The 51,368-nt window shown below is 46.2% G+C and overlaps 1 protein-coding gene across 3 annotated transcripts; it reads right to left on the bottom strand.

The window, feature by feature from the left end:
* Nucleotides 1–9,507: 9,507 nt before the first annotated feature.
* Elf5 (E74 like ETS transcription factor 5) lies at nt 9,508–49,499 on the bottom strand. Of its 3 annotated transcripts, none has more exons than XM_037205052.1 (7): nt 49,163–49,499; nt 30,448–30,572; nt 21,264–21,497; nt 18,706–18,756; nt 12,169–12,231; nt 10,228–10,423; nt 9,508–9,761 (listed from the first exon to the last, which is right to left on the bottom strand). In XM_037205052.1, exons 1-7 carry the CDS (start codon nt 49,249–49,251, stop codon nt 9,665–9,667), a joined length of 855 nt encoding a protein of 284 aa, XP_037060947.1. In that variant the 5' UTR covers nt 49,252–49,499; the 3' UTR covers nt 9,508–9,664. The 3 variants fall into 3 exon arrangements, with proteins under 3 accessions (XP_037060947.1, XP_028733747.1, XP_037060949.1); XM_028877914.2 differs by lacking the exon at nt 49,163–49,499 and adding an exon at nt 36,714–36,852; XM_037205054.1 differs by lacking the exon at nt 49,163–49,499 and adding an exon at nt 34,347–34,706.
* Between the last annotated feature and the right edge of the window lie 1,869 nt (nt 49,500–51,368).

Here is a 51,368-nt window from a genome sequence, read left to right as displayed (position 1 = left end):
TTCCATTCCACTTCCTGGTGCTCTTCTTCTCATCAAAATTTACATTTTGTAATTTATCCTGCTCAGCTTGTACCTTTTCAAGCATGAACATGAGTAACCAGACAACAGATTTTATTTATTAGGTTGTTTTGAGATTTCTTCTGCCAGTGGAAATAATCCAAGAAACTCTTCACTTTAGCCCCAGGCAGACTTTTCAGGGCAAAAAGCAGCCAGCTTCTTTGCCAAAATATCACAATAACGATCTCTAGACAACATACTAAAATTCTTCTCTGAAACCTCTTGAGTGAGCCCCTCATAGTTCAAACAACTCTTAGCACCACTGTATTCCATGCTCCTGCTAGTATGGCCCATTAAGCAGTGCTTAAAGCATTCCACTGCTTCCCAAACTCAAAGTACCAAAGTCTAAATTCCTCCAAACAAACATATGGTCAGGCCTATCACAGCAATACCCCAGTCCCTGGTACCAACTTCTGTCTTAGGGTTTTTATTTCTGTGAAGAGACATCATGACCATAACAACTCTTATAAAGAAAACATTTAATTGGGCTTGTTTACAGTTTTAGAAGTTCAGTCCATTATCATCATGATGGGGAGCATGGCAACAAGCAGACAGACATGGTACTGAAGCCGAGAGTGCTACATCTTGAAGGCAAAAGGAAGTCAACTGAGAGACTGGGCATTGTCCTGAGCATAGTAAACCTGAAAGCCCACGCCACAGTGACACACTTCCTCCAACAAGGCCATACCCACTCCAACAAAGCCACACCTCCAAAAAAGCCACACCTCCAATAGTGAATGCAAATGGGAGCCAATTACATTCAAATTACTACAATGGTGTTTAATTTCTTTCAACTCTGTATAATGTGGAAGGCGCCACTAGATAACATAGCATTGTCTGCCTTAACAATGAAAGTGCTGGGGGCCAGAGGACACTGTGCTGTTTGTCTTGGAATGAATTTCTGGCATACTGAGAAAAGAGTCAATGTCCTGACTTTGGAAAATTCTTATATCTCTTACTCATTAGCTTACTTTTCAGGAGTTTTAAAAATAAGCCCTTGGTGGCTGGAGCGATTGCTCAGAGGTTGAGAACATCATGTACAGCTCTCACAGAGGATGTGAGTTTGGGTCCCAGTGACCATCTTGGTTGGCTCACAACTGCCTGTGGTTTCAGAGAACTCTGAGGCCCCTTGCTGAGCGATATGAACGCTGTCTCTTTCACCACTAGTTCCTGTGCCCTGAATTTCCCCTCTGTCTGGATTGAAACTGGTCGAACTGTTGACACTGAGTCCTGTCAGAGCAGGGACTTCGTGTAATTGTCTGTTTATCAAGTCTGTAAGATGAACAAAAAACTGAATACTGTATACCAACAGGGAAGGAAGTTGTATATGGATTATACATATAGAGTCAGAGGGTTTAGGACATACTCTTCTGGTTTATTATATTTTATTTCCTAAAATAAGGTGGTAGTTAACAGCCATGTGCTCTAGCTTATTTTCTTCACCTAACACTTAGGGGAGTATCCTCAGTTTTCCTCTGGAGACCTCTGGTGACTTAGACAGAGACACTGATGAAGTTCACTTTCCTCATTAGGTCTTATTTCCTGTCTAATTATGTTCCACTTAAGGGGCACTAAGGTTGTGTCTTCGAGTTACAGAGATCAATACCTAAGGAGGATGTGAGGGAGGCAGTGTGGGTATCAGTGCCGAGACACATGGTCTTGTCATGGCCACTCTGCAGTCCAGTGGTTTCAAACAATAATCATGTGCCAGCCCTGGGTCCAGCTGGCAAAATCCAGGCTGCGATCAGCTGGGGACAGTTTGGCTAGTGCAGCTGGGTCACATGTCTCTATTCTCCTGGCACCCATTGTGATGGTGAGATCAAGAATGCAATTTCAGTTGTAGGGGTGCTTTTTCAAGCCTTTGCATCATGTTCACTGGTATCCCTTTGGCTAAAGCAAAAAAAAAAAAAAAAAAAAAAATGGGGTGAGGAGCATTTGCTACATGGATGGGGCATGCCTGTGTGGACATGAGTAAGTGCATGGAGCAGTACTCCATTGTAGACCTCCCTCCCATTCTGCACCATTGGAACCTTCCATCCATCGACCTAGCCACCTTTTCACTGTCACACCTGTCTTCCCTTTCATTCTGCTACAGTTTTTTTTTATTTGATTTTTTGCTCACTTTTTACTTTTTTTTTCTGAGTGTGAATGTATCCATGTACAGGTGTGCATGTGTGTGTGTGTGTGTGTGCGTGCGCGCGCGCGTGCGCGCGCGAGCACACATGCTCATGCTGTGGTGAACACGTGGAGGTCAGAGGACAGCTTGCGGGAGTTGGTCCTCTTTCCATCACGTGGGACCTAGCGATTGGACTCAGGTTTTCAGGCACTTGTCTTTACCCATCGAGCCATGGCACTGGTCTGGAAATGAGTTTTAACTACTTTTTGCCACTTTGGCTGTTTCTTGGCTTCTTAGTTCATGAAATGATCAAAGGGCAAAAGACCAAGTTCTGCTTTAAACTGAGAGATAAAAGGAAGGGTGAGAAACCCTTTCAGAGCTTTGAAAGATGTGGCAGATTAGTATAACAAATTTAAAAAGTTATGACTTGAATTTTAAATGAATTTAAGGCACCATATATTAGCATACTGACAGTTTGCTGTGGAAAACTGTATTGCAGATCTTTATAGTGAAGGTACTTCTTCCATTTGATTGAACAAATTCAACAGTTTGTTATTTTGACTTTTTCTCATTTCTCTTTAGTATTGTTTGCTTAGAGTAGTGCTTTAAATGATCCCTTGTGTATCTGGAATTCTCTTTGGGCCACCAACCAGCTCCAAAATAATGACATAGAGACTTATTATTAATTATGAATGCTCAGCCTTAGCTTAAGCTTGTCCCACTAGCTCTTTTAACTTAACTTAACCTGTTTCTATTCATCTATGTTTTGTGTTTTACCTTTCTTTCATTCTGTGTGTCCTACTTTCCTGCATCCTGTGTCTTGTCTGGCTGGCTCCTGGCATCTCCATCTCATCTCCTTTTCTTTCTTCCTCAATCCTAAAGTCCTCCTCCTACTTACTCTTCTTGTCTAGAAGTTCCACCTATACCTCTTCCCTCTATTAAGTTTCTTATTAGACCAATCAGGTGCCTTAGGCAAGCAAGGTAAAACAACAACACATCTTTACATGATTAAACAAATGCAACACATCTTTACATAGTTAAACAAATATTCCACAACATAAATGTAACACATCTTTGCATAAATAAATATTCTACAACATTTCCTCCTTTTTGTCTAAATAAAAAGAACAGTTTTAGCTTCAACATAGGAAGACTATATACAATAACAACAATTATCAAGTAAGCATTACATTTACAATATCCAGTGCATTTGCATTTGGCAAATTCAGAGAAAATATTCCATTATCTATCCAATCTTGGTGAGTCCAAAGTTGTGTACCTAATTTACTTTCTATTCTAACTTGAATTACCAACTCAAAATTATATTTTTAGACCTCAAAACATTTTAAGGATAAACAATTTAAGCGTTTCTGTTTTTCAACCTTATTAACTTTTTATCTCTTATGTAAGCTTTTCTGAATTTAGTAACAAGGAAAACTATGACTATAACTATCTCATCTTCAACTCCATCAGAGACCTGAGAAGGATATATTATCTGAGTAAACAGGAAATGCAGAGCAAGTAACTTCCAAAACTATAGAAATGACAGAAGCACCTAGCTGTCTGAACAGTTACCCAAGGTTCCTTTGCACAGTTGGGGCATCGATCTTTGGCATACAGGCCAAGAATATCTGACAGATTTTTCTGCAAAGCAGGAATTTTGAAGGACTATCCCGTTTTGTCTTGGTAAAGTTTGACAGTCTTTTTCTTTGTGTCCTGCTGTCCAGTTTGTACAGTCTACTGTCAGCAATTGAAGTGAGGACAGTTTCTTGTCCTGTGGCTAACTTTGCCACAATGAAAGTGAATTCCATATGGAGGTTCTTTGATGCCCATCATCCTTTTATGAAGTAGATTGGTGCTGCCAGAAGCAGACGTATTTCACTGTCATGAAAAGCCTTAGGTTATTAAACATGTTAAATACTATTCTGTAGGTCTCTGAAGTATTTGAAGACCATCTGTCTGTCTAAAATATATCTGTTCAACCTTGAAAACACACCTAACATGACTACAAATTTGATTGTTATAGATGACTAACTATTAACCTGCATTTTTAATTATTTTAAACAGTTTGTAATAATATTTTTCAAGGGCTAGAACTTTATATTACATTTTAAATGAGCTGCATAGATATAATACCTTAAATAAGAGTAGAAACATATATACAGTATAACAAAAATAACCTTAATTTAGTATTAGTTTACAAAAATCCATACCAATGTAAAATATTTGAGATGAATAGTTATCTTTTTATCCTATATTCATATAGACTCACTAAATGATGGCAAACATTCATAACCCACTGAATGACTAAAACCTACCCACCCTACCCCTTGGGAATGTGGGCATTGTGGTCTTTAGGCTACTTCCTGTTGTCTGAGGGTGATGGCATTCCCAGGGGCCCCTGAGAAAATTGAGATAATGGTCAAGGCCTAAGAAAATTAGCCATAACATTTGTTGTTCAGTCTCTGTGTAATGGGAAAGTTCAAGACTTATCTGAAGTAGTGGCTAGAATAGCCAGTGAGGCTGGACCATCTCAGCTAGCAGCCTTGAAGTTGTTCTGAACACAGAACTCTGAGGAAACTGCAACAGAGGCATATGAGAGGCTGGATCACCTGGGCCACCCATTTTCATTGGTGTCTGGTCCCCTTGCTCTGAAAACACACAAACTTTCAAAGGTAACACACATATCTGCAGTAACAAGGATGGACTGTGCATTATACACAGGCCAGCCAAAGATGACTTGTATTTTAATGTTTGAGCAGGTAAAAGACATCTGTCAACTTTATATGTTTGTTTGGACTATATAACCAAACCTCTAAGAAAGGATGGCATGTAATAATAAGTCATCAGGACTCTGTAACTAATAAGATTTATCTTGTATCATCCAGTCTCAGAGCTGTTCCCATGTCAAGGGATCAGCTTATATGTCACCTGCCTTGTAGTTTTTCTAGGTTTATTTCTTTATGTCTGTAGTCAATATTTTCAGGGTGTCTCCCCTAATCAGATCTGGTCTCTGTTAATTTTGAAGGAATCTATGGCCTTTCATTTCCTGTGGGAAACAAAAGCATAACCTCTCCCCCAATGCAATACATTTTCTGAATTCCATATTTAAAGTTAAGACATCTCTAAAGTATCTAGGCTGGTTTAATTCAGCAGTTCCTTTTACAATCCAATGTCTCCCAGCAGCTGTCATTCACTTATCAGCATTCAAAAAATTCAGAGTTAACAAAGCACAATACATGATCCAGACTCCTCTTGTATTTCCCATCTTTATATGGCTTATTTTTTCATATTACTTTACTCTTCCTTTAAAGACTTTACTTAATTATTTTTAAACTATTTATTTTTTCCTATGACTGTTTATATCCATTTTCTTTTCTTTCTTAAGCACCTATGCACACTGTAGCCTATTTAAAGGTGTTTTTTTTTGTTGTTGTTGTTTGTTTTTGTATGGACCTGTATTACTGTGCATCTGAATCACTTTTTGACTGTGTGAGCCAAACCTTAAACTGATAAGCAGCAGCTAGGGTCCTCCACTGTGCAGCTCTGGTGTTTGGCTCTGCTGCCTCCTCGGGTCCATGAGAGCCAAGCCTCAAGCCTGCAGGCCTGGCCAAGAGCTTCGACTAACTGGAAGCTTCGTCTAACCACTTTAGCTCTAGGAAGTTGGTGCCTACATGGTGGCAGGTGTTTGTACTTAGCTTGTTGTTTGTTCTTAGCCTGCTGGCTGTTCTAGTGCTCTGCTGCACAGCAGTACCTCTTCAAGGAGCCATATCCATGGTTTTTTTTTCCAGCTTTCTCAGGCCCTATGTGGAAATTCAGGACCCAGGTTCGGTGCCATTGTAGTTGGAATTTGCTTTGGGCTACCGACCAGCCCCCAAATAAAGACATAGAGACTTATTATTAATTATGAATGCTCAGCCTTAGCTTAGCCTTGTCCTACTAGCTCTTTTAACTTAACTGTTTCTATTAATCTATGCTTTGCCTCAGGGCTTTTAACTTTTCTTCTATTTTGTATACTCCCCTGCTTCCTCCATGTCTGTCTGTCTGGCCCCTGGTGTCTCCCTGTCATCTCCTTTTCTTTCTTCCTCAAGCCTAAATTCCTCCTCTTATTTACTCTTCCTGCCCAGAAGTTCTGCCTATACCTCCTCCCTCACTATTGGCCACTCAGCTTTTTATTAGACTAATCAGGTGCCTTAGGCAGGCAAGGTAAAACAGCAACAGATCTTCACATAGTTACACAAATGCAACACATCTTTGCATAGTTAAACAAATATTCTGCAACACCCTTGTATTGTCTGTCTTTGGATGTACTTTACTCTGGGGATATAGGTTTACAGAGGACTCATGCTTTGAAGAGTGTGGTGGGTTGAATGCTGGAACCCCCAAACATATCCTGGAAACTGCAATTGTGACCTTATTTGGCAAAGAAGAATCTTTGCAGACGTCTTTAGGTTAAGGTTCACAAGATGGGTACCTCCTGATAATCCAGGTGGGCACCCCAGGTGATACTGAAGCAAAGGGCAGAGGAGGAGCAGACTCTGCAGAAGGGGCGGGGCCTAGATCTCTGCAGGGTCTGGCCAAGGTCATAGTAGTGGCCAGGAGCTCCAAGGATGAAGGCGGCTCTGCTCTTGGAGACTATGGATTCAGTGTGGCTGTGGAGGTGCCCTGACTTCCTGCTTCTAGTTCCTGGCATTGTCAGGACACACTGCTTTTGTTTTAAGCCTTCAACTTTGACAGTGTGCCCTGGGCAGCCTGAGAATGGACAGAGCATGTCTGCTTTGGTGGTTTTGTAAAATGAGAATCTCACAGTCAGCAGAGGGGTTATTTTGGTCTCTGGGTTGTCTGGTGGGCTGGCTTGTGTTGACGGAGCAGCATCCCTTAGCCCTGTGATGCTCACTTGGCCTGTTCGGTCCACCCCAGGCCCCACCCTCTTTCCCGTCTTGGTTCTGCTGTATTCTAATTGTATGCAGTCTGAAAGCACTCAGTTAGCACAACACCTTCTTGGATAATCGCTTCTCTCAGTTGGCTTTGGGATTTGTTTCAGGCCTTTCACTCGCTACTTACCTCCAGGGCACAGGCCCCAAATTTAAAATGTTGGAAAAACCAAAAGCCGAAACCAGGAACAAACACCAATAGCAGCTGACCACCTGGTGCTCAAGAAGCAAGAGGAGGTGACCAAGTGTTTGTCCCAAGGGGCTTCCCAGCTTCAGCTCAGTTTCAGGAAATTAGTGCCAAAAAGGACTGATAAACTAGAGTTCAGATTTTTTTAAAGTCTTTTTTGGTTATTGTTTTTAAGCCTATTGTTTTTAAGATAGTTCCCACCAAGAAATAAAATACAACCTCAAAAGTAGCAAAGTACAAAACAAACACCATGAACTTCAAACACAAATGTATTTATTGGGGCTGGAGAGATGGCTCAGCAATTAAGAACCGTCCATAACTGTGGAGATATTGTGTTCCCCCAAAAATTGTGCACCCTAATAAACTTATCTGGGGTCAGAGAACAGAATAGCCACTAGATATAAAGGCCAGAAAATGGTGGCACACCTTTAATTTTGTCACTTGGGAGGCAGAGATCCATTTAGATCTCTGAGTTTAAAGCCACATTGGAAACAGCCAGGCATGGTGACTCACGCCTTTAATTCCAGGAAGTGATGGCAGGAAGCAGAAAGGTATATAAGGTGTGAAAACCAGGAACTAGGGCTTGGTTAAGCCTTCAGGCTTTTGAGCAACAGTTCAGCTGAGATCCATTTGGATGAGGACCCAGAGGAAACAGGATCAGCTGAGGAATTGGCAAGGTGAGGTGGCTGTGGCTTGTTCTGCTTCTCTGATATTTCAGCATTCACCCTAATACCTGGCTCCAGGTTTGATTTTATTAATAAGACTTTCTAACAATTCATGCTACACATAACCATCCATAACTCTGGTTTCAGAGATCCAGTGCATTCTGACCTCTATGGGCAGTGGGTACACATACATACACGCAGGCAAGACACTCATACACATTAAATAACATAAAGCTGAGAAAAAAATGTCTTTGTGGTCATACTGTTCTGTGATCTCCATTCAGTAGTAGAAATTTTTATGGTATCTGAAGATAGTAAGCAGGAATTCTCCAAATATTTCTTAGATTTTAGAAGGCCCTTTAAAAAACATCTCCATTCCCAGCTTCTAGAAAATGGGCCTTCAAAGGTTCTCAGGTTGCCTTATTGAATAATACACAGACATTTGAACATGTTAAATATTTTATTCACATTGTTTATAAACTATATCCACCTGGAAAACACATGAATCCAAAAATAGATTATTTTACAGTAATTCACATTTTTTTTTTAAACAAGTTGCTTTTGAGGTTAAACTCTAAACATAGAGGTCTTCAGCCTGCATTGCTATTCAGTGCCTCATCACTTGCCAGCCCAGCTCTGGAGGAGCTCAGGTTCAGGGGCAGTCAACCTTGTTGCAGGTCATTAGCACCTTGCATGCCAATGGCAGGTGCGGGGATGTCAGTTAACCATGAACGTTTGTTGATGTCAATTCACTGTTCTTATTTTTGTCAAGAGAATCTATTGTAGAGTTTGCATACTCATCAGGCAAGAAAAGAAAAGAGATTGGCGATGTGTTTGGCTGTTGTGGGCTGTTAGGACATTTTCTGCTCTATAAGGGTTAAACATCTTAGCCCCAGGGGGAATCAATGAATTCTGAATCGATCATGTGGACAGTTTGAATCACAGAAACAGCAGTGATTTAGAAATTAATGCACATGTCTGTTGACTAGGTCTCTGTAGAAAGGACGCTAGGCACCAGTGGGGAAAAAGGGGGCAGTGATCTCAGTCACAACTCCCAATGTGACTAATTACAAGTATGTAAGTTCAGACGGATTGGCTGCGGGTCACATGACTGTGGCTAAGTGGCAAAATGATGATCTGGTTAAGAAACTTATTATTAACTTAGGCTACATCCAATTAGGTCCCAGCTTAGTGGCTTAGCTTTTTTTTATTAAGAAATTCTTCTATGGAATATGACTAATAATTTCAAATCTAAAATAAGCATATCTTACATTTCACGCTCTCCTAAAAATTAATCCCAGGTGAGCTGCCTCAGTTGACCACTCAGAACCTCTGGAATGGGAGGATCATGTGTCCTTAACGGTGCAATGCGGCCCTTTTTTAAAGCAGCACCCCCAACACTGACTACCTTGGCTCCAAACACTTCATTAGGGAAATAATGTCTCACCAAGTTGCCACACCAGACCATCCCTGCCTCCCCCTTGGGATGAAGGCGACTGCTTGAGGGTCTCTGCCGTCACCCCAATAGACAACAACCGAATCCAAATGTAAGCTGAGATGTGAAGAAATTTTATCATCGTGTTTGCAGGGTTTGAAGAGGAGGAGGGGGAGGAGGAGGAGGGAGGAGAAGACTTTCATCTGTCTATTTTGATCTGATTGTTTCAAACAACAGAAATCCATCAAAGGAGCTTGGTGTCAGCATAGATCATAGTTTGTCTTCTTGCCACCCGTGCGCATTCTTTCCAAATTTGTACACTAACCTCCGGTCAACCCGCTCCAAAATCCCCGTCTTATAGTAGTATCTGTGGAAGCAAGCAAAAGAGAGATCCAGGGAAGGTTTGCACCCCGAGAAAACAACAGCACGTAAACATTCCTTGCTCCTCTTGGGTGACAGGGCTTTGCCTACCCTGGTATTTCCACACCCTGTTATTACCTTACACTTAAACCCTTCCCAGACACCTTGAAGACTGAACCTCACCAGCGTCGGTTCAGCATGTGTGAGTATGTGTGTGTGTGTGTGTGCATGATGGCTTGGGTTCAGGGTGATCCCCCTCCCTCCCACCACCCCCCAGGAATGCTGCCAAAACTGAAAAGGATGGTGGGTCACTTTACAAGCCATAATCCCACCTGAAACTAAGAAGAGGTTTAGCTCCTGACCCTTTCATATAAAGCGGGGGGAACGCTGTGAAAACAGTGAGATTTTCTGTGGCTGGCTATTTTATATAACTCCTCTTTGCAGGTTCATGGTGTCCGATGCTGCTCGCGTACCTCAGGGCTCTGCTCAGCTTCTCATATGTCATCCTGTCATTCTTCTTCCTTTGTCCCCACATCTTGGCCAGGGCTTCTGACTTAACCACTCGGAAAATGCCCTGCTCCCTGTCTTCCCATTCCAGGATGCCACAGTTTTCTTCAGGAGACAGAAGCAAATCTCTGACAAATTCCCACAGGTGAGAGCTTTGGAGGCCTTTGGGAAAGAGACGGAATAAAGTCAGCTTCTTTCTTTTTAAACTGGCTTTTTTTTTTTTAAAGAGAGATTGTGTTTCCTAGTAACATCATAAACGACACCCATGAAGTCTCACCAACATGACCGCCTAATCATGAGCTGAACAAGGAAGACACCAATGGACATGCCAAACTGGACAGGGAAAAGCCCACGAGGCCTCAATCCTACACAAGAACGACAGGCAACTGAGGGAAGCTGGGATGGGGAGAGGTGGCCCCCCTTAGGGAAGAGCACACCAATTGGCTGTTCAGCGCCAAACGGTCAGTCCTGGAAACATAATACAAGTAACATTATACGGACTGGATAGGTTCTATTTAGGAATGCATATGTCTATACATATATGCATGTAATGACAATTAGTGGGAAAGAGGTCATAAATTTGGAGGAGAGTGAGGGAGTATATGGGAGGTTTTGGAAGGAAGACAGGGAAGGGAGAAATGATGTAATTATAATCTCAAATAATTAAAAAATATGCCAGGCAGTGGTGGCGCACACCTTTAATCCCAGCACTCAGGAGGCAGAGGCAGGCGGATCTCTGTAGTTCGAGGCCAGCCTGGTCTACAAAGCAAGTTCCAGGAAAGGCGCAAAGCTACGCAGAGAAACCCTGTCTTGAAAAAACAAAATATAAAAATATATAAAATATAATAAAATAATATATGATGTTAAAAGAAAAGAGAGTGTGAGGGGGAAGGAGAGAGAGAGAGAGAGAGAGAGAGAGAGAGAGAGAGAGAGAGAGAGAGAGAGAGGGAGGGAGGGAGGGAGAGAGAGAGAGGGAGGGGGAGGGAGGGAGGTGTAACTTCTGGACTGGACACTGTTCACTTTGCATGCTCTGCTTAGAGCCTTACTAAGTTGGAAAATGTCTGTTATCTGATAAACTATAAGCAAAATTCCCACACAGAGACATGAGATTTAAAGCAATATGGCTCCTCATGAGCTCACTCCTTTCTAATGGGCAAGAGGGTTGCATTAAGATGGGAGACCTACCCTTTCCTACACATAAACAGAAGAGGGAACAGAGGGAGGTGGAGGGAGAGACTGGGAGGAGAGGAGGGGGGGAAACTGTGGCCAGGATGTAAAATAAACAAATAAATTTATTTTTATAAATAAGATCTGGTACCCACGGCCATTCTGCAGTTTCGTTAATCACAAGGAGCTGGCATTACTTTTGTGCCTTGAGGGATGGGTAAGACTGACTGGGTTTTGAGTGCCTGGGTTTGAGTCTGGAATTTGCCTCTTCCTGGCCTTGGAAATGCAGTCTCTTTAGTTGCTATCAGCGTCAAAGGAGTAATAAGGTGCCTGTGTCATACTGTGGGCTCGAGGGTTTGGTGGTTTAATGCATGGCAAGTGGCTAGACACAGGCCTAGCACAGGGGGACTGCTTGCAGGGCAGACCTCAGCACTGGGAAAGGCTCATGGGCTGGCCAATTCCCCACGCTGCCTTTGTTCTCTTCCCCTGAGTACATCAGTGAGAAGACCACACAGTGGACTAGGAGACAGAAAACTCTCCCTCCGTAACAGAACCCAGCCAGAACATTTCTCTAATTCTTAAAATACGATGCCCAAGTGAAAAGAATGATTTTGATCCCATGTACGAAAGCAGTTGTTGATGTCTCCACCACCTTCCCGGGGAAGTGACTGGTCCCACTCCAACACTTAATTCCAAAGAAAAACTGCCTCAAGGAAGACAAATGGTGTCCCTGCTCTTACTTGTTCGACTGTGACAGTCTTGACTCTTCATACCACTTGTCTTCAAGCAACTGGAATCAGCATCTGAAACAGAAGGACCCATGGCTGTGGGGGAGCCTCAAACGCACCCCGGAGAGCGGAAGTCAACTGCCAGCCTTTGCAGTTGGAGACTTTAGGGTGGTTAGGAGATGGAGGGATGGGATGTGCTCCATCGATCGATCAGTCCTGGGACCTGCTGTAAGTGCATGCTGGGCTCCTGCTGGAATACAAGAGAGAACACTCCGACGGAGTCCCTACTCCTGGGGCTAGGTGAAGCCCAGAGGAAGCAGACAAATCACCTGTTGTTTGAAACGTCATCAGTACGTGACACTGTATAGAGAATGAGGGAGAGAAGTGGTTACTTTATGAGGGAGGCTCTCACAAGGGGAGATGGCTACATTATGAACTGGGGGAGGAGAAGGAAGAGGGGAAGGAGGGAGAGGGGGAGAGAGAGGAGAGGAAGAGAAGGGAGGGGGCAGGCGAAGAGGAGGCAGAGGAGGAAGAGCAGGAGGGTTTAGGTAGAGGGAGCTCTACTTTGGTTTTAGGTAGTGTGCACTCTGCTCTTGCCATCCCCGAGTACTCAGGAAGCTTGCACACCCTATAGCTGGAGAGGGTGGGAGGTGCTGCTGTCATCCATGTAGGTTGCAGGCTGTGGCAGGTCATGATTTTGGAGGCTGGATGATGGTTTGGGATTTTATATTAAAGTGAAGCAGAGATTGCCCTCACCCCCACCTCCACCTCCATGTTTTTTTGAGGCAGAGCCTTACATAGCTCATGCTGGCATTGAGCTTCACTGTACTTTGGGTGATCCTGAACTCCTGGCCCTGCTCCCTCCCCCTCTTGAACGAGTGCTGGGAATACAGGCATATACTGCCGTTTCCAATTTGTGCCATGCTGGGAATTGAAGCCAAGGCTTCATGAGCTGCTACACAAACTGCTTAACTGGGCCACATCCCTAGCTCAAAGACCCACATTGTAAGAAGACCCCTCTTGTGACTGTGTGGAGAATAGATTGGAAGGGACATAATAAAAACAAAGAGATTAGAATTAATGAAGGAAGCAAGATGTTAACTCAATATTGAATTGAATTATGTATTGTTGTGTTGTAATTGATAATCTGAGATACCCACACATGCATTGTCCCAAAGTATATGAAGTTTTAATAGACTACCAGAACCAGACATACCCCCTACCGCCTTGAATCTGTCTGTCCTCCCAGCCTGTGCTCACTTTGCTTCAGCCACACAAGCTCCTCCTCACTTGCAGGCATAGTCCTACCTCGGGGCAGCCTTATGTTGCTCTTTGCTCAGAATGCTGGTTCCTTTACTATCTGGGTATTCACATCCTCATCTCAACCTAGACTCAAATCCACCTTCCAGGGCTGGCCTCCTCCAACATGAAAATTGTAATCACACATATGTGCCCCTAGGCTTCCACATAGAATCAATCTCATATCTACTTTCCTTTCTTAATTGCCTTTGAACTCCTTCATGACACCTTTGTCTGTGTGGTTTATAGTCTGTGTCCACTAGAGGGCAGGACTTGTCTTTGCCTATGTATCCCCCTCAGCACCTAGCATGGTGCTGAGTATACAGCAGGTATTAAATAAGTGATCTCCTCAGCCACTACACTACACTAATCACACTGACGGTATAGTCTGGGATGTGTACTAATGGGACAAAGGAATAGACATGTCATCTTGGGAGGAAAGGATGTCCTGTGTACACTGTTGCCCAGGTTCTGCATTCTGTGCCACTGAGTCATATCACTCCCGAAATGGTTCCCTTTTGTCACCAGGACGAAGGCTATCACATTAGGCAGGCCTTTCATAAACTGGGCCATACCCAGCCCTCCAACCTTATCTCTTTCTGTGCCCCAACTTTCTCTCATCTCTGAGGTTAGTTGGTTTCAATGGGTGTGACTTTCCTGGGCCTCAGTATTTTTGCACACTTTCCTCACCCACCACTCCACCCAGCAGACTCTCACTCTCACAGAGCCTCTTCAGAACCCTTCCCTGAAGCCACTTCCTGGGCTAGAGCCCCCACCCTCCCACCTGAGATCTAAGAGCACCCACGTGTTTCTGGGATCACAGTGTGTTTCTTCTTCCTTCGAAATCCATTTCGCCTTGTCTCTTCTCTGCTAAAGCTGATGCTTCTTCCTTTTTTTTTTTTTTTTTTTTTTTTTTTCGAGACAGGGTTTCTCTGTGTAGCTTTGCACCTTTCCTGGAACTCACTTGGTAGCCCAGGCTGGCCTCGAACTCACAGAGATCCGCCTGCCTCTGCCTCCCGAGTGCTGGGATTAAAGGCGTGCGCCACCACCGCCCAGCAAGCTGATGCTTCTTATGGAGCCCTTACTAAATGCCGAGTGCTTCTTAGATGGAGTCCTCATATGCAACATCACAGTCCTGCAACAACCCTGGATGACATGATAGTCCTTTTATTGAGGAGGAGTTTGAAGCCCAGAGAGGTAAAGCGTTTTGTCCAGGTGTGGAGCGGGGGCTTGAATCCAGAGTTCCCATCCTAGGGCTAACACTCACGACCAGGATGCCATCATGTCCTCTCAGGAGGCGTTTGGCAGGCACCGAGTGAGCGTTTAGCTCATATGGGCCGAACAGCAGTCACTGCCTCTTTTGTGCTGTGTGTCTGTCCCCATCTCTAGACTTCTCCATTGTGGCACTGAGTCTTTTAGGGGAAAAGCAAGTGGAGCCATAACAATCAACAAAGGCAAGTCAGTGACTGGGAACAGATAAAAAGCCTTCATTGCATAACAAGAAGAGCCAGGGAAAGGACATGCTTTTCGTTTCTACGGGCCCTTGTGCTTGGGATGGAGGCTATTTGGTGTGATGGGAGGACAGAGCAGGAGGCATCACAGGGGACATGAAAATGGTTCAGGTCACATCACTCTGTTCTAACTGTCCCAGGTCCAGGTGACTTTGAAGGCCCTCATGGGCTGAGGAGGTTCCAAATCTCTTTTTTAAAATCTAGTTATTGAGGTAGGGGCTGAGGCAGAGGAGGTGGAGTCCTTACTGCCAAGCTGATCTTGAGGCAAGTGCTTGATTAAACCTTTTGCCAAGATGAGCTGTTGGTCTGCTGCAGTACCCTGAAGGAACTCTGTTTCTCTGCAAATAGTAGCCTCGGTGTGTGTGTGTGTGTGTGTGTGTGTGTGTGTGTGTGTGTGTGTGTATCATCTGTATTCATGCAGCTGGGGTGGCTGGTATAGCCTGAGGGGAGGCATAGCCCCCTTACTGTCTATGAGGCTTGGGCAGGCCTGGTTGAGATTGGAAACTTAAAACAGAGCCAAGGGGTTTATTACCATTTGTTGGTTGAAATCATAGTCGGGTGTCCTCCAGAAGCTAGGATGGAGGCCTGGGCATAGGGTTTCAAAACCAAGCCCATTGCAGCCCATGATACTGTCAGTCCATCCGAAAAGCCCACCCTACACTAGCATGGCACAGAGATACTCCAAGGCCCAAGAGCAGGAGTTGCTAGCCATGAACCCAAGAGCATAAGTTCTATTCTTGGGTATGGTGTGGCCTCTACTGACATCCTATAGTGGAGGAGGGTGGGGACATGTAGAGAGGAAAGGAAACGTGATCGAGGGTTGGACTGCTTCTCCTTAGCCAGTTTTGATGACTTTGTGGTTTGTTGGACTTTTGGTGGGAACTGAGTTGAAGATCCTCACTACGGATCATTGTCAAGCTAGACTCAGAGGTAGACACGTCCCAGGAGTGTTGGGTCTCCACTAAGTGGGCAGGAGAACAAGCAGAAGGGCCTGGAAGCAACTATGCATGTGTGTATGTACATGTGTACACATGTATGTATGTACATGTGTACGTATGTGTGTATGTACCTGTAGCTTGATGTCTAAGCACAGAGCCACTGAAAGGACAAGTGGGAATCTGCCCCAGGGTTGTGTTTACTCTCAAGTTGCTGCACTCCAGGTTTCTTCAGATGCAAATGGAGATGGGGGAGTACATGTGAGTTCATATGTCTAGATTTCTGACTCTACATCTGGCACAGTGTTAAGTGCTTAAAAAACAATGATAGCTAGCAATTTTTACTGAAGTCTCCAGTATACCACCCCGCCCTCCTTGGCCATGCTGTGGTCTCTGGCATCAGCACTGAAAGGCAGCCTTTGGTTTCCTGTTTCAGGATATCTGGGACCATGAAACATTGCTGGGTCATAGACTCTGAGACCATGTGGTCTTAGGACAGGCTTACTGTATAAGCTATCCAATTGTTGACGTCATGCTTACCTCTGTGCTTATCAAGTTCTACATTAGAGTTTCTCCTTGGGGAAGCATGGTCCTAAAGGCTGCAGAAAAGCCAGAGCTAGGCCTCAGGAGGGTCTGGAGAAGGCAGTGGTATCCTGGCCATGGAACTGGGGCTGGGATAGGAAGAACTATGGGGCTGCTGTTTGGGTAGTCTCAACAGAGGCCTTAAGTCTAGGCTCAGTCTAGAAGTTGTACCTCTTTGGGTTGGAGCAGATGGGTCAGAGCTTCAAGCAGCAGCCATTGGTGGAGGGTTTATCTCTGTGAGTCCTTCACACACTTACCCAAAGCCTTTCCCCTACCACCCTCACTTCTGAAGCTTCCCCCCCATTTCTTCTGCATCACTGGTTAGGCCACCAGCATCACCATCCTAGATAGCAGGCCCTCAGCTAGACTCCTGTCTGACTCAGACAGAGCAGCCTAAGAGATCTTCAAATCTAGTTACGACCTTTACCATGTCCATGCTTACAGCCCTTCAGTGGCTGTTCAGCTTGCTCAGCATGAAACCCAAACTCCACCACTCATAAATCTGCCCTTGTCCAGCTCTCAGACTCAGTTCCCATCCCTCCTGTGGATGCTGCTGATTCTTCACTGAAAATGCCCAGGAGAACCTTCTGTGATGGCGAATGCCAGCAATCCAATATGGCGGCTCCTGGCTAGCTGTGACTGTGCATTTAAAACATGACTAGTGCTCCTGAGGACTTGAATTTTAGCATTATTTAATTTTAAGTAATGACCACATATGGCTAGTGGCTACTGCTTTGGACCCAATGACACACACCTTCTAGCTCTTTTTCAAGGACTATGTGGCAGTTGCCTTTGTTCCCTGGAAGCTTTACTTCCTCCTCTCTGCTAAGACCAGCCAGGGTCCTGGGGGCTGGATGGGAGTGACTCATTTCACAACTGAAGTTGCTATTCTTGTGCTAATGTCCCCAAACCAACAAACAAAAATCACAAAACTGTAATTAATCACAAGTCTAAGAACTTAAATTGGGATTTTAGGGAGAGGGAAAAAATTCCTGGGCCAGCAAGATGGCTTGGGAGGCAAAAGTGCCTGCTGGGCATGCCTGACAATGGAGTTTGATCCCTGCAACTCACAGTGGAAGGAAAAACTGCCTCCCAAGAGTTAGCCTCTGACTGCAGTATTTGCACTATGGCATGTGGACTTGCACACACACACACACACACACACACACACACACACACACACGGACACACGGACACGGACACACGGACACACATAATAACATAGAGCTTAAAAATCCTAACAACTATATAACTAACCCTCATTGTCTGTCCCTTTGGATCTATCTTTCAGAAGGGCTTTGGAAAGTTCCATGTGACCCGCCTACTCTTTGCAGGTGGCTGAGTAAGACTCCATGAGGAAAGGGCCCTATCCAGGACCACACCTCTTTTCAGCCCTTGGACAGGGTCTTTGCACAGGACTCAGTAATTAATAGTGATGATAATCATTTTTTTTAAAAAATGGTAGCTTTAAGTATTGGTAGTTGGTGGCTGCTGGGGGGAAGTCATCTTCTAGGGTGGCTGGCTATCTCCAGTGAATGGCACCACATCCTTACACATGTATTGGCAATACTAACTGGGATCATGTATTATTTTTTTAAAAGGAAGAAAAGGCATGAAGTTGGGAGGGGAACATGTTGGGAAGAGTAGGAGGTAGATATGATCAACATATATTGCATACATGTATGAAAGTCTCAAAGAACAAATAAAAATATTTTAAAAATGCGAGCCTCCATCTGCAGAAATGAAATGAGACTAATCATTGGGATCACAGGCCACTTGAGACCTCCCCATTATCTTCTAATTATCAATTTGACCTACTAAGTGGGCTCAGGTTATTCTGAAATATAAGCAACCATAAGGCCTCTAATGGCTGGAAGTCATTGGTATCATGACTAATGGGCACTGGCTCTATAGTATCCACACTGCAGGCACCAGAAAGGTCCTTATCAGGTACAAATGCCATTTCTTCTTAAACTAACCACAACCCAGGAGGGTCCTGATATTTTATAGTCAGAGAAACGGAGTCTTGGGGAGGACACGGAGTTATTGTCCCACAGACCCCCTTCCCCTACAGTTTTTTAACCCATTTCTCTCTACTCTTTCTCCAAGTCTTGGCTTGTTTTGTCCATCAACCTTCTAGTGTGGTTGTTAAAGCAGGATCAAATCCAAGTGGCCAGCAATAGCTTGGGCATAGCTTTGGGCAGTTTGAATGCCATACTTACAGTCTTTGATGGCAGTCTTGGTCTCTTCAGCATCGTTGAAAAAGGAATAACCTGGGAAAGAAAGGGAAAGAGAGACTCACAAACCATTCCATGCAGTCCAGGGGGCTGTCCAGACAAGAAGGGGAGGTTTTGGAGGAAGGGAAGTAATTCTCCCCTCGGAGGGGTGGGTTTTGTCAGAGGGAAACTTGGACACCATCTGGCCCTTATAAAACCACCCTGAAGCCAAATAACATCATTCTTTTTCAAAGGTTACCCAAGAAGAACAACCGATGCCAGAGATTCCAGAAGGTTCTGTGGGTCTGCTGACTGAACTCTAAGAGAGTGAATCCTGTCTAGGATCCAGGAAATCTGGGCTCTGCACTGAGCTGGATCACTGTTGCCTTTGCGCTTTGCCAGTCACAGGCTCTCTGGGCTCATTGGTTAGTCTCAGGAGAATATGAGGTTGAATACCCACTCTACCCCCTTCTGGCTCTGGGCCTATGATTTCTGACATGGGACTGTAATCCTCAGAGATCAGAATGACTGTGATAGCCAAAGGGAAGAGAATGATAAGAAGCTCAGAGTCACATAGCTCTACTTGGACCCTCAGTTCATTGGAAGACCATGCTGGTTCCTTACTCTGTAGAGTGGTGAGCTGGGCTGGAGTTTAAGATCATGTTTCTAGGAAGCAGGCCAGGTCAACAGACACTTATTTCCTAACCTGGTGTCCACCATGAAGGCTACTTTCTCTTTCCTAACACAATTGGGACACTCTGGCTAAAGGGCCAACAAGAACAGGGGCAGGACTGATGAGAAATATTTCATGTCTCTCGTTGTGGACGCCGCTCTGTAAGCCCAGGCTTTCCCATGACCTCTTCCTCTGGTGACCTCATGCTTCCAGACCGTCAAATCTTACTGCAGTATCTACTGACCCAGATGATCCTCTGGGCTCTGGAGGCCCCTCTAGTGCCTCCCTGTGTTGAGACTTCTTGTTCGATGTCCTGTTCTTGCAGAGTCCTAGACTACAGGGTACACAAGGCACAAGCTAGATTGCTACCCAGAATATAATTTTTGTCTAAATGGAGAAACCTTAGAATGAAAGATAGTTCTAATGAAAGATAGTGATTATTCCAGGGTGAGCGGTGAGTCCACTGTGTCCTGGACAAACTGCTGGAGTGTAAGCTCTGGTCACGAGGCACATGGACACAGACTTTCCTGAGGAACCTTACAGGAAGGACTTCTGAATGGAGCAGGTATTAAAGATGCTTGCAACCACACCTGGTCCTTGGGAGGTTTCTGAATGGAGTTCCAGGGTCCTCCTCCTAGGGTGTCTGGGGCACCCTCAGACTTGTCCCCATTTAGGGAGTACACACCCCCAGGACAGGCTTCTACTTCTAGCTCAGGGTCACCACTCTCTGCTTCCTTGTCCTTAGGCCCCCAGATGGGGAGGAGCAAATGGAGGCCCCAGACTCCCAGAGCTGGAAGGTGCTCTGAGCTGGAAGGTTTCTCCGCCCAAATGGGAATCTCTGCTTTGCACACAGTCTGCCTTCCAAGGAGGGACAGGTAGACAGCTTGGCTCCCCAGTGGCAGGGAGCTTCCTGCCTCCTGTGTCTTCCGAAGTAGCCTTTCCAAGATAACTGACAAATTTTAAGATTCCTTAAAATCAAACATAGATGTGTCTGCTTTAGTGTCCCATCCCTGTGTCCCGCCCCCGTGTCTCCCCCCACCGCTCCCCCAGTTGTATTAACGACAGAAACAGCTGCTACTTAGTGTCCTTATATGCTGTGCCAAGTAATTGTTCACCAGATCTTCTAAAGAAGCCCAGGGAGGGTCGTCTATTCTCCCAGCGGACAGACAGTCCGCTATGGAGAATAGTGCTATGGCTTCCACGTCTAAGAGCCAGGGCTGTGCTAGTAACACAATGGATCCTTCAGATTTCCTGGCTCTCGTTTTGTCCTGACTGCCTGTGAAGCGGCCCTGTACACTGTCTGGCCAGAGCTGCTTACATCAGCTGCTCTATCTCTAGGACCCAGAATCAGACGTTCTCAAAGCTTTCTGGTTTGAAAAAAAACAGCGCATGCTCATAGTGTTCCCATGCTACTGGTGCCACCTTCTGGTCATTGGATCCTTGACCAAAAGGAATGTACTGAGAAAGGCAATGCTTGGACTCCTCTAGAAATTGGAAGGGGGAAGGTCTCTTTCATTGTCTCCCTTTTTGCTTAGCCCGGGAAGAAGGAGAATGCTCTTTTTGCTCTCGAGGATGCTCTTTTTGCTCACCTTTCATGGTTTCAATCAGTTTCGAACTTCCTTGTTTGAGGCTTTCAGCCTGGCTTTGAACTTCCTTACTCAGGCTTGAGTTTTACTTTTCCTTGATACAAAACCATACCCAACTTGCTTTCCTGGCTCTTGCTTGCCTTTTGACTAAACTCACAGCATGGGACAGTAGAGTTTCTGGTTACTGAGCGCTTGTGACTGAGCACTGGTAACATTGGGTTATGAGACTCAGGGGAGGGGAAAGCCTCTCATCAGGGACCCGGTCCCAGTCTCAGGCCCTCCTCCCGAGGCTCCCTGGCACTGACCTTGGGAGCGAATGTTCTGGAGGATGAAGTACAGGTACTCCCCGCAGATGCCGGCTGCCTCGATGAACTCCTCCTGCGTCATGCTGCACAGCTGCAGGCCGCTGACGTTGAAGTGACAGAAGGAGATGCAGTTGGCGTCCAGCTTGTACTGATCGCAGCAGAACTGGAGCCACTCCCAGACATGGCGCTTGGTCCAGTATTCAGGGTGCACTGATGTCCAGTAGGAGTCACAGGCTGCACCAGAGCACAGAGAATTAAGGGGGGGACGACGACGACGACGACAGTCTTTCAAGGGGCTCCAAAGAATAGTCCAGTTATGTTAGCATCCTTGTCCCTTACCCAGTGGGCAGAAAAGGGCTCTAGTTCTGGCATGGAGTTGCAAGGGTCCAGGTCATCTTCTCTGCAAAGACGACCAGAGAGATAGGATTCTGTAGGTGGTTATTGGCGCCAGAGGGAGGCTGAGGCAGGTGGGAAATTATTATGTCTCTTTCTGGTGCTTAAGAGGAAGGTACCCAATAGAGAAGGAAAGCAAAAAATATTCTTCAGGCAACGTGGAATAAGAACTCAGGAGCTCTGAAGCCTGGGTTCAAATCCTGATTTAGCTGTGTGCCTTTTGGGGAGGGTCCATAGATATTTAGGCCTCTGAATCCACAGCTAAAAACCAGGAATAATATGTTTGACCTATAGGGTTGTTATAGTTTGGAGTTATAGAGTTGTAGAGTTTGGAGGCCAGTGCCTGAGGAATTACCAATCCATTCAATAGTTATTAGATGCCTTCTGTGTGCCGGACTCTATCTGGAACTGGTTGGAGTCTCTGTGTATTAATGGAAAGATGCCCATGCTGGCTACCTGTTTGTGCATAGCCTCTGTTTATCTTTTAACAAGGGTCTTGGGCTAATTGGACATAATGTGGTAGACCTTCAACCACCATAACAGACGTCTGTGGAGGAAGGAGATCATGGAAGAGTTGGTTGTACTGATGTTCCTGTGTTCCTGGTGGTGGTTTAAGATTTATTCTTTCCTGTGGTCAGACTACCTACTCCTTCAAAGGATCTATGTAGATACTCAGACAGTTGCAGGAGCTGTCCTGACTTGGAGGCTGGGATATCTGCCGCAGCTCCCTGTCCAGGTGCTCAACAGTCTTGTCTCAATGTTTTCAGCAGAAACAGACAGAATGGCAGATATCAGAATAGACAAGGGGAGGTACCAGACACTTAGACTTTTTGATGGCTGTAGACAGCTAGTTGTGCAGGCTAGGCAAGCCCTTTGCCACTGAGCTACACCCCCAGATCTGATGTAAATAATTTTTGTAGTCACCATAGCATCTATTCATTTACTCACCTATCAATCCATGGCCCATTCATCAATCCGCCCACCAACCCACCCCCCTGCTGTCCATTCATCCAATAACTGAGAACTGCACTTTCCCTGTTCATGAACCGGAGACAACTATAGCACGTAGGGTTGTTCCCTATATCATAGGGTTGTTCTACAGATTAAACGGGCTCACATATGTTCTAATGCTGTTATTAATGCTATGGCTGTCCACCGACTTCGTGTGATGCCACAAATTGCATGGTAGGAATTCATGGTGGACAGATACATTTATTTAGCTCTTGTCCACTGAGAGATTAGGAACTCGAGGATTAGGGGAGGCTCATTTTCCTTAGATCCAACTGCCAGCGGGTAGTGAAGTTGGAATGTGAGCTGCAGTCTACACGCCTTGCTCTTCTCATCCCCCTGTAGTCGTCCTGGGAGGATCAGCACAGAAAGGAGATGGTGCATGAAGAGAGAGGTAGGCGGAGAGCTAGAGAGACTGAGAGGAAAGTCAGCAGAGCATGGCTGTGGTGACTGGCTCAGGCTGTGAGGATAACGGAAAGTGGCATCCTGCAGCGACACTCCACAGCAACTGGCATTGTTGGTACTGCTCTCCCTCTGCCTCTAAAGCCTCGATCTCCCGGCTACTGGGCCTCGATGAGCCCAGCTAGGAGACAGCTCTGCCTGCTGGGGTCCACCTCTTGTTCATTACTTTTGAGGTGCCTAGTCCTGAAGGGGAATTTTCTGGTTTCTCAAATTCCCCCAGTGATCCTACCTCACAGGTGTGACAGGGAACCTTCTATCTTTCATAAAGATAGAAGCTGAGTTCCCCTCTAAAATGCAGACCCCTTCTAGAAATCTCTTTTCCCACTGTTGAGCCTCTTGGTAAGCCCAAATCCTAGACTTATTTTATTTTAAAATTTTAACCAGTTTTTTTTTTTTTTCCTTCTGGGGCTGGAAATTGAGCCCAGGGCCTCATACATGTGTAGCAAGTGATCTATTCAAATCACCAGCCCTTTAACCAGAATTTTACATTCCCATACATGAAAGAGTCTGTATTTCAGCCGGCTGGTGGGTGCTGGTGCTATAGCCTTTGCCCCATACATCGAGGGGATGGTTTGACCCAACTACCCTTTCCTTGACCCCCCACTGCTGGCTGGAGCTGGCTAATCAGGCTCATGGCTGGTTCCTGGCAGAGGGCAGGGTCTCTTGAGAAAATAGACGCTTCCTGTGTTCTGTCTGTGCCTTTTCATCTACTGATTTCTGGCTTGAGTAAACCTAAGCGGCCTTTAGACGTTCCTGGTATTCTGATGAGAGATGTTTATGATCCTTGACATTCTTTGGCTGCTGGTCCTGCACTGGGCCCTGACTGAGATGGCTATCGGTGCACTGCTGTGTAGCACACCGCCACGTTTCTCTTCATGGAAAGGTTTCGCTGTGTCTCTGTTCCCTTCTCCTCTCCATTTCCACTGCAGGCTTATTTTGTTTGGCTTCTGAAGGAAGCCTACGTTGTTTCTGGAAGCCAAGAGAACCTTCAGAATCTAGAGAGGTGGGAGGTGGGAGGTCAGTCCCGACATCAGGAAGGTGTTGCTGGCCTGATGCCCCGCTCTCAGCTCCTCGGTGGAGCTCACTTACAGAGCCGTCTTTGTGTGCAGCAGGGGCCTGGGGCCCAGCTACATGGTGGCTGGCTTTCCTGTCTGCGAAAAGCCCTTCCCACAGTCTCCAGAGCTGGGAAGAAACGGCTGTTCTCTGACGTGGAGGTAGGGCTAGGGGAGCCAGCATCCACAGAGACATTTTGGTGGTGGAGTGATTCCATGGTCTCAGCCTTAGGATGAGGCGGAGGCTTCGGTGGCGCCACTGAGGAAGGGAGGAATCCTGCCCCAAGGCCTCTATTACCTGCCGCTCTGTCACTCCCTGCTCTCTGCCTGAAGGTGCCTTTCCCCATTCTGCCGACTCCCGAGTGCTTCCTGCTCTCCCTCAGCCACAACTGCTCACTTACTCTCTCTCAAAGACTCTTCCCCTCAGGTGCCCTTCTCAGAAGGTTCCAGAAGGATTTTCAGCACCTCCCTCCCCAGATATTGAGCTCTGTTCACCCTGAATCAGGAGTGCTAAGGGCCTCTTCCCATCCCCATCCCTCCCCCTCCTCCCCCAACCCCACAGGTCCTCAGTTAGTGTTACCAGATCACAGTGATTAGGATCTTTACCTTAAGGTAAGGAAACAGGTTCTGGGAGGTTACATGCTTCTCCCACCAGGGTCACAGCGGCCATTAGTAAGGCACCATGTGGACATTTTGCATCATGCCACATTTCCTGGTCCTAGAGGACCAAGTTGGCACACATATCAAAAACAAGATTTGGATGAAGGCAGGCAGGCAGATGGATGCATATTCACCACACTATTATAAGCCAATAAGTCTGTCTGCTATCTATCTATCTATCTATCTATCTATCTATCTATCTATCTATCTATCTATCATCTATCTCTATCATCTATCTATCATATCTATCCATCATCTATCATCTATCATGTCTATCTATCCATCTATCTATCTATCCATCTAAAACTTAGGTCTGAAAAATCAGGAAGAAGATGGAGAGGTAATGATACCAGTGCCTCCAATCCTAGGAAATGACAAGAAAATGAGTCTTCTAGTGTTTGGAAGAAATGAACTTAGGGCAAATCAAAGAAGGGACTATTTATATAAGACTATATTCTCTTCCTGGGTCATATTGTCTGGAAAGGTACAGTGTTTTCCTTAACATGCCTCTCATTTACAAAACCCACTGAACTTTTTGGAGGAGCTGTGCTGTCAGACCCACTTGCCTAGGTTATAGTTGAGGCCAGCCAGTATCCTGTGCCCAGAAAGCTTGATGGAGAAGTCCAGAGGCCACTATTAAGCAGCAGGCTTTGCCAGCAGCTCCTTTGAAGTCTGAAGTGGGTCAGGGCACTTGAGGGTCAGCTGCCTTGGGAAGAAAAACCAAGGAGCCTGAGAGATCTGTCACTGGTTCCAGGGGACTTCTCTCAAACGAAGCTATCAAGTTGGATGCGTTTAACTTCACTGGGACTTCAGCTTTCACAGCTGGCTGCTTTGCTCCAAGGCCCTCAGGGTAGGGTGGTGACACCCATGCCTGAAGTAGCGCCAGGTAGGGGCATGGAGATTAGAAGGTTCATACCAGCGTGGACATAGCAGGCCGATGCTCACTCTCAGAGTCAGGAACAACTAGAACCAAGCAAAGGCAGTCCCAGGCGAGGGGGAGACAGACAGTCTACTTCAGAGGAGGCCCGGGTTAGACATCTTGGGACCATAATTAGAATGATTTATTGGCACAGGGCGTTGGGAAAGTTTTTCGCCCAAGGCGACATTGCAGAGAGGTGGAGAGTGAACTGGGTAGTGGAGGGCGCCATCAATTGCAGCTTTGTCTCAGAAAGGAAGGACTTTATGAGGGAAGTCCTGTGGTGATAAATGGCTTCTTCCAGGTTTCCTCTCAGCTGGGCTGCCCCCATCCTCTAACCTCTCTTGGCTTTCATCCTAGCCTTGGCATGACTTAGACCATGAGCAGTGGAAGAAACTGGATGGAGAAAAGAGGAGGGCTGGCTGGGTGTCTGCAAAGAGCCATGACCTTGAGAGTCAGGGAGAGGCTGAGAGAGCCAGGCCTGAGCGGTGCGGAGCGCGCCTTCTCGGAAAGCCTCAAAGGGTAGACAGGCCAGAGGTAGCCAGTAGTGACTTCTCTGAGATGCGACTTCCGCTACAGGACTCAACTTAGACTTTTGAATGATTTTGTGTGTGTTCTTTGATTTGTTTGTTTGTTTGGTTTTTCGAGACAGGGTTTCTCTGTGTAGCTTTGCGTTTTTCCTAGAACTCGCTTTGGAGACCAGGCTGGACTTGAACTCATAGAGATCCACCTGCCTCTGCCTCCCAAGTGCTGGGATTAAAGGCATGCGCCACCACTGCCCGGAGTGTTCTTTGATTTTGATTTAGAAATTTTTAGGCCTGTACCATGGATGTGCTCTTCAATTTCTGTATCCAGCACATGACTTTTGCTTAGAAAAGTCCAGGTGTAATTTAAATGCTTTCCCTTTCGAGTTTAACACTTAAGATTTTTTCCACTATTCTTTTAAAAAGCTTTTCTTGAAATTGGATAATCAGAGCTGTTATATTTCTTTTTTTCTTCTTTGTAGAGATAGGGTCTCACAGAGATCAACCAGCCTCTGCCTCCCCAGTACTGGGATTAAAGGTATGTACCATCACGCTTGGCCCAAGACTCGCGTGAGTCTCCGAGGGCTCTTAGGTACTAGTCACCCTGCTAAACACTGATTTTCATGTTATCTTCAATATGTTCTGTGAGGTCGTAGATCATAGCACCCATTTTACAAACAAAGGAAGGCCCCAGGAGATAGCCCTTTTTAAAGTCACACAATGGGTAAGGGACAGAGCTAGAATTGGGTGATAAGGGCGTCATCCTGCTCCTGCAGCTGAACCTGGGTAACAGCTATGCAGAATGAAAATGGAAGAATCTGCCTGAGGGTGGGGGTGCAGAGGGGAGAGCCAGCATCTAGTCTCCCGCCCCCCACCACCACCCGGGCTCTGTATGGTAGACTTGAGGGGCCTCTTGAACTTCTTCCCTAGGGCTTCCCCAGGCTAGAAAGCTCCTCTGTGGAAAGAGTATAAGCCAAATTCCGAAGTGAAGGAGGTGCCGCATATTGCCATGGCCATTTTGAAGGTCAGGAAAGAGGTGAGTGGGGAGGAAGATATGTGGGGTGGAACTCCAGGAAGTGGGGGTGAGGCTAGAGCTTTTGAGAAGGTAGACTATTAGAACTTAATTGGACTTGTAATCTTTTAAAAATATATGCCTGTGAAACCTGCCGTGGTGGCATGTACTTTTAATCCCAGTACTGAGGTAGGCAGTCGGAGTTGGAGACCAGCCTGTCCTGTTCTAGGACAGCCAGCACTACATAGTGATACCCTGTCTCCAAAAACCACAGTGGCCCAGACCTTTAATTCATAGTGGCACACACCTTTAATCTCAGCGCTTAGGAGGGCAGAGGCAGGCGGATCTTTGTGAGTTTGAGGCCAGGATGCTCTGCAGAGTGAGTTCCAGGACAGAAAAGGCTACACAGAGAAACCTTGTCTTGAAAGACTAAAAACAAAAACAAAACAACACTAAAAACCCATATGTGTGTGTGTGTGTGTGTGTATTTCATACAATATATGTACATATGGAATACAGAGTTTCTACCAATAAACTGTCTAATACTGACAATTTTCTATTTTGAAGAAGCTGAAGCCAAGGCCAAGACAAATTAATGAAGTTTGAGAGTATTTTGCAATCTGTGACTGTGCCTTTTCCAACCTTTAGTGCAGTCAACCAAAAGTCCTGCTTCAAAGAGCAGGGCCAAATCCTTTGTGATAAGCGCATTGAGGACACAGGCTTTCTGCTGAAGTCCTTTGCAAAGTCTGAAAACAGCCGCTTTCCTCAGCAGGCTGAACATTGTGCGTCCCCGTCTCCTAGACATCACCTGTCTACAGGGCGCATCTGTTCCTTCTCACTTCCTTTGCCTTGGGTCTCAATTCCAGATTGGGAGGGTTACTACTGAGATCTGGGCTGGAGGACGGAGAGAGGAAGGCGGTGGCTGTTTTCTAGCTGTTAGGAGTTGTGAGGTGGGCCTGCATGGGATGAGCATCTAATAAGTGCCAGGCAGGTGTCTGAGCCCCCGATAACAGTATGAACTCTCATTTCACATGCTCAGCTTTCCGGAGGGGGTACTATTTTGGTGAAGGAAAATGTGTCAAAAAGCTTGATGTCATATGGCTGACAAGTGGCAATGTCTAAATTCAAGATGGAGATCTGTGGGCAGCAAGGAGACATGCTTGAGGAAGCAGTGGCCAGGGCATCCTGACTACCCCCAATCTACTCCTGGTAGAGAAGGCTTTCATAGAAACTCAGACCCACATGCCACTTCTCTGACAGTGTTCTTCTTGGGAAAAGAAAAGAGAATATTTTATTTTCACTGGTCTCATATCTCGATGGAGATTTCAAATGTTTTGTATGGTGGTGAGAGAAGTTTATGTTTCTGATGTCTCCTGATGGGGATTCAGAGACACTTCTGGAAGAATCTTAGCAATGACATTGTCTCACCTCTCATCACACTAATGGAAATGCCAAGGGGAGGACTACCCCCAGGAATCCAAGAGTGTAGAGAATTAAATTACATGGTCAGTTCCCTTGGTGATACCTTCTGTTAATGGAATATATATATGGTTTTTCAAGACAGAGTTTCTCTGTGTAGCACAGGCTGCCCTGTAACTCACCCTGTAGGCTAGTCTCAGACGCCAAGATCCGCCTGCCTCTGTCTCCTGAGTGCTGGGACTAAAGGTGTGCACCACAACACCCTGGGCATTTTAACCCTTTTAAAGTGTACAGTTCAGTGACATGAAGTATGTTCACATTGTTATGCAAATATCAGCACAACCATCAGCTCTAGAACTTTCTCTTTATACCTAGCTGGTAGTCCTGAGTTTTGTTTGTGCCAGCCTCTACCACCATCATCATCCTCATCCCAGAGAAGACTGGAGCATGAGAGGTTAAACTGGAGTGAACAGAGTCAAGGCCACTTTTCCCTTTAAGGTCACATGGAACCCAGTCTAGACTCTGGTCAACTACAGAAGCTACTGCTCCTGTCATCAGGGCATCCTGTAGGCACAGTGCTGAGGCCATCTCCCTCCTGTCACCCCAATGTCACCAAGTCCTGGAGAACAGGCACCAACAACATGAAAGAACGAAGATCCTAACGCCTTCATTTTCTTCTTTTCCCATTAGCCTCTTACCCAAACTTTTGAGGAAACTTTTGTTTACCATTTCGAGGGAATCCAGATACTTCTTGGGATCAAAGGAGAATTGTACTATGTACTCAAATGAGTCAAGTCCAAATGCTGTGGTCTTTCGACATTGTGACATGGAATTGTCCTCTGCAAAGTTCACTTTGAGTGACTTACAAAAACTATTGCAGAAGAAATATCTCATCATGTTTTAGGACAGCATGTGATTTTTGTGTTGGGCCCCATTTACACGTATCCTTCAGTGCCTATGGACTATACAGACCATGGGTTGGATAAACCTGATAGATCTTTCAGATGGGTGTGGGGGGCAGGAGTGTGTGTGTGTACCTTACTGAGTGATTTAGGAATCACTTCCATTCTGGGTGTGCAGGCCTGGCCTCTAGCTCTCACTAAAGGCAGGGGCTTCCTTGTGGTGGTGACAGTGTGGACGGGCGCCTCCTGATCTCTCCCTGCCTCTAGACACTAGGCTCAGCCCTGACCAGACTGGCGTGCTCAGGGTTAAGTCTCCACGAGGACTGACAGCCTCACTGGTGTTTGCATCACCTGTGGGGTGTGCGCCTGCCATGCCATCAGCCAGCTGGGGTTGCTGGCATGTGCAGTCACCCAAGCACTTACTCAGGCATGGAGGCCTCAGAGGGTTTCTGGGGCAAAGCTCAACTGGCCTCCCTCTGCAGTGAGGTTTACATAAGGTCTCCAGCTTCCTTCTTAGGTACAGAAAACTGAGCTGGGGGTTGGGAGGGAGAAGGAGAGTGAGAGGAGGGTGAAGAGGAGGCCTTAGGACTGGCAGGGGACTCATGTTTACTGCACATGACTTTGAGGCAGGCTGCACAGTTTACACAGAAGTAGGAAGAAGAGTGAGGATTCTAGTCCTTTTCTTCCCCTACAACGCCGCAGTACTTCCTTCCCTGTGGCTTCCCACCAGCATCTGCCCTGAACACTGGCATTTCTAGGCTGCCCTGGACCAGTCCATCCTGCCTGAGCCCAGTCCCACTGCCCTTGAATGGGAACCCCCAGATGGATGGACGTACCTGTCTGATGTTCAAAGGCAGGGTAATATTCTTCATTGTTGAACAAATCGGTCCAAGACATCAGGGGGTCACAGAAGGATGTGTTGGGCAGAAAGGTGCTATGGGTTACGGAGTCCAACATCACCCTGGAATATCAGAGAGGCTGTGAGGATGCGTGGAACATGGGCTTCCACCAGCCACATAGTGTGGAAACTCCCAATAGAATGGCCCTTAGCTTTTGACAAGGGCAGCAGCTGGGCACTCCCATGAAGTGTTTTCCACTGACAGTATCTTTTGGTCCTCACCGCATCCTGCCTATTCCCATTGCACCTATGAGAAAACTGAACCAAAGGAGTTGAGATAGTTGCCCAAGTAATATAACAAGAAGTTGCAGAACTGGGATATGAGGATAGAGGCTCATATTGTGCAATCCTGTCTCTTTATTGACTTTTTCTCTTTACTCATGCCTGGCTACCCCCTCTCTCTATATATAACATATTTATATATAGCATATATAATACATATTTTATATAATACATAAAAGTGCACTTTGGAAAATGGGTCAAGCATTGCCTTATATGATTCTATCTAACATGCTGAAATCAGAGAGCTCTGAAAATTTCTGTGTGTTAGCATGTGCATGTGTTTGCCACAATCTTATTTCCCAGCAAAAGAGTCCTGAACTGATGTCGGAAAGTTTTTATTCACTAGACATGGGCATGGTATCACACTATGTTATAGCTGTAGTTAATTTATTCCAGTCAGCGAATATTTACATGATACTCTGCAGCAATGTTAATGTGCTGGAGCAACCCTGGATCCCCCTAGGAGCTCTGTTTCTACAGGATGTATACCATATCCCATTCCTGACACTGGGGAGTTCTGAATACTCCAGTCCACTCCGCTTCAGGTGTGTGGAGAGTACTGTGCGTAAGTCTTCTAGTACTTTCCTCGGAGCAACCACTCTGATGGGTTCTGGGAAAAGTTCTGTTTTGTGGAGGAAGGATGGGGGCTCTGAGATTCTAGGTAGAAGTACAAGCTACCTCAGCTCACAGGAGATGGAATTTGAGAGGCAGCTCAGGTGGGCCTGCTTGGGAAGTTCCTGGTCTTGTCTGCATCACTCTGCTCCCGGAGCACTTGACGGCACTTGGAGGGCAGCTCATGCAAAGGTGTCGGGCTGAGGCTGGGCAGGAGACTGTGTTCCTGCCCTGACCACCTCACCCCTGCTGCTGCCCATAGGGCCAAACGCTATCTCTGCGTCGTGTTCTGTATCTCCACAATGTGTGTGTGTGTGTGTGTGTGTGTGTGTGTGTGTGTGTGTGTGTTGCAGGGGGTCATAGTTGGAAATTTTTTTTTAAACTTAACTTTGTTTTAATTCTTAAAATAAAATTAATGAGATAAGCTGGTTCAAACTCTATTTGCAGGGAGGACACAGTAGCTCAAAATCACAGTACTGGCAAAGGCCAGGCAAAAGTGAGATAACAGGTCCAGGAGCATCATAAGATAGAATCGGAATGTATGAACGATTCTCCATCATTTAGTCCAGCGTCCTTCAAACTCCATCATTTTACCCATCACCATGATAATTGTACTGAATCCACTTTGCTTCTCTGAACACAATGAATTAAAATTTTCAACAACCATCATTTTTTTCTTTAAAGTAAATGTGTCTTTAAAGGGAAAACTTCATATAATTATTATAAATGGAAAGCTAGTATTCTTTAATATACATAAAAATGAATGTATCACCTCAAAAAGAAATGGCTCATTCATGTACCACCTAAATCAGCAGTTAGCTATCTGCAACCTGAAGCCAATCCAGCCCACATCTCCTTTCTTTATTTATCCTGAAGCTAGAAATCCTTTTAGATTTTGAAATACGTGTTTACTTAGCATTCTTGATTTTTGTCTTTTGGCCAGCGAATCATAAAATATTTACTACCCGGCCCTTTGAGGCATTTGCCAACCTCTGGGCAGAATTACCTCCTGCTTCCCCAGGCCTGTTGTTCCAGGGATGGAAAATACACTCCACCATTTGCTAGGGAAGGAAGTGGAGAGCCAGGGAATCTATGTCATTTGCTCAAGGTCACACAGCCAATGGACAGCAGAGTTAAGCTTGAGAGAGGCCCTAACTTTCCCATGAGCTCTGTTAGCTTCCCTATCTAAAGGTACAGTTTCTTCCCAGGCACATTTACATAATGGTCACAGGGGTCTTTTGAGATGCTCACAAATCTACCATCATGATTACCATTCAGTGTGCAGAACTGTATGTTGATAAATAAAAACAAGAGTTTGGGTTCTTCCTCTGGGATATCCTCTCTGGGACAGCGCCAGTATATTCCCTAGGTCTCAACTTTTTCTTGATTCCTGGACAGGATTAACAGGTCCAGATCAACCATGGATCTCACCTAAGAGCTGACAATCAGAAGCCAAGGCTTCCTGGGTTTGGGCTCTGATTTTCCCATGGATTGACCAGCTTTCTATCTTGAGTCTGTACCAGGTGAGGGTGGGGGTGCCAGGGAGCAGGATTAAGGCTGAACACCACACTTAATCAACTTCTGGGAAATCTTGTAAGTGTGAGCAAAGGATACAAAGACCCTCACCCTTTTTGGGCAGGACACTCAGAACACTTCTGACATGGCCTTAACTGAATTTGGAGAAACTAGAGGTGGGCCCCAAATAGAAGACAACAGAACACAGTCTCCAGATCTTCAAAGTCGATGGGGCATCCTCCAAAGATTAAACCCGACCTTGACTTATGCCCTTCTTCACCCACACCTGACATATAGAGGACATTTAGTATTTCACAAAAAAGTCATTTTGTAAATTGAACTGGATCTTACAAAGCTCAGGACTGTTTTTGATCAGTAGGGTGTTCACCCTCTTTAAGGATTTTGCCGCCCCCCTGCACACCAGCCCACCCCCTCGATCTCTAATCTCTTCAGGGCTGCACACAATGATGGATTTGGTTCCCTTGGATAATTCCTTCTATGGCAAATTATACCCATTAGATTTGTTTAGAGGGCTTAGCTGGTATATACCATGCTGTTTTCCTTCCACAATTATTTCTTGCTTCTTTGGTGGTGGTGGTGGGGTCTTTTATGAAAGCCGTGAACATTTCTTTCCTTCTTTCTTTCTTATTTTGCTATTGTCGTAAGAGGAGGCATTATTAAGTCTAAGCTCACCACAAAAGGCCATGGCTACTTAGCCAGCATGCACTAGGTGTGCAAGTTCAGGAATAAAGGCTGCTTTGTGTTCAGCAGAACCTTTTCTTTAGGCCTTGGAAGGTGCTTGCAGTAATTGGACATTTTGACTGTTTCTTCAATGTAGGTGGATCACCAATGTGGTACCCTCTTCTCAGTGAGGATTCTGGACCAGCCACATGTAAGACCGGGTCTGGTTTTGTCCAGCCACATTCTCAATAGGTATGGGGGTGAAGAAAGGCTCTGAGGGGAGGGTAGTAAGGAAAATAAGGCAGGAAAGCACTGGGTTAGAGAGCCTAGCATTGTGCAAGCCGAAAAGGGGACACTAGAAGGTTCCTGGGCCCTCTGGTCTACCCACACTCTGGCTTGTCATTATTAAAGATCCTTGAACTTGGAGTCATGTCCTGCTTTTGCATCTCTCTGGGACCTTAGTTCTTCACCCATGACAGGAGGACACTAAGGAACAGACTCAAGGCCAACCCTGGCTCTGTGGTTTTCTTCAGGTTCCCACCTGATCAGCCGGACACTTCCGAGCCTGTACACACGTACATACACATGCACAGCCACATTAATAACATTTGCACTTTGGACAAGTCAAGTCTCCAAATAAGCAAAATACAACTAGTACTGACACAGAGTAACCCGTAGCCCAGAAAGCCGTCTGGTTCCCCCTTCCTCCTTCCCTCTTATGCTCAGCTGAACAACGCGGCCAGATACCTTAGATGTCCTGGACCCTCACGGCCCGACTTTCGAACAGCAGATGGAAGCAGTTTCTCCTATATTAGTTACCACTCTGGCTGCCTCGTAAGTAGGAAAAGATTGGTATGATCAACCCCAAGATGGTGAAGTCAGGCGAGCTCTCTCCTACTGTTGAGAAGGCTGATTGTAGTAGGTACCTTTGGAGTGAGTCAGGGATGACCTGGAGCTGAGAGCCTCCAGTGACTTCCTGTCCCCTTCTGGAGCAAGCTCATACGTCATGCACACACACACACACACAGGGTCCCACCCAGCGAAAGAGCCAGGCTCATGGGCTTCCGTCCTACTTAGAAACCCATCGCAGAAAGAACAGGTACAGTGCTCATGGCCTCAACCACCAGAGAGAAGTGAGGGAGTAAACCACCCAACCTTGGCCAATATGCCAGAAGAGGAAAATTCCTCCTTGACCCTGGCCAGGATCATCAAGTTCATTTTGGGCATGCAACCAAAAATCTACCTAATTAAGCATCTACACTTCGTCTGTTTCTCTCCTTCCCATTCCCCTTTTTTTTTCTCCCCTCCCCATCTCTGATGTGTGGACTTGCTATGCAGATCAGGCTAGTCTCAAACTTGAGGCAGTCCTCCTGCTTCTACCTCCCGAATGTCCGGGTACAGGCATCGACTATTTCTTTATCAAAACATCTTTGAACAAAGCCACACCAGTTCAAAATCAGGGAAAGGACTGAGAAAGGCTGTCCACAATTCTACCATCTGGGCAGTGCCACTGAGTAGAGAAATGCTTTTTCTCCTCTAAAGCTCCAGGACACCTGACTGTCCACCGAGTCCAGAACCCTACAGACAAGGAATGTCAATTTTCCACCTTTTGGGCTCTTTAAGCAGGGCAGGATACAGAGGGCTCAATGAGGGTATTTCAACACTTTCAATAAGGGAAGGCTTGTGGGTTGGGTGCTTGAGTATTTGTTCTGGAAGCAACCACAGCTTTGTGGGAACCAACTTGTTGACGGCTTATCGAGTAATTCTTCATTTTTTCTTTAGCTTACTTAGGACTTCATTTGTTTATTTTTAGCTGTTTTTCTGGAGGCTCATAGAAGGAAGCTGTGGGTTTTGATGCAAGGATCACAAGTTTTAGGTTAAAGACACGAGGAATAAATATCGCTTGTGTTGTTCACAAAGCAAGAGATGTGGGGTACAGTTCTTAACCTCTTAGCCTGCTGCAATTTCTGACTTTCTTGCCTGCATGCTAAAAGTTTTGATTTTTTTTTTCCATTCTGGTCTGCTATGTAAGTACTCATGACCATCTCTGATAACCCACTTCCTCATTCTTAAAATGGACATTTTTCACACACAATCCTCCGAATGTCCTGAGGATTTAATAAAACCGGTTAACATAGAGTAGCTAAAAAGTTTCACTCTGGAGACTTTTGAGAAGTGGAGGCAACCAGACTGTAAAAGCTGCTGTCTCAAATATGTTGAATCACAGGATAAAAAAACTTGCAGAGATCACAAAATCACAAGAATTAAACTTTCGTGCGGATGGGCAATCAACAGCCTGGGTCTGGGACTTTGGACTACAACACAAAGCTGTCTCCATAAATTATCGGGCCTTCTCGTACCTCAGTAGTCTCTTCTGTAAAATAGAGACGAAGTTCTTAATGTTCTAGGATACCGTTTCTGTCTTAGGAAATTCTCAGCACCTTAACGCAGATGCGGGAGAGCATGTGGTTTCCAATTTCTGCCAGTAGGGGGCGAATGCACATGAACCCAGCACGCACGCACGCACGCAGAGACTGATAAGGTTTGAGAATACAGTGGAAAAAAACCCTAGCCACTGTTTTTCTGGAAGCATTCTGTTCTAAGGGGCCGTGAGAGCGCCAAATGGGATTCTTTTAAACTATTTTGTACAAACTCCTAAAAAATGCCCCAAACTGTAATAATACCATTCTCTGCATCAAGAGGGACAGCATGGTGAGCAGCAGCCCCCCCCGGGGGGGGGCGCGATCTGAGGGTGAGGTCAGAGTTGGGGGAGGTGGTGGGTTTTCCTTGAGCTGGCTATCTGTACAGAATCCCGCTTCTCTCCTAATGGCAGTTGAAGGAGGAGCAGAGATTTGAGCTGCCTCTGGTTTAGTGGATCCAGGGGAAGTAGGGGACGCTGAAGAGGGTGGGTGGCCACTTTGCCCGAGGAGACACAAATCTCTCCGGCAAGCAGTCAAGGCTGAGTCAAACACCCCCGGAGAAGGCACTCGACTGCCTCATGGAGGGGCTGGTGTGGGAGCTGGAGATAAGAGACTCAGTCCCAGGCCCCAGCTGAGACTCTGAGCCCCGACACCCCTTTCAATTCATTCAAAAGAGCAAAGAAAAGCTGCTTACGTGAAGACAAGTGGCGGCTAGGTCCAGACAGAAGGCTTTCAGGGCAAGAGAAGGCAGGCGTGCTCCCAACACCAGCGGACGGTAGAAATAAAGGCACCTGTAGCCTTGTGATATAAGTGACACCTACAGACAGGTCCGTTTGGTTTTTCAGGTTTATGCACAGCCCCTTTGATGACGGTGACATACGGTGTGACTCGGCTCCTTAGTGGTGGTGGTGGGGGGGTGGTTCTCACATGCAGAAAGTTTACCTTTCTCTTGCTTTTGTGCCCAGTGAGGGGACCCAGGCGACAAACAGAGAATTCCTGCCCCTGGGAGATACATGTCGGGTGCTTGCCGGGGGCCTGGTGTCTGTCTGTCCGTTGTAGCCTTCTCCAGGGCTAGCCAAGTCCTGAACCTTTGTGTACGGTGTTCCTCCCTTTCTGTGTGTGTGAGGAAAGAAGAGCAGCGTGGGGTAAAGAATAAAGCTGCTGCAGGGATCCAATTCTGCGCCCATCATTTTCCGGCTGTGTTACTGTGAATAAGTTAATGAGCGTCTCCGGGATTCATCAGATTAATGCAATAATGGAAGCCGTTCCTTGTCGCTGCTGGGAAGGCCGTCCTCGGGAACGTCAGCAAATCACCCGAAAGCCTGTCCCTAAGTGCCGACTGTTTCCTTTATAAAGCACGTTAGTCAGAAGTTCCCTTCCTTCCACTGATCCTGGTGGTGACCTTCCAACCAGGGGGTTTGGGGACAGCCAGTGGGCAGCACCATTGCTACCCTTTCACGCTAAGCACCCAGAGGCATCACGTTTGAACACTGGAGCCAGCTGACGGTTTTCCCAGTCTCCTCTGCTTTACAGATGGAGGGATGACCGGACCTTGCACCTTCGTCTGGTGTCCGGACCCACACACCAGGGAGGGCTCTTGACTGCTTGCAAACGCCCGGTTGTCTTACCGAGAACCTCTCACTTTTTTAGGACATCTCCCTAGTCTAAATGGTGACATATGAGGTCCGCAGGGAGGAGTATTTGTACCCTTCTATCACGCGTACCATTCTTCCCTCAATCTCAGGCAGCCAAGTCGCCAACGTGCCCAAACTGCAGACTTGGAGCTTGAAGGTGAAAGCGGGGACTGGTTGGTTAGGTTTTCTTGGGAACACTGGGCATGGGCACAAGCACTCAAATCCAAACACATGAACGGTGTGAAGAAACAAAAGGCAGTTCACGTGAGAAGTCATGTGTCATCGTGGAAAAATCGTTGGAGAAAGATAGTGGACTGCTGAGGACTCTGACTTAGCTGTGTGACCTCAGACAAGACAGCCAGCTTTTCGAGTCCCAATTCTCCCAACAGTAATAGGAGAAAGTAGAATTAAGATAGTTATTTAAAAAATCATTTTCCTGGGTATGGCAGTGCCTTTAATCCCAGCACTCAGGAGGCAGAAGCTGACGGATGTCTTTGAGTTCGAGGCCAGGCTGGTCTACAGAGTGAGTTTTAGGACAGCCAGGACTACACACTCAGTGAAACCCTGTCTCAAAAAGGGTTTTAATTTCTTTTTGTTTGGGTGTATGTGTGTGTGTGTGTGTGTGTGTGTGTGTGTGTGTGTGTGTATGCGCGCATGCGCGCGCGTCCAGACCAGTGGTCAACAATGGGTGTCTTTCTCAGTCACCCGCAATCTTATTTTATTTTACTATCTTAAAATTTTATTTTTATTTTCTGTGTACGAATGTTTTGCCTGCCTACATGTATGTATGTATGTGTTACTGAATGTGTGCCCGCTACTTGCAGAAACCAGAAGAAGGTGTCAGATCTCTTGGAACAGAACTGGAGTTACAGCTACTGTGAGCTGCCGTGTGGGCTCTGGGAATCTGACCCAGACCCTCTGAAAGAGCAGCAAATGCTCTGAACTTTGAGCCATCTCTCTCCAGCCTCTCGGTTGCTTTGGAGACAGTCTATCACTGAACCCGAACCTCACGGACTCAGCGGCACTCACTGGCTCGGAAGCTCCCGGGATCTCCCTGTCTCTGCTCTCCCAGTGCTGGGACTGCAGGCATGTCCTGCTGCACCTGGCTCTTTTTAAAGTATGGGTTCTAGAGATCCACTGAACTCAAGTTCTCATGCTTGGGAGGCAAGTATTTTATCCACAGAGCCATCTCCCTAGCCCCTAGGGCAGTGATTTAGAAACTGTCGGGGCTGAAGGGCAGGAGCATGGACGAAGAGTGTAGGCTCGATGCTTCCTCTTGGGATTCAAGAAGAGTCTCAGAGATTTTCTCTAAATCTGGGTAAGGTTTCGTTTGAACAAAAAAAATCTGCACATGAACAGAATTCACAAATAGCTGAGTCCAGATGCCCCCAGGGATTCCTTCAAGTTTTAACATCTGTGAATTGTCCCGTTTAAGCTTGGTTTCTGGGGACTCCTATAATCCTCTATGCTATTTTCTCTCATGCTGAGTTTTGTCCCATTTTGCTACTGGTTTCTGAGCCACATATATACAGCCCTCCTGAGGAAGAGTTTTTAAACAAAATACGCTATTTTGTTACTGTTTTTAGAAAAGAACCTTTTGGGGAAATTCGCACTCCCCCCCCCCACTGGCTCAGTTGTTTGGGAGTGGAAAGTAACCTAGCAGCAGATGTGTCTGATATTAACCCTGGTGTGTCCCATGGTCCTGGGTGTATAATGTAGCATCTCTGGGTGACTGTGTGGAAAATTCAGGCTTCTGGATCAGTAGATAAAAGGGAGGATTAATATAAACAAACAAACAAAAAAAACAGAGAAACTACACTCTAATTGAAAATAAGTATTATATAAGTGTAAGTATTAATTTGATTAGAATGGATAGTTGGATGATCTCAAACACTAAGCTGCTAAAAGCCACATGATGAATGTGGGTGAAGACAGAATATGGAAGTGGGGAGGGCGAAGAGCAAGGGACGGGGGCCAGGTGGTAGAGGAAGGCCTGAAGTTATTTAGAGTTCTCACTATTTTCCTTCCAGGTCCTCAAAGTGACATTCACAGAACTAGTCCTTGTGTCGTTGTAGCGGAGTAGAGAAGAGAGGGGACTCCGGAGGGAGACCTCGCAGGCTGCAATCCCTGCTCTGCCATCTTCTGGCTGGGTGAGTGTGAGGAGCCCACTGCCCCGCAAACAACTCTGCATTCCAGCGAGTGCCATCTGCTAGCTTTCATTAATTAAGTTTTGTGCAGACCTTCACCCAGGGAGTTACATATCGTCCCCCCTTTTCAGATGATGAAGATGAAGCCCGGGTCCTACAGTTAGCAGTAGCAGGGCAAGCACTGTGCAGTCCCAGCTGTTTGCCGCCAGGGCCCAGCCTCTTAGGTTCTGACAGTTCTGGGTGCTCCTGGGGTCCATTTTTGGGTAGGGAAGGAATGAATCACATTCATATATAAAGCGTCTTTCATATGTCCAGTGTTGTACTGGGATGGCTCACGTGTCTTACCTTGGTTATTTATTTTATTTTATTTTTTACAGTAATCTTAGGAGATGGTTACCATTATATTATTTTTAAGATAAAGAAACAGAGGTGCTGACGCGTGCTGGGGGTCACCTAGCTGGCCTGGGGACAGCTCTGGGCTGAATTTCAGCCTACCCAATGTGAAACCACTCTAGAGAAACAGGATCTCAGCTTGGCCTTCCTCTCTTGCTCTGGCCTCAGCACTGGCCTCTTTGGATGTCTCCCTCTCTATGGTTCAGGCTCTTCATGTCTCCTGGTCATTGCCAGCACAGCCTCTCTCTTAGTGTAGAGTAGAAACTCTTCTGCGTATGTCACTGAATGTGGATCCCTGGGGGTGGGTCTTGGGGTAAAGAAAACACACACACACACACACACACACACACACACACACACATGCGCATGCATGCATGCTCGCATGGCACCACAGAATCAAGTGAGTTAAAAGGCGTGCTATCTGACATGAGGCAGGACAGTCCCACCCAATCCCTCCCTGGGCTCATGCAAGCAGATACTGGCTTGTGTCTGCTGCTTTTCCTGAAACTGTTATCCAGGTCATATCTCCACCCCCACCCCACCCAACCCCACCCCAACAACCTGCCACCTTCACAGCCCCCCCCAACTCCAACCAGGCAGCACAGGCTGAAAACAAAAGAGAACTGAAGAGAAAAAGTTGTAGCCGATTGTAGACCATTAGGAGAGACCTTTAGTAGGCAGGTGAATGTTCAGGATGTGGAGTCAGTATCCATTATTCTGGCTTTTTTTTCAGGACAGATTCTAAGGAGAATGTTTATTTTTCCATGCTCTATTGTTTCAACTAGTTAATGTCAGAATATGTTTTGGTGGATTTTTTTTTTGGTGGGGGGGGTGTCAGTGGATGTATCTGATAACAAATTCCTGGCACCTGGCACCTGGCACCTGGGAGCCATTTGATGAGGCATCAACTTCATGGGTACATTTCTTCATCTGTGAGGCATTTACTGTGATTACTGATACATGGTAGGTTTCATTAGGATGGAGAGAAATACCGTTGTTGATTGAGACCCCTGACCTTTGAGTCTGCCATGCCAAGAAGGACAATGAATAACAGCTGCCCTTTACTGGGTGCACTTCCTAGGTGCTAGGAACAGACTAAGCATGCTGTGTGTATTAAGTCATTTGATTATTACATCGTTCCTATGAGGGGTGTGTCATTATCATCAACTAAAATTTGCTGATGAGGAAACAGGTACAGAGAACTCAAGTACCTTGCCTAATACCACACAGCTGGTAGAACACTACTCAGGTTTTGAACTCAGGAAAACATTTGGCCAGAATTCCCTCGCTTATGATGTCATGGTAACCCTGGGGGAGATGAATCTGAGTTGAGATGTATCAGCTTTCTGATATGATGCTTGAAAGCAAGTATAAACTCTGGAAAACCATTGGCTTCTAAATTCCAGAGCATGGACTTAAGCACATATAGGCATTTAAACAATTTGTGCATTGATTTCGTAGTCAAGATTTCTTTTTCCCTTTAAATCCTCTCTGGATATCTTCTCCCATCTTTAGCCATTCATGTGCCCTTCTTTCTGATCAAGAATCCTAATTCAGAGCTGGGCGGCGGAGGCACGTGCCTTTAATCCCAGCACTTGGGAGGCAGAGCCAGGCGGATCTCTGTGAGTTGTGAGGCCAGCCTGGTCTACAGAGCGAGATCCAGGACAGGCACCAAAACTACACAGAGAAACCTTGTCTTGAAAAACCAAATAAAAAAAGAGAGAGAACCCCAATTCAGTTGAGAGCATCAATGAGGTGCTCTCCCCATCCCTACATACTCTTTCTTGGCTGTGCTTTGGAAGTGATGGGTCTTTGGGTCTTTGTATATTTTCATCACTGAAGACATCATGAAATTCAAACACTGGCAGAAACAATGGTTGGCCACAGTGTTATAAAGATAAACAATACTGTAATAAATATTACAGAATTTGAGTTTTGAGACAGGGTTTTGCTATATAGCCCTGACTGTTCTGGAACTTTCTATGTAGACCAGGCTGGCCTTGAACTCAGAGAGACCCACCGGCATCTGCCTCCCAAGTATTAGGATTGAAGGTATGTGTCACCATGCCTGACTTGAATTTGATTTTTTCCTTTTGTTTTTGAAAAAGGATCTCATGCAACCAAGGATGGTTTTGAACAGTCTGTAGCCCAAGATGCCCATGGACACTAGATCCTCTACCTTCCAAGTGCTGGGATTACAGGATGATGCCACTCTGACTTATTTACGCAGTGCTGAGGATGAAACCCAGGGCTTCATGCATGCTAAATGTACACTATACCAACTGGCTTACATCCACAGTAGAACCGGATTCTGTTAAAAACCAGGGAATACTGATCTCCTACTTACAAGGGTTTCATTACATCACCATTTGTGAAAGAGCTGCTACCCTGCAAGACTGTCTTTTCCCATTGTCAGTAGATGTCTTAGAAGGCAACCCATTGCAGATTTCTTGCTCAGGGTCAGGCTGGTAAGTCTGATGCCACAATGTTTGTGCAAAGGCATAGATCTGAGAGGTTCAGCCAGGGAGTCTTTCTCCAAGGAAGGATTCTTGAAGACAGAGTTTCCCCTAGTTCTTTTCTTAGTAAATATCAACATCCTGGTAGGCACGAGGCTTGCTTTCTGCAAGTGTTGTCAGAGGTGACCCTGTGGCCAGTCCATGCTGTTGCCAGTTGGGTATGGGTACTAATGGTGCTGCTACTCATATCCCTGGTGGTGAGTGGGCCTGTCCCTCCAGCCATGGCCAGTGAGCTCAGTTGATCTGGAAAGGATCCTGACAAAGGCTATCAATAGAGAATCACATCAGTAGAGATTCATCTTCCCACGGGGACCCTGACACGGGACTTGCTGAAAGAACTTTGCCTTCTGAACCTGTTTCCTCATTGGTGAAGGGGGAAGGATCACACACGCAGCTTGCAGATGTGTGAGGACACAGTGGCCTCTAGATTCTACATGGAACTGTCCTCTCCAGCAGTCACCACGCAAAGGTGTGTCCGTGGTCAAGAGGAAGGAAGTGCTGAGCCAACACTTCAGCCCCTTAGCTTTTAGTTTTTATATTTGTGTATGCATGAGCTAGTCTAGATAGAGGCCAGGAAACAAGAAAGGAGTCTATGAGAGGATAGGAAACAAAACAAAACAAAACAAAACAAAACAAAACAAAACCAAACAAAACAAAGCAAAACCAAACAGGCTTTAAGGGAGCTGAGTGGGGAGGGGGAATTGATCTGAAAGAGGGCAAGGAGATGCTTGGTGGTGGGAGGCTGGGGTGGGGATGGAGATGGGGACCAGGGAAATGGGGAGAAGAACAGAGTCAGGGCTGGAGCAGCCAAATCTGAGCATGAATGAAAATGCCACAAGGAATCCTGCTAAATCTTGTATGCTAAGTTTAAAAGATAAAATAACCCTTTAAAAAAGAAGTTATTGAGTATGCATTTTATCGTGCCTATCAATTTAAATAAGAATCTCGAGATTTGAACACTATGTTAAACAAGCAGTTAAGTTACAATGTTTATCTGGATTTCAGAATCATTATTAGTGCCTGAATTTGGTAGTTATCATAATTATAAAAACCCAACCAATATAATAAATCAGCATATACTTATAAAAAGTGAATAATATAAAAATGAGGAAGACCTAGTTATGGCTTCAGGAAAAAAGACATTGTCTATGAACACGCAAGGGAAACAGTTGAGGGCCGTGCATAATTCTGCTGTTAATTTTGAACAGGGGTTTGTAGGATGTGAGAGAATGGGGGAGGGACGCTGAGTGGGATTTGATATTCCAACTGGACAATGAAGGACTGCAGTGACCTGCTAAAAATGGATGGTTATTCTGCCCCAGACTTCACCATCGTAGGAGTGGGGCTGCCATTAGACCGATTTTATAGAAGAGGAAACTGAGGCTCACAGAGTCTCTGTGATTTGTGTAAGGTCACCGACTTTACACAGCAGGAGAGCCAGAGTTTCCTCTGAGAGAAGTCAGAGCCCAGGCCACTGAGCACTGTGCTTACTAGGGTCTCCTGTTCGCACCAGGGCCAGTGGGGAGTGTAAAGGAGGAGGGGAGGGTGTGGGTAACCCTGGCACTTCCTGGGCACAGAGAATTGGCTCCAGTTCACTGTCACAGGCAGCAGGGCACCTCTATGAACAAAAAAAGTGGGGGAGGTCTTTCCAGTTCAAGAAGACCTCAGTATTGAAGAACCCCAGATTTTGTCACTCTTTAGGGCAATCATCTGCAAGGCAGCAAGCTGACAGTGGGTCACAGTGTCCTCGAATACTGCATTCTATTCTGTTTCCCCTCTTTCCAACGTTTATTTTATTTGAAGAATGAGAGTTCTACCAAGGTGCATTTTATAAATATTGGGAGTAGGAGTTGGGATTCCCATGAGAGCCCCCACCTTCAAAGACTATTAAATGTGGTGTTTGGTGCACCTTATCTGAAAAGAACATTAACAGCCATGCTGTCAGTAGGTGAGGATCCTATTCTGGTGGCACTTTTAGCTGTATTTTTTTTTTCTGGGAAGAATGATACTTGGGCATTAAGTTTTCATAGCTTATCTCTCACCTGCAATGGAACTGGACATTTTGGTACATGCAGAGAGCTATCAATCAGGTGTACATCACCAAGGTTGCACTGTAGCAGTTGTGGAAAGGCCTATCTTTGGGGCTTTCCTAATATTGTTATAATAGGCACAGTCTGGATAGTTAGTTATAAAAAAATCATTAAAACTGAGTATGTACTTTGTACATTGTGGGTTCTGTTCTTATTTCTCTGTACATCAGCTGGTACTAACTGGAGGTTATTTATTCAATTATTTCTTTACCAATTTTGGAATAGTATGTTTCCTCTGCCAATCTCTTATAGTTTTCCACAGTTGTAAAGATTTGCCATTAAAGTGTTCAAAGATCTTGTCAGACACGATGGCACAAGTCTATAATCCTAGCCTCTCAGTTTGAGATCAGCCTGGCCTACATAGTGAGACCCTGTCTCAAATGAATGAGTGGATAAATTCATGAAGTTCAAAGATCTGGGTTGTACTCTGAAATTTCCTAAGGTTCGTTCCATTTAGAGACTGAGCAGGGAGCACAGACTGGTACAAGAAAGCAGGCATTGTGCTGCTTTAAAAGTTTTCTGGAATCTTGCTATCACTATTTGTCATTATGTCCTAAGTGGAGGCTGAGGGTTCCTGCTGCTGATAAACCTGGAGGCCCTTAACTTTGAGAGCCAACTGACTTCCCCAGACAAGTTCCTATCAACGTGGACATGCTTGTATTTGGAACTCATAAACCTAGGCTAGCCCCAAGTAAGGTGCCCAGGGTCCACATCTTTGGATGTTATCTCTGAGAAACCAGAGTTTAAGTGAAGACAGATGCCCTCAGAGTCCCACATGTTACTCTCGAATGCATCCCTTCTTAAGAACCACATTTTAATTCCTTCTCAATGAGTGAAAGCAAGTGGGTAGGCTTTGGTTCCATTTTGAGTGGCAGTTATTCCTCTGGCTCCTGGGAACCACTGAGATACAGATGGGGCTGAGCATTTCCAGGGGAAGTGCTTGTTAAACAGGTAGCCATGGCCTTGCTAAGAGCAGAAGCTGGAGGAGAAGGCAGTCGAGGAAAGACCAGGGGTGAAAGGAACCCTAGGCTTTGAGTCTAAGAGTTGTGGGTTCAGATATCAGCTTTACCAACTTGGCAGCCAAAGTTTTGTTTATCTTTGAACCTCACTTTCCTTGTCTGAAAATAAATTATTATTTCATAGAGTTTGATGGCAATGGAACGAAATGGGTGCTGGAGAGATGGCTCAGAAGTTAGGAGCACTGGCTGCTCTTGCAGAGGACCTGGGTTCAGTTCCCAGCACCTACATAGTGGCTCACAACTGTCTGTAACTCCAGTTCCGGAGGATCTGATGCCCTCTTCTGACCTCCATGGTACTAGTCACATATGTGGTGTACATACATATATGCAGGCATGACACTCATATAGATGAAAAAAATCTCAAAAACTGCAATTGAATGAAATTTTGTAGTGTAAGAAGTACTTAGTACCTGATACATACTAAATATTCAGTAGATTATTATCACAATAAGGTTATTTTTAAGCTTAGCTGCCCCTGGGTTTCGTAATTAGCACAATGAAAACACCGTTGGCTGTCCACTAGATCGGGTGGAAAAGCACACAGATGTGCACTTTGAATGTGGGTAGACATTCACCCACCTGTGAGTCGTTATTGAGAGAAGGTCACAGCATTTGGTCAGTGGTTCTTTTTTAACTTCACCAGAGCAGGAATTTCATAAAATATTTGTTTCCCCACCTACACTCCCCTGCTTCTGGTCTCCAACATGCCCATTTGAGAACACAGAGTCACTACAGAGTGTCTAGAAGATTTGCCATTTGGCCACGCCAGTCCCAGATGTCACCACTTACATTTCTGGTAGTCCTATCAGTGGGACATCTGAGAACTCACCTTTCTGCACCTGCCCATGGGAGCATGGAAGCCATCTGTCTCTACAGGAAATAGTCATTTGGCTTTCTGGTTCTCAGGCTGTGTCCACCTCAGGTTGCAGCTGTCACTTTGGGCAATGTGCAAGCCAGAGGGCAGATTTTGCACCAGGACCTCTGAGTTGGGTGGGGGGTGGGGGGATAATTGAAGTCAAGCATTCCAGCCAAATTGAGTGATGAGTTGCACAGGCCAGGAGATACTGGCTACGTGTTAAGAAAGCTGGCCCAGGCGTCCGATGTTTTGAGTGGACAGGGAAGAAAGGGTAGAGTTGACTAGGCTGGCTCTGTTCGGATTCCAGAGTCTTTGGGCAGTTGCTTGGCCTCACTGTTGGCAGAACCTAGCCTGGGAGTGTTACCCATCCCATGCTCTACCACTGAGACTTTGCCAAGTTTAAGGCAGACTGGTAGACTTACTGAGATAGCTTAAGGACCTGGGCTCACCAAGTTCACATCTTTGTGGGGTTGACTTTAGGTCAAGCTGAACAATGGTCAGGAGGCGCTCGGGAGGAGCTTCAGCCTTGAGGGAGCCTTCAGAACTGGCAAACTGGTTTCAGGTGATGGACACTTAAGACAAACCAAAATAGGTCTGGAGATAAGATTTGAAAAACTGGCTGACAGTCTGTGGCCAAAGAGGCCACCCGTAGGGGCAGTTTACCAACTGGGGGCCCCGTAACTCCAGCTACATACAAATACGAATGTCTTCTTTGGATGGGAGGGAGGAAGTGCCGTGACCACTTCAAGGTGTAAAGGAACAGCAGGCCCGATCTCAATCCAGCTGTACCGGCCTGAACAGGCACAACCGTTCACCTTTATGCTGCCGCGTGTACACTGATCCCTCTCCTCTAGGCCCACGCGTGCTTGGATACAGCTCCAGCCACACTCTCTCCTGTGTCTGTCCTCCCAGACACCGAGCATCCTCCACACATAGGCAGCCATTCCGGCGTTGGCTCCTGCCCCTCCCTGCGCTTGCATTACACACACCAGCCATCAGATAAATGCAGTCCCCTTAGGAAGCTGATTAATAAAACTATTTTATCTGTAATTACACCTGAGTGATAATGATGTCCTCAGAGCCTGCATGGTTAGATTGCCTCAGATGGTCACATCCAGATTACAGCTGAACTCACTTTGAACTCTGGCCACACTGCTGGCTCTCTAGCTCAGAGATTATAAACGACTCTAGGTGGATTCACTCCATGGCACCAAGAGGGCAAGTAGAATTCCACCTTCTCTCCCCCACCCCCAGCTGTGCAGTTAAGATCCCTGAAAAGACCATAGCCTCCACCAAAACGAGGGACAATGAAGTCACTTCCTCCAGCTCACTACCATAGGCCAGTGACAGCCTCCAATATTCCATAGGGGAAGCTGCCTCGCATGTTGGCTTGATGATCGACATTTGAAAATAAACAGTTTAATGTCTGGGTCTTGGGATCTTGGGGACAGACTCCAGTGAGCCATAATTAACTCTTTCAAGTCTTCACGGTGTCCTCCGAACAGTAAAATATCTAATTCTTTATGATGTAACGCTGAATGGAGGCAGTGAGGAGGCCTTTTGGGCTAATTACATGTTGGAACGAGGTTAACGACATGCCGGAGATTCTTCACATGGCTCCTCTGACAGTGACAAGTCACTCAGTAGCACGCTAGGGCCAAAGGCAGCCACTGGTTTATACAAGGCCTGTGTCCTTCTCTCCCTGAATCCCTTCCCTGCTCCCAAAGTTTCCAGGAACGAAGAGATCTTGGTTTTTAAAATGACCTACAGAGCAAGGGCCTGGAGGTTTGGACTGACATCCTTTCGGGTCCCAGCTCCATCATATGGGTTTTACATCCAAGGAAGGAAACAAAAGCTCACTCTCTAAGAGGATGTTCTGGGGCCAAGCAGGAGGCACATCTGTGCAAAGAAGCAACACGTGCAAAAGCGAGCGTTCACAGACGCACTGGATCACAGTGAAAAGCCAGCCATGTGGGGATGAGCTGCTGCTGCCTGCCCATGACCGAGCACAGCACTCAGCCCCATTCTGCACGGGATTGGGTGTCCACATTTCAAGGTCACATGAGTCATGAGTCCCAACAGAGATTCTTGTCCCATCCTTCCATTTTTGAACCACTTGCAGAGCTGTCACCAAGGGACCCTAGCCCAATCACAAACATGTCCTGTAGCATATACATCTTTGTTAACCTCATGATAGTCCCCACCCTGGTGAGGTCAGTCAAAAGGAACCCCACTGTTAGGCTAGATCATCATTCATACTGCCTGAGGAGGGGCCAAACCTTTAGGGGTGGCATGGACTGATGGACAAGGTTGTATGTATAAGAGCCACTGAGTTTCCTTAGCCTTCTCTCCCTAGAGAAGGAATGGGACAAATTTAGCTGTACTCACTGAGTGACAGTCTCTCAAGGTCCCCTCTTCCCTCAGCACATTCACACACACACACACACACACACACACACACACACACACACACACACACAGCACTTACCTCAGTTCATTTGTCCCGCCAGCCTGGACTGGACTCAGGTCCTCTGATGTCATCTCCCTGCCCTGTGAAGGCCCTGGCTGGATGGGCATGGGCCCCTCCTCCTCAGTGAGAAGGACACTGCATGACTGCTTCCAGGCAGGTGGCACCTCCTCTGGGTGTCCCGGCCCTGAGCAGCCTCCCAGGTGTGGCAGGGTCCTGGAATGGCAGCCTGCAGCTGGCTCCTCCACCTCCACAATGGCCAGCTGTCAGCAAGAGGGTTAGGCAAGACTCAAGGGAAAGACAGAGCGCCCTAGACCGACGCCTGCTCCCTGGTGCAGGCCTGAGCTCATGTGCTGCCTGTGACAGGCCTGTGGTCTCCCAGGGAGGTGAGGCTCCGCGTCCTGGGGAGCAGAGGAGAAATGTGTCAGACACAGCTCGTCAGCACCTCAGCACCCTGCCAAATAGTAATTATCCAGCCTCGTGCCACCTGGAGAGGGAGGGCAATATTGCCATCCCCATTTTATAGAAGGGTAAGTGGAGGCTTAGGGAGGTCAGACAACCACTTGAGCCAGACAGTCATGGCTAAACTTGGCCCTGAGGGAGGCTGACTCATCGATTACCACTGGAGCTTGGGTGAAGCCAGGCCTTTGGGGACAGCCATAGGCAGGCCTGATCAGTGGCAGCTGGGGCTCGGGCAGTTGTGGAGGTCTGCTTTCCTGTGGAATGCTCCTCGAGGCTCCCTTTCTCAGCCAGCTTTGCCTCCTTTCCACCTCTATTTAACTCTGTGTTCTGTTCTGGTTGTGGGGCCCTTACTTATATTATTAATCACTCGCTCCCTACTCAGGGAGCAACCGCCCTAGCTACTGTTGAAAGAAAACTTTCCTCAGGCAACTGGGTGAGTAGAAACTGTCCATGTTTTCTGCTTGGCGCTCACAAAGCATATTCACTTGCTAAAACTCCTGAGAAGTCTTCCAGAGAAGGAACCTGTTTCATTTTGTTTGGTCCAGGATGGCCTCCATTTCCATGAGCATAGACCACCCAGCTGGGACTTTCACCAGATCTGCGTTGGGAAATCCGGAGAGGGACTGTCATCAAGATCAGGGACTGTGCCTCCTTCACCCGTCTGTCCCCCACACCCCCCACTTGTGGCAGGTTTAGTATGCTGGGCAGACTCCACCCCATCCTCTTGTCCCTAGTTTCTCAGGTGTGGCACTAAAAAGCCATCTTTCATCCATGTTCCAACCCAAGCCCTGTGTGAAGCCAGCTGCCACATAGGGTGGTGACTTCTCTCACTATGATGTCTATCTCCTATCTATTCCTCCTGTTCTCTTTCTTTCACAGGGTGGCCTTTCCTGGTCACCTTCCTGTCAAGGTGACCATGTTGCCCAACCCCATGCATATGGTACTCCTGGGAATCACACAGTATGACTGCCTCCCTTATGTTCAGCATCCTTGGTTTACTTTAGTATTCCACAGTGTTTCCCACTACTGGACCTTTATCTACTTATATATTTCTTTGCATGTTGATCATCTCCAGGCTACTGGCGAATTGATGTATGGATGATGTACTGATGGAAAGGTCTAGGCCAGACATGGTCGCCTGTCTGTTTACTTCATTCTTGGATCCATACTCGGGTTGCAAATCTCTAGCCACAGGTAAGAGTAGAGGCAAAAATCTCACTTGAGTGCTGCTTCCAAGCTGAGTGTCTTAGGAAGGTGAATACAACTCACGAAATGTTGCCTTTATTCAGTGTACACAAGGGAAGTCTTGACTTGTTCAACTCTGTACTTGTGGGTTATGCTCACCTACAAGAAACCCTGTGTCTAAGGTACCTGTGTATTTTCACAAAGCACCCAGTGGGGTAGCTTCATAGACTCATCCATAGAGGGTGAGCTTCAGGAGTTGGGTGACCAATCGTTATATTGACAGCATCACTATTTGGAGCCCTTACCCAGGCTTCCTGGCTTTGTCCTGTGCCTTTCATATATATATACCTTTCTTGAATCCATGCTTGGATTGCTACCTGCTGCATATATTAGAAGCTCAATGCATGTCTGTGCTGGCTGATAGCTCCTACCATGGGCTTAATGAAGAATGGAAAAGGGGTATTCTCTTACAGGCTTAATTGGACTGAGCACCACAGATACCTGTATTGAGAAGGGTCCTGAGGCCATAATCAACCAGCAATGTTTCCATGCATGCATTTATATGTGTGTGCATGTATCA

The sequence above is a fragment of the Peromyscus leucopus genome, chromosome 4 (assembly GCF_004664715.2).
Source record: "Peromyscus leucopus breed LL Stock chromosome 4, UCI_PerLeu_2.1, whole genome shotgun sequence".
NCBI classification, from domain to species: Eukaryota; Metazoa; Chordata; class Mammalia; order Rodentia; family Cricetidae; genus Peromyscus; species Peromyscus leucopus.
Note: the sequence above shows the minus strand (reverse complement) of the source record. Positions and strands in the feature narration are given on the sequence as shown.

Coding starts and splice junctions, on each gene's coding strand:
- Elf5 (XM_037205052.1), bottom strand. CDS start 49,251: ATGCCCATCCAGCCAGGGCCTTCACAGGGCAGGGAGATGACATCAGAG. Junction 21,498..30,447: donor TGCCTTTGAACATCAGACAG/GTACGTCCATCC, acceptor GCTCTGGTGCAG/CCTGTGACTCCTACTGGACA. Junction 18,757..21,263: donor CCAGAACATTCGCTCCCAAG/GTCAGTGCCAGG, acceptor TTTCTTTCCCAG/GTTATTCCTTTTTCAACGAT.